General features: G+C 41.3%; 2 protein-coding genes and 1 pseudogene across 2 annotated transcripts; 2 read left to right on the top strand and 1 right to left on the bottom strand.

Annotated features, from left to right (window-relative positions):
• Positions 1 to 3382: 3382 nt before the first annotated feature.
• ttl (tubulin tyrosine ligase) lies at positions 3383 to 16574 on the top strand. Its single transcript, XM_024424533.2, has 7 exons — positions 3383 to 4158; positions 4756 to 4834; positions 4962 to 5194; positions 5448 to 5583; positions 5777 to 6046; positions 6245 to 6388; positions 15206 to 16574. Exons 1-7 carry the CDS (start codon positions 3990 to 3992, stop codon positions 15408 to 15410), a joined length of 1236 nt encoding a protein of 411 aa, XP_024280301.1. The 5' UTR covers positions 3383 to 3989; the 3' UTR covers positions 15411 to 16574.
• Positions 16575 to 24919: 8345 nt separating this feature from the next.
• Positions 24920 to 30724, top strand: LOC112260704 (annotated as a pseudogene).
• A 1126-nt stretch (positions 30725 to 31850) lies between these two features.
• Positions 31851 to 33377, bottom strand: LOC112250040 (N-acetylneuraminic acid phosphatase). The gene is made up of 2 exons (XM_024419907.2): positions 33182 to 33377; positions 31851 to 33026 (listed from the first exon to the last, which is right to left on the bottom strand). Exons 1-2 carry the CDS (start codon positions 33269 to 33271, stop codon positions 32385 to 32387), a joined length of 732 nt encoding a protein of 243 aa, XP_024275675.1. The 5' UTR covers positions 33272 to 33377; the 3' UTR covers positions 31851 to 32384.
• Positions 33378 to 60450: the final 27073 nt, after the last annotated feature.

The raw sequence follows: 60450 nt of genomic DNA on the forward strand, positions 1-60450 counted from the left end.
ATCAGATACCTGTGCCTAATCCATGTTGAATCCATGTGCTGTATTGAAATAAATACTTTTAGATTTGTGTAGATTGTTGTGAATTGTTAGATACTACTGCACTGTTGCATCTAGGAACACAAGCATTTCTCTAGACACGCAATAACATCTTCTAAATATGTGTATGTGACAAATACAATTTGATTTTGAATTTAATAAAGTGTTTAATTTCTCTGTTTTGGCTAGCCACTGACTACACTTGAAGTAGTTAGCAGAGCAGTAGATAAATAATATTTTTGTATTACTTAGCCTAGATAATTGTTTGTACAGTATGTTGACTCTGGTGTCTATTTCAGACATTTTTCAAGAATGAGCATTAAAAGGGGAGAAGACTGCTATAAGTCTGGCCATGTGAAGAAGTGCAGCTATAGTTAGGGGACAATTTACCTGTTTGGTGAAGGCCAGCATGAGGGATAGTGTATCCTGTGTCGGTGAGTGTAGCTATTAAGTTTGCGCATTTTAGCAATACAATGTGTTCTATGCAGCTGTTAACATTCTACAAGGAAAGAGACACTTAATATTGCACTACAATGTTTTGGGTTAAGACAAGTTACTATGAGTAAGGGCAAACATCATGATAAACTTGCAAACTGGGTTTGAATAAGACATCCGATTATCACTTTGCATGTAGAATATTTGGTTTTATTATATGGATCACGCGTTATCAAACATCACACTCCCTCGTCTGATTGGTCGAATTTGTGGCCGTGGTAACTAGTGACGACTGCTAATGTGCTAGTCGAAACTAGGAAGTTCTGAAATATGCGACTTTTTAACTGGTTGTAGTTATACACGTGCCACGTTCAAAAATGAGGCTGATATTTAATCGGATGTATAAATATGACACCCTTTTAAATAATCGAACGACCTAGAAAAGCACTCATCGCTAAAATAAAAAATAAAAGCACTCTCATCGCTCAGCATTATTTACAAAAATGTAACAGACGTTAATGCCGTAGTAGTACATTTTCTGTGAAAATCACTACAATACATGTGCTTTAGCTAAAACCCTGGCCTGGCTAAACTATCTAGCTACTAAAAATAAAAAATAAAATGACAAATATACACAAAAATGAGTAATAAACAAAACAAGACTCTCCTTCACTGCAGCCGAGGTGAGTAAGACATTTAAACGTGTTAACCCTCGCAAGGCTGCAGGCCCAGACGGCATCCCCAGCCGCGCCCTCAGAGCATGCGCAGACCAGCTGGCCGGTGTGTTTACGGACAAATTCAACCAATCCCTATACCAGTCTGCTGTTCCCACATGCTTCAAGAGGGCCACCATTGTTCCTGTTCCCAAGAAAGCTAAGGTAACTGAGCTAAACGACTACCACCCCGTAGCACTCACTTCCGTCATCATGAAGTGCTTTGAGAGACTAGTCAAGGACCATATCACCTCCACCCTACCTGACACCCTAGACCCACTCCAATTTGCTTACCGCCCAAATAGGTCCACAGACGATGCAATCTCAACCACACTGCACACTGCCCTAACCCATCTGGACAAGAGGAATACCTATGTGAGAATGCTGTTCATCGACTACAGCTCGGCATTCAACACCATAGTACCCTCCAAGCTCGTCATCAAGCTCGAGACCCTGGGTCTCGACCCCGCCCTCTGCAACTGGGTACTGGACTTCCTGACGGGCCGCCCCAGGTGGTGAGGGTAGGCAACAACATCTCCACCCTGCTGATCCTCAACACTGGGGCCCGACAAGGGTGCGTTCTGAGCCCTCTCCTGTACTCCCTGTTCACCCACGACTGCGTGGCCACGCACGCCTCCAACTCAATCATCAAGTTTGCGGACGACACAACAGTGGTAGGCTTGATTACCAACAACGACAAGACGGCCTACAGGGAGGAGGTGAGGGCCCTCGGAGTGTGGTGTCAGGAAAATAACCTCACACTCAACGTCAACAAAACTAAGGAGATGATTGTGGACTTCAGGAAACAGCAGAGGGAACACCCCCTATCCACATCGATGGAACAGTAGTGGAGAGGGTAGCAAGTTTTAAGTTCCTCGGCATACACATCACAGACAAACTGAATTGGTCCACTCACACAGACAGCATCGTGAAGAAGGCGCAGCAGCGCCTCTTCAACCTCAGGAGGCTGAAGAAATTCAGCTTGTCACCAAAAGCACTCACAAACTTCTACAGATGCACAATCGAGAGCATCCTGGCGGGCTGTATCACCGCCTGGTACGACAACTGCTCCGCCCACAACCGTAAGGCTCTCCAGAGGGTAGTGAGGTCTGCACAACGCATCACCGGGGGCAAACAACCTGCCCTCCAGGACACCTACACCACCCGATGTTACAGGAAGGCCATAAAGATCATCAAGAACATCAACCACTCGAGCCACTGCCTGTTCACCCCGCTATCATCCAGAAGGCGAGGTCAGTACAGGTGCATCAAAGCTGGGACCGAGAGACTGAAAAACAGCTTCTATCTCAAGGCCATCAGACTGTTAAACAGCCACCACTAACATTGAGTGGCTGCTGCCAACACACTGACACTGACTCAACTCCAGCCACTTTAATAATGGGAATTGATGGGAAATGATGTAAATATATCACTAGCCACTTTAAACAATGCTACCTTATATAATGTTACTTACCCTACATTATTCATCTCATATGCATACGTATATACTGTACTCTATATCATCGACTGCATCCTTATGTAATACATGTATCACTAGCCACTTTAACTATGCCACTTGTTTACATACTCATCTCATATGTATATACTGTACTCGATACCATCTACTATATCTTGCCTATGCTGCTCTGTACCATCACTCATTCATATATCCTTATGTACATATTCTTTATCCCCTTACACTGTGTATAAGACAGTAGTTTTAGAATTGTTAGTTAGATTACTTGTTGGTTATTACTGCATTGTCGGAACTAGAAGCACAAGCATTTCGCTACACTCGCATTAACATCTGCTAACCATGTGTATGTGACAAATAAAATTTGATTTGATTTGATTTGACAAACATATCTTGCAATTTACATCTCTAAAATCGGGGTCCTCACCGGGATATGCAGTACATAAACATTTCCGTTATAAATTGCTGTTGTTATGAGGAAATATACAGTTGAAATGTAAATATAACTGTTGATTTTGAATCTGCAGAAGGTATTTCATTTAATTGTCTTAAGTGAGGTACCAGAATATAAAGACTACAATAACCACAACTGTGAACTCAGAAATCTCCGATTTCCTCCAGCGCGTTCAAGACAACTGGGAACTTTGGGGGGGGAAACGAGCTCCGCCTGGGAACAATCGTTTGAACCGTCATCGAAGTCGAAATTCCAAGTCGGAAACTCTGGCATCTTTCGAGAGCGCAGTCTTTCCGGCCTGAACATCATCGACGTCATGATTTGAGCTCTTATTTTCCGACTTCCCAGTTGTCTTGAAAGCTCCTTAAATAACCTTTACTGGAAAATGTGAATCTCTTTTCATTGGTCGTTGTTTTGTCTCCAAGTTAAACAGCTAAAATCTTAGTAAATACCAGTTTACATAGATAACGATTTAAACAACACTTAAGAAATATATTCAGCTACGTAACATTAGCAAAGCAAGCCAGATAGGAGAAGCCAGAGGATCTCAGCCAGACGTGGGACCAAGTAACGTTAACGTCGTTAGTCAGGCACACCCTAAATCTGGGCACCCATAACTGAAACGTAACGTCAGGCGAGAGTCATGCAACATGAAGTAGTTTGGACTTTTGTGATCTTGAAAAACATTCACTAGCAACAAGAACATGCGAATCACTTTTTTCAGAACCTGGATATGACTGTCTCATCATGCCACAGACACATCCGTCCGCGAGATAGCGTTTGCCAGCCAGTCTGCTAAATTTAATAGCTACACCTGGGCTAGCTAGCTAATAATTCGTTTTGTTGTGTGCTTTTGCACATATACTATTGTTGTAATATGAATGCACCGATGTATACATTTGTCGCAAGAGACGAGAACAGCACCATTTATGCTGAAGTCTCCAAAATTCTCGTCGCCACTGGACAATGGAAGAGACTGAAAAGGGATAATCCCAGATTCAATTTGATGTTGGGCGAACGGAACAGACTGCCATTTGGACGGCTTGGTAAGAGTAGCACTTTTGGCATACTCAGTAAATGGTATTGCATGGCTTTGAATACCTATTGTTGGACTGTCAGTATTCTTGTTCTCACCCTCAAATTGAACCCATGAATTGTGTCGCATGAAACAGCTAATGTAGAGATCTATAATGTAGGCCCATAGTAGATACACACACACCACCAGTACTATTATGGCACTCACTGCATCGTTCCAGCCTCCTTGTGAGTCTAACCAAGACTGCTGCATTTTCTGCATTATGCAAAGTACAAGAAAGTTATTCCCTTATACCACTAATAATGTTCCTTAATTATTTTTTTTGTGGCCCACCCGTTTCACTTTACGATTCATATTTTGGGCTTGACTATCCTGGAGCCCATAGTCTAGACTATATTGGCTACTATGTTACGAAATGTAAACCTTATCCTGGTGACGTCACTGAATCACATCCTCTGCGGATAAGTAAGAGAATGCCACAAGTAGGACACATTGAAGTTTGACTACAGAGAGGGAAAAGGACCAGACACGTGCAAAATGCTTTCCTGTGTTTACACCGCCCTATTGTCATCACTTTTTTCGTCATGTGTTTGTATATCCTCCATAGGTCATGAGCCAGGACTGCTGCAACAGGTGAACTATTACAGAGGAGCAGACAAGTTGTGCCGCAAAGCATCTTTAGTCAAGTAGGTATTTGAACTTTGGTATTGAAAAGGTTTGTGTAATACTTTTCACTCTGATCCTGTAACTTACACTTAAATTCACACTGATTCTGTAAATATCATCAATATCCTCTTTCTTTACATTATGCAGGTTAATCAAGACTAGCCCAGAGCTTCCAGACCCCAGCAACTGGTTGCCTGAATCCTACATCATCTATCCTACTAACCTAAATACCCCCGTCGCTCCTGTAAACAATGGCATCAGCCACCTGAAAAGTAACCCCAAGACAGATGAAAGAGATGTTTTCCTGGCCTCTTATCACTCAAGAAAGGAAAGCGGAGAGGGAACAGTGTGGATCGCCAAGTCATCTGCTGGAGCAAAAGGTACATCCCAGTCATCACGTCTGAAAGCTCGGGTTTCTATTGATAGCTAGTACTGCTAGATACTGTAGTCATTGGGCACTATGGGGAAAATATGATATTGTTGCCTAAAGAATATTTTTTTAAGTTAATGCTTGCCTCATGTTTTTGGAAGTTTCCTTGGACTACCCAGTGAGTTACAAACTCTTTATTGGCAAAATATGTATTCCAAGGATTGTATACAAAGATTAGGCTTGGGTTGGTTTTCTTGTTCCAGGTGCTGGAATTTTGATATCCTACGATGCAAATCAATTGCTGGAGTTCATTGATAATCAAGGGCAGGTTCATGTCATTCAGAAGTACCTAGAAAGACCACTACTGCTGCAACCTGGCAACCGTAAATTTGACATCAGGTAAGCAACTGATACTAATATTTTTGTGAGTGATAGCACATCTGTGTGTTTATTACATATTTATTACCAACAAAATACCATATAGCCTTATAAATACACAATTCGGGCTGTCTGAGGAACAGTAACAGAAGCAATGTTATTGCTGGGGTTTTGCCCAGTAGTCTTTAACTCTGCGGGTTTGTATTGTTCTTAGGAGCTGGGTGCTCGTGGACCATCAGTACAACATCTACCTTTACCGGGAGGGAGTGCTGCGGACGGCCTCGGAGCCCTACGACAGCTCCAACTTCCAGGACATGACCAGCCACCTGACTAACCACTGCATCCAGAAAGAGCACTCCCAGAACTACGGCCGCTACGAGGAGGGCAATGAGATGTTCTTCGACGAGTTCCGGCAGTACCTGCTGAGCACCCACAACATAGCACTGGAGAGCAGCATTTTACCTCAGATCAAGCAGATCATAAGGTAGCTAGCTACTTTTCATCCTGTGCTGTGATGTTTGTGTTTTACTTAATTGAAGATGGAAAAATACCTTTTTTTGTCAGATGACCTTGCAAACATGACCTTTCCCTAACATGCATAGTTCTACAAATAGCTATGTACAGGTATTTGCTACACCACTACTCAGACTCCTGACAATGGTTGTTCTGTCTGGTCTCCTAGGAGCTGTTTGACATGCATTGAGCCAGCCATCAACACTAAGCACCTGTCCTATCAGAGTTTCCAGCTCTTTGGCTTTGACTTCATGGTGGACGAAAGCTTCAAGGTGTGGCTGATCGAGATCAATGGAGCTCCGGCCTGCGCACAGTCAGTATTATTTTATATCCTTTTCCTCCTAGTGGTCATATACACATATGCAGTGCATTCAGAAAGTTTTCAGACCCTTCCCTTTTTCCACATTTTGTTACATTACAGCCTTATTCTAAAATTGATTAAAAACATTTTTTTAACTCATCGATCTACACACAATACCCCTAACGGCAAAGTGAAAACAGGTTGTTCGAAATGTTTGCACATTTGTTAAAAATAAACAACAGAAATACCTTGTTTACATAAGGTTCAGACCCTTTGCTATGAGACTTGAAATTGAGCTCAGGTGCATCCTGTTTCCATGGATCATCCTTGATGTTTCTACAACTTGATTGGAGTCCACCTGTGGTAAATTCTATTGTTTGGACATGATTTGGAAAGGCACACACCTGTCTATATAAGGTCCCACAGTTGACAGTGCATGTCAGAGCAAAAACCAAGCCATGTAGGTTTACATTATTGTCGTCTGGCTCTAATCACAGTGGATACAATGTAAATGTGATCTATACAAGCCCTGTTTTTACAAAACCTGTTCTGCTCATCTTCAAGTAAACCTGACATTTCTAAATACTGAGTCAACCTGTTGTTTAAGATACAAGAGAATAACGTGTAGAGTGCTAAAAGGCTGACACCTCTGTAATTTAATGGAACCTGTGGATCATTATTTGATGACTTTGGGATTGGTTTAATGATAGGCGTACCAAGTTGAAGGGACGATACCATTTTCAAAACAGCTCCTCCATTCCTGTTGCTTTTGTCGTTTTTGCTTTATCAACAGCATTCAGGAATGAGTTTGAGGTGTATCGAGCCCTATTCTTCTCAATTTTCAACCCATTCTTTAAGTTGGGTCATTTCATCATAAATTTCATCATAAATAGCCAGTCTTTTTCGTATATCTCTTAATCTCACTTTCTACGAACTAAATATACTTTCCTGCAACCCCCCTCACCCAATTTGGTACCGATCTGCTATTTTTATTCCTTTTAACTGGAACTTCCATCCGGAGCTAGCCAGCTAACTAGCTACTGGTCTTTGTTAGCCACAGGCTAGCGGTCTTCACCTTTTTGCCGGTCATCAGCCAGCCTTAGCTCAGACAACACCTGCCAGTCTGCACAGCACGATATCAACTCAGAGCATATTGGACTGCTTCTCTCTACCATATTACCAGATTCCTGCCGCTCTGGATCATTACACCGGATCATCGCAGCTAGCTAGCTGCAAACGAGGGGCTACTGTTAGCTAACGCCTCTGTCCCAAAGCAAGCACCAGCTAGCCTCGAGCTAGGACCATATACCAGCTAATTCTAGGGCTACAATACCTCCTTTGCTAATTGGCCTGGACCCTTTATTGTCGACATGGAGCCAAGCTGATCCATCATGACTGGACTGCCGACGTGATCGCCCGATGTGGTCTCAACAGGCTATTCTGTTACGATGTCACCGAAGTAGAGGTCGACCGATTAATCGATATGGCCGATTAATTGGGGTTGATTTCAAGTTTTCATAATAATGGGAAATATGTATTTTTGGACACCGATTTGGCCGATTTTTATATATATACACTAGCCTATATATATATATATATTATTATTTACACCTTTATTTAACTAGGCAAGTCAGTTAAGAACACATTCTTATTTTCAATTAGGGCCTAGGAACGGTGGGTTAACTGCCTCGCTCAGGGGCAGAATGACATATTTTTACCTTGTCAGCTCGGGCAATTCAATCTTGCAACCTTACAGTTAACTAGTCCAACGCTATAACCACCTGCCTCTCATTGCACTCCACAAGGAGTGTGCCTGTTACGCGAATGCAGTAAGCCAAGGTAAGTTGCTAGCTAGCATTAAACTTGTCTTATAAAAAAACAATCAATCATAATCACTAGTTAACTACACATGGTTGATGATATTACTAGTTTATCTAGCGTGTCCTGCGTTGCATATAATCTGACTGAGCATACAAGTATCTGACTGAGCGGTGGTAGGCAGCAGTAGGCTCGTAAGCATTCATTCAAACAGCACTTTCGTGCGTTTTGCCAGCAGCTCTTCGTTGTGCGTCAAGCATTGCGCTGTTTATGACTTCAAGTCTATCAACTCCCGAGATGAGGCTAGTGTAACCGATGTGAAATGGCTAGCTAGTTAGCAGGGGGTACGCTAATAGCGTTTCAAACGTCACTCGCTCTGAGCCTTGGAGTGGTTGTTCCCCTTGCTCTGCATGGGTAACGCTGCTTCGAGGGTGGCTGTTGTCGTTGTGTTCCTGGTTCGAGCCCAGTGAGGAGCGAGGAGAGGGACGGAAGCTATACTGTTACACTGGCAATACTAAAGTGCCTATAAGAACATCCAACAGTCAAAGGTTAATGGAATGCAAATGGTATAGAGGGAAATAGTCCTATAATAACTACAACCTAAAACTTCTTACCTGGGAATATTGAAGACTCATGTTAAAAGGAACCACCAGCTTTCATATGTTCTCATGTTCTGAGCAAGGAACTTAAACGTTAGCTTTCTTAGATGGCATATATTGCACTTTTACTTTCTTCTCCAACACTTTGTTTTTGCATTATTGAAACCAAATTGAACATGTTTCATTATTTATTTGAGGCTAAATTGATTTTATTGATGTAATATACAGTGGGGCAAAAAAGTATTTAATCAGCCACCAATTGTGCAAGTTCTCCCACTTAAAAAGATGAGAGGCCTGTAATTTTCATCATAGGTACACTTGAACTATGACAGACAAAATGAGAAAAGAAAATCCAGAAAATCACGTTGTAGGATTTTTAATGAATTTATTTGCAAATTATGGTTGAAAATAAGTATTTGGTCTCAATACTGTAGTTTCTCAATACTTTGTTATATAACCTTTGTTGGCAATGACAGAGGTCAAACGTTTTCTGTATGTCTTCACAAGGTTTTCACACACTGTTGCTGGTATTTTGTCCCATTCCTCCATGCAGATCTCCTCTAGAGCAGCGATGTTTTGGGGCTGTTGCTGGGCAACACGGACTTTCAACTCCCTCCAAAGATTTTCTATGGGGTTGAGATCTGGAGACTGGCTAGGCCACTCCAGGACCTTGAAATGCTTCTTACTCCACTCCTTCGCCACTCCTTCGTTGCCCGGGCGGTCTGTTTGGGATCATTGTCATGCTGAAAGACCCAGCCACGTTTCATCTTCAATGCCCTTGCTGATGGAAGGAGGTTTTCACTCAAAATCTCACGATACATGGCCACATTCATTCTTTCCTTAACACGGATCAGTCATCCTGGTCCCTTTGCAGAAGAACAGCCCCAAAGCATGATGTTTCCACCCCCATGCTTCACAGTAGGTATGGTGTTCTTTGGATGCAACTCAGCATTCTTTGTCCTCCAAACACGACGAGTTGAGTTTTTACCAAAAATTCTATTTTGGTTTCATCTGGCCATATGACATTCTCCCAATCTTCTTCTGGATCATCCAAATGCTCTCTAGCAAACTTCAGACGGGCCTGGACATGTACTGGCTTAAGCAGGGGGACACGTCTGGCACTGCAGGATTTGAGTCCCTGGCGCCGTAGTGTGTTACTGATGGTAGGCTTTGTTACTTTGGTCCCAGCTCTCTGCAGGTCATTCACTAGGTCCCCCCGTGTGGTTCTGGGATTTTTGTTCACTGTTCTTGTGATCATTTTGACCCCCACGGGGTGAGATCTTGCGTGGAGCCCCAGATCGAGGGAGATTATCAATGGTCTTGTATGTCTTTCATTTCCTAATAATTGCTCCCACAGTTGATTTCTTCAAACCAAGCTACTTACCTATTGCAGATTCAGTCTTCCCAGCCTGGTGCAGGTCTACAATTGTCTTTTATACTGATAACAAGTTCAAACAGGTGCCATTAATACAGGTAACGAGTGGAGGACAGAGGAGACTCTTAAAGAAGAAGTTACAGGTCTGTGAGAGCCAGAAATCTTGCTTGTTTGTAGGTGAACAAATACTTATTTTCCACCATAATTTGCAAATAAATTCATAAAAAATCCTACAATGTGATTTTCTGGATTTTTTTCTCTCCATTTTGTCAGTCATAGTTGAGGTGTACCTATGATGAAAATTACAGGCCTCTCTCATCTTTTTAAGTGGGAGAACTTGCAAATTTGGTGGTTGACTAAATACTTTTTTGCCCCACTGTATTAAGTTAAAATACGTTTTCATTCAGTATTGTCGTAATTGTAATTATTACAAATACATTTAAACAATCGTCCGATTAATCGGTATCGGCTTTTTTGGTCCTCCAATAATCGGTATCGGCGTTGGAAAATCATAATCAGTCGACCTCTACACCGATGAGCCATCTGCTAGCCCCAGCCCGCTAGCTTTTCTGAACGATGTGTCCCCTGCTCGCCTAGCATAGTAGTGACTTGCGAACGACACATGGCTCACCTATTGCTGCTCTTTGGACCCTATGATCACTCTGCTACACAGCTGATGCCCCCTGGACTGTTTCAATAACACAGTACCTCATTTCCGGTATGAGGTCCGGTATGTACAGGTCCGGTATGTACCTAACTGACCCACTCTGCCCATTCATCGCCAATGACCCGTTGTCTTAGCACTCCTGATTATTATTATTTATTTAATTTGTCTGTTATTTTACCAGTTAAGTTGACTGAGAACACGTTCTCATTTACAGCAACGACCTGGGGAATAGTTACAGGGGAGAGGAGGGGGATGAAAGAGCCAATTGTTCACCACTTGTGATTGCTTATGCCTCTCTCTAATGTCAATATGCCTTGTCTACTGCTGTCTTGGCTAGTTCTAATTGTTTTATTTCCACTCCTTCCACTCCCCAGCCGCTATCGTTTGTTGACTTCTGTAACTGTAAAAGCCTTGGTTTCATGCGTGTTAACATTAGAAGCCTCCTCCCTAAGTTTGTTTTATTCACTGCTTTAGCACACTTTGCCAACCCTGATGTCCTTGCCATGTCTGAATCCTGGTTTAGGAAGGCCACCAAAAATTCGGAAATTTCCAACTACAACATTTTCTGCCAAGATTGCAACTCCACCCCCTTTGGCAGTTCTATCTACTGCAAAGATAGCCAGGTCTCTGCCCAAACAGTTTGTGCTTCTACTTTTAAAAATCCACCTTTCCAGAAATAAGTCTCACTGTTGCCGCTTGTTATAGACCCCTTCAGGCCCCAGCTGTGCCCAGGACACTATGTGAATTAATTGCCCCCCCATTTATCTTCAGAGTTTGTACTGTTAGATGACCTAAACTTAGATGACCTAAACTGGGATATGCTTAACACCCCGGCCGTTCTACACTCTAAGCTAGATGCCTTCAATCTCACACAAATTATCATGGAACCTACCAGGTACAACCCTAAATCCATATAAACATGGGCACCCTCATAGATATCATCCTGACCAACCTGCCCTGTAAATACACCTCTGCTGTCTTCAACCAGGATCTCAGCGACCACAGCCCCATTGCCTGCGTCCGTAATGGGTCCGCGTTCAAACGACCACCCCTCATCACGCTCCCTAAAACACTTCAGCGAGCCGGCCTTTCTAATCGACCTGGCCCGGGTATCCTGGAAGGATATTGACCTCATTCCGTCAGTAGAGGATGCCTGGTTATTCTTTAAAAGTGCTTTCCTCACCATCTTAACTTCATATGGCTGCAGGGGCAGTATTGAGTAGCTTGGATGAAAAGGTGCCCATTGTAAACAGCCAGCTCCTCAGTCTCAGTTGCTAATATATGCATATTATTAATTAAGTATTGGATAGAAAACACTCTAAAGTTTCCAAAACTGTCAAAATATTGTCTGTGAGTATAACAGAACTGATATTGCTGGCAAAACCCTGAGGAAAATCAAAACAGGAAGTGGCTTCTATTTTGAAAACTCCATGTTCCATAGCCTCCCTTTGCTGGATTTAAAGGGATATGAACCAGATTCCTTTTCCTATCGCTTCCTCAAGGTGTCAACAGTCTTCAGACAGTTTCAGGCTTTTATTTTGAAAAATGAGCCAGAATGATAACATCGCGTCAAGTGGTCACATGAGTTTTGCTTGCGCAACAGAATTTGGACAGCGATTGTTTTCCCCTCTCCTACTGTGAAAGACATTTGCGGTTGATATATTATCGATTTATTTATTTTAAAAACAACCTAAGGATTGATTATAAAAAACATTTGACATGTTTCTGTGGACATTTTGGAATTTTCGTCTGCGTTGTCGTGACCGCTCTTTCCTGTGGATTTCTGAACATAACACGACAAACAAACGGAGGTATTTTGGATATAAAAATCATCTTTATGGAACAAACGGAACATTTGTTATGTAACTGGGAGTCACGTGAGTGAAAACATCCGAAGATCATCAAAGGTAAACGATTCATTTGATTGCTTTTCGGATTTTCGTGACCGAGCTACCTGATGCTAAGTGTACTTAATGTTTTATTGTGCGATCGATAAACTTACACAAACTCTTGGATTGCTTTCGCTGTAAAGTATAATTTCAAAATCTGACAAGACAGGTGGATTAACAAAAGGCTAAGCTGTGTTTTCCTATATTGGACTTGTGATTTTCATGAATATAAATATTAATAGTAATATTTATAGTAATATTTATTGTATGTAGCGCTATGCTATTCAGCGGTTGTTGATTACACTTATCCCGATAGGGGGATTGCAGCCATAACAAGTTTTAAATAAGCATGCCCCGTTCAAAAAATGTAGAACTAAGAACAGATAGAGCCCTTGGTTCACTCCAGACATGACTGCCCTTGACAAGCACAAAAACATCCTGTGGTGTACTGCATTAGCATCGAATAGCCCCCGTGATATGCAACTTTTCAGGGAAGTTAGGAACCAATATACACAGGCGGTTAGGAAAGCAAAGGCTAGCTTTTTCAAACATAAATTTGCATCCTGTAGCACAAACTCAAAAAAGTTCTGGTACACTGTAAAGTACATGAAGAATAAGAGCACCTCCTCCCAGCTGCTCATTGCACTGAGGCTAGGAAACACTGTCACCACTGACAAATCCACGATAATCGAGAATTTCAAGAAGCATTTTTCTACGGCTGGCCATGCTTTCCACCTGGCTACCCCTACCCCGGTCAACAGCTCTGTACCCCCCACAGCAACTTTCCCAAGCCCCCAAATTCAGATAGCTGATGTTGGGCTAAACAATCTGGACCCTCTCTTTCGTAAATTATCCGCCACAATTGTTGCAACCCCTATTACTAACCTGTTCAACCTCTTTTGTATTGTCTGAGATCCCTAATGATTGGAAAGCTGCTGCGGTCATCCCCCTATTCAAAGGGGGGAGACACTCTAGACCCAAACTGTTACAGACTTATTTCTATCCTACCCTGCCTTTCTAAAGTCTTTCGAAAGCCAAGTTAACAAACAGATCACCGACCATTTTGAATCCCACCGTACCTTCTCCGATATGCAATCTGTTATTCGAGCTGGCCATGGGTGCACCTCAGCTACACTCAAGGTCCTAAACGATATCATAACCGCCATCGATAAAAGACAATACTGTGCAGCCATCTTCATCGACCTAGCCAAGGCTTTCGACTCTGTCAATCACCGCATTCTTATCGGCAGACTCAACAGCCTGGTTCACCAACTACTTCTCAGAATTCAGTGTGTCAAATCGGAGGGCCTGTTGTCCGGGCCTCTGGCAGTCTTTATGGGGGTGCCACAGGGTTCAATTCTCGGGCCGACTTTTTTTCTCTGTATATATCAATGATGTTGCTCTTGCTGCTGGTGATTCTCTAATCCACCTCTACGCAGACAACACCATTCTGTATACATCTGGCTCTTCTTTGGACACTGTTAACTTACCTCCAGATGAGCTTCAATGCCATACAACTCTCCTTCCGTGGCCTACAGCTGCTCTTAAATGCAAGTAAAACTAAATTCATGCTCTTCAACCGATCTCTGCCCGCACCCGCCCATCTAGCATCACTACTCTGGACGGTTCTTACTTAGAATATGTGGACAACTACAAATAACTAGGTGTCTGGTTAGACTGTAAACCCTCCTTCCAGACTCACATTAAGCATCTCCAATCCAAAATTAAATCTAGAATTTGCTTCCTATTTCGCAACAAAGCCGCCTTCACTCATTCTGCCAAACACCCTCGTAAAGCTGACTATCCTACTGATCCTTGACATCGGCGATGTCATTTTACAAAATAGCCCTCCAACACTCTACTCAGCAAATTGGTTGCAGTCTATCATAGTGCCATCCATTTTGTCACCAAAGCCCCATATACTACCCACCACTGCGACCTGTATGCTCTCATTGGCTGGCCCTCGCTTCATATTCGTCGCCAAATCCACTGGCTCCAGGTCATCTATAAGTCTTTGCTAGGTAAAGCCCCGCCTTATCTCAGCTCACTGGTCACCATAGCAGCACCCACCCATAGCACGCGCTCCAGCAAGTATATTTCACTGGTCATCCCCATAGCTAACTCTTCATTTGCCTGCCTTTTCTTCCAGTTCTCTGCTGCCAATGACTGGAACGAATTGCAAAAATCACTGAAGCTGGAGACTTATATCTCCCTCACTAACTTTAAGCATTCTGTCCAACCGAGAGGTTTGGGTAGAGTAATTATTTTGAAAATGTTTGTTCCATTGTTCAAAGCTTAGAGGGCTATGTTAACCTCCCATGTTAGGTTTAATTCATGTTTTGTCTTTTGATCACTGACGTCCAAGTGAACCTAAATGTGCTTGTAAAATTGTCCTTTGAATCATTGATTTGTCCAGGTATAATCTCACTAAACCTGGTTTAAGGGGTATCTTATTAATTGCACTCTCTCTCCATCCTCTAGGAAACTCTACCCGGAGCTATGTCAAGGTATCGTGGACATAGCCATCTCCAGTGTCTTCCCACTGAACAATGATTCCGAACCACGATCATCTTCCTCCTCCCCTGCTCCTTACTCCTCCTCCCCCTCCTTTTCCACTCTCAACTCATCCTGTTCCTCTCCGAAACTGAGAGGACCCCTCCACGTAGGCCCATTCACCCGGTTGTAAGTCCCTCCTCTGCTTCAGAAGTTCCAACCTCTGCCCTCTGCTCCTCACTCCTACGCTTTTCCCGAGATGTCCCACAGGCCAGGAAGCTTTGCCATCTCATTGGTTCTTTCATGGCAAGTTGTCTCGAATGGGAATACCCTTGTGATTGACTGAAGATTGTGTGACTTTCTCGTATGTGCTACCACATTCTCCTCCCCATACCCCCACAGTGGAAGCACATTTCAGAGGAAAGCCTGGACAGGCATGCAGAAAATGAATGTGTGTAGACTTGGTGAATGTTCGGATGGTGATGAGGATTAAGATGAATTGGCGACAGGCTGACAGATTTGGGGGTCCCAGAACAAGAAGCTTCCCTTGTGAACCAGTGCTGCCACTGAGGCAACCCTAGACTGTGTATGGACGACCTCTGAAGATGGAGGGGACGCTTCACTTATTATACAGACTTTAGTGCCTTACATCTCCACCCATACCCCCTTAAAGATGCAACCTGTCGATTTTAGCATAGCGCCTCTGCTACTGCGTGTGTTATGTGAGCCTGTGTATTGTCGATCAGGCAAGTGTGTATGTCTGTGTGGTCTAGTCTTTTTTTTTTTTTCTGGGTTTGGAGATCTTTGGATTTTATCCACAAAAGTTAGCATTATCAGGGGAGGGAAAAAAACTTTCCTGCATCTTGATATGAATACCTGACATTGCCTATATATCATTCTTCATATCATGGTTATTGACAAAGCCCCAGAGTTTTTTTGTTGTACTGTATTTTAAGAGGATTAAAGCAGAAAATAGGCTACATTTTATTGCTACTGTAATTGTATTATAGCTATTTGATAGCTGTTATTCCAGGCTCGCTGTGTAGTGTTAGCTCTTCCATTTTGACAGACTTGTATTCAAGTTCATTTAGTCAGTGTTGTTCATTCAGTGTACAAAAGATTTCTAGACAGACTACTCCTTTTTCCTCTGTCAACAAAGAGCATTTGTGGAAGGACTAGAGATACACCTCCCCTGTTTAATTTGAAACTAGCTTTGCAACTTCCGAACATTTCAACCCATTTGAACCTTCTAAAGGTTCTACCAGTCAAACCGTTACACGGTTATGCATGAGGATCTCCACTACAGCTGTAGATCTGTTTTTGTTTGTGATTTTAATAGAGATTGCATGCCGGTGTGGAAGCATGTTACTGTGTCTGTTGTGTGTCATAATGCAAGTAGGCCGACCCTTGTCTGTCTGTTAAACTGTAATATTCAGTGTCGACAACCTGACCACCTTCAGTTTACAGAGGCTTTAGCATTATTGCCCACAGTTAACTCTTAGATTAAGTTACTTTGTCCTCTGTTAAAATTTATTTTAAGTATTAGTTAGTCCCTTAAAAGGGGCAATCCGTAGTTGAAACAATAACAAAGTGCATCTGTTTCGGTAAAAGGCTAAGGGGATGCGGCTGGAAAAAATGTAACCACTCTCAAATTCATAGACCGAGCTATGGATGCAAGGACTGACCATCCATGATATCAACATTATAGTTTTAACCATGTTTTTAGGCTATTGTTTGTTTACATGTACTTTGTTTACAAACATTGGAGTAAACCAAGCTTATATACTACATGAAAAAGTATGTGGACACCTGCTCGTTGAACATCTCATAAAAAAATTGTTGGCATTAACATGGACTTGGTCCCCCCTTTGCTGCTATAACAGCCTCCACTCTTCTGGGAAGGCTTTCCACTAGACGTTTGAACATTGCTGCTGGGACTTGCTTCCATTCAGCCACAAGAGTATTAGTGAGGTTGGACACTGATGTTGGGCGATTAGGCCTGGCTCGAAGTTGGCGTACCAATTCATCCTAAAGGTGTTCGATGGGGTTGATGTCAGGGCTCTGTGCAGGCCAGTCAAATTCTTCCACACAGATGTCAACAAAACATTTCTGTATGAACCTTGCTTTGTGCACAGGGGCATTGTCATGCTAAAACAGGAAAGGGCCTTCCCCAAAGTTGGAAGCACAGAATTGTCTACAATGTATTTTATGCTGTAGCATTAAGATTTCCCTTCACTGGAACTAAGGGGCCTAGCCCGAGGCATGGAAAACAGCCCCAGAACATTATTCCTCAGATGATTATTCCTCCAAACTATGGATTTGGGCAGGTAGCGTTCTCCTGGCATCTGCCAAACGCAGATTTGTCCGTTGGACTGCCAGTTGGTGAAGCGTGATTCGTCGCTCCAGAGTCCAATGGCGGCAAGCTATACACCACGCCAGTCAGCGCTTGGCATTGCGCATGGAGATCTTAGGCTTGTGTGCTGCTGCTCGACCATGGAAACCCATTTCATGAAGCTCCCGACGAACAGTTATTGTGCTGACGTTGCTTCCATATACAGTTTGGAACTCTGTAGTATGTCTTGCAACCAAGGACAGACACTTTTTACACGCTTCAGCACTTGGCGGTCCAGTTCTGTGTGCTTGTGTGGCCTACCACTTCAAGGCTGAGCCATTGTTGCTCTTAAACATTTCCACTTCACAATAACAGAACTTACAGTTGACCGGGGCAGCTCTAACAGGGCAAACATTTTACGAACTGACTTATTGGAAAGGTGGCATCCTATGACTGTGCCATGTTGGCCTTACTGAAGAGCTCAGTGAGTTTCATTCTACTGCCAAGGTTTGTGTATGGAGATTGCATGGCTGTGTGCTCGATTTTATACACCTGTCAGCAAGGGTGAGGCTGAAATAGCTAAGTCAACTAATTTGAAGTGTCCACATACTTTTGAGTATATAGTGTATTTTGGGTTCTGATGGGATACGACAGTTGAACTTAACTCATGAGCCATGTGCAAGTTATATTCTTCAAGAACCAATGGGTACAACTGCAGACTGCCCCTTTAACCACTACCTCTTCTCTTCATTATCACACATTTTCAAATATTTTAGTTGAGCTCATGCTTCAACATGTTTTGAGTCAAACACCGCTTAAGGGACAACATTGGCACATATTTATATTTTAATCCGTATCTTATGTTTACAAGATTGCTATGGGGAATGATGTATGGACAAGTGAATGACTGCTAAAATTGAATCTATTTGATATGCACATGGTCAAAACATACAATGGCTATGAATTATATTATATAGTAGTTGCTGTTGAATGTTCAGTTAGATTGTATATCATAGGGGCAAAAAATAAAGGTTTGTTTCTAGATTCATTTTTTTTTGGTAAGAGCTAAACTTTATTATTCAACATATTGGAAAATATCCAAAGACAATTATCAGTATTATCAAAATTAGGGAAATGTCTTTCAAGCCAAGGGAAGGGGTGTCAGTGGGAATTGCCTCTTGATGTTTGGAAGATGCAATAAACCTCCTGCATATTTCATGTTTGATTGTAAAAAGATACATTTGGCTATTGCTATCTGGTCTGTGTGACTGTTAATTGTTCAATCTCTTGTAATGTCTGGTTCTCCTCAGTTTATTTTCACTGAACTTTTCCCATTTTTAATTACTTGCATTGTCGTATTTTAGTTGAAAAAGTTGAACAATTGCTTTTATGTCTAAAAATGAATGTCATTATTTTCCCCCATAGTATTACTTATCTAGCTATGAATGTGAGTTTTAGGTATTTCAAGGCCTTTAAAGAGCAATGTGTAACTTCCTTTGAGTACTGCCATGGGAGACAAAGAAGTGACTTAAATCTGTCATTATCAAACATTTTCACTAAACCAAGGCAGCCAAGAAGAAAGAAATCCGTATAAGACATAACAGCAACATTGGCACATTTGAAATGTTAATCTCTCCTCCAGTCAACAAGGTTTTACTGTACTGTATGTAGTCAGAGGAATGCCTATGATGTTTTTTTTCTTCAGTTAATGTTTCTCAAACTCTTGCATGAAAACTTGATTGAATAAAAAATGTATGTAGAATAAAATGAATTGTTGATCTGAGTCTCCTGACTTCTCTTGTGGTGTAAAGGTGATATAAGTGGTGATATAAGACCCAGGGATGTACACTAGATATAACATGAAACAAAATAATATACAGTACTAGTCTAAAGTTTTAGAAAACCTACTCATTCAAAGGTTTTTCTTTATTTTTACTGTTTTCTACATTGTAGAATAATAGTGTAGACATCAAATTTATGAAATCATGTAGTTACCAAATAGGTGTTAAACAAATCCAAATATACTTTATATTCTTCAAAGTAGCTACCCTTTGGTTTGCACAATCTCAACCAGCTTCACCTGGAATGTTTTTCCAATATTCTTGAAGGAGTTCCCACATATGAGATTTTTCTTCACTCTGCGGTCCAACTCATCTCAAACCATCTCAATTGGGTTGAGGTCGGGTGATTGTGGAGGCCAGGTCATCTGATGCAGCACTCCATCACTCTCCTTGGTCAAATTTATACTCATCAGATGAAAGGACAGATTTCCACCAGTCTACTGTCCATTGCTTGTGTTTCTTGGCCCAAGCGAGTCTTCTTATTGCTGTCCTTTTAGTAGTGGTTTCTTTGCAGCAATTTGACCATGAAGGCCAGATTCATGCAATCTATCTGATCTGAATCTGATTCACGCAATTTATTTACTAACTCTATTTTATCAATGTACCAATCGGGCTTCAGGAAGAAGCATAGCACAATTCTAGCAGCCATGAAGGTTTTAAATTATATCACTGAAGCCATTGACAAAAAACAGCACTGTCTCATTTTATTGATCTCTCTTTTGATACAGTTGATCATGCTATACTAAGGCAGAGATTGTCGAGTGTAGGTTTTTCAGAGCATGCAGTTGCATGGTTTGCTAACTATCTGTCTGATGGAACTCAGTGCACTCAATTTGATGGACTTTTGTCTGTTAAATTGTCTGCCTTGAATGGTGTGCCCCAAGGCTCTGAACTTGGTCCTCTCTTATTCACTATTTAAATTATTTAAACAAAAATGTCCAAAATGCACAACTTCATTTTTATGCTGATGATACTGTTATTTACTGTTGTACCTCATCTCTTACAAAAGCTTTCCAGAACATGCAAACTGCTTTTTATACTGTCCAACATACCTTGTGTCAATTGAAGCTTATCCTCAATACTGACAAAACTAAGCTAATGGTGTTTTCTAATGCAAGAAATAGACCTCTGAACCTTTCACCTATTACTACCTGTCAGGGCAAGGAGATTGAGGTTGTAACCTCATATAAATATCTTGGCATTTTAATTCATGACGGCCTCCCTTTTAAATTGCATATTCAACAACTTAGCTTCAATTCTTTTTGTGAAATTGGGATTTTATTTTAGGAATAAGGCCTGTTTTTCTTTTGAAGCCAGAAGGAGGCTAGTATCAGCTACATTTATGCCTTTACTAGACTATGGGGATATTTTATATATGAATGCTTCCACTCAGTGTTTGAGATCAATTGACACTCTTTACCATGGCACTTTGAGATTTATTTTAAACTGCAAAACCCTTACGCACCACTGCACTGTGTATACCAGGGTTGGCTGGCCTTCTCTAGTCACTCGTAGGCTCAGTCACGGGTATATTTTTATTTACAAAGCCATTTTGGGTTTACTACCTTTTTATTTGTGCATTTATATTGTTCAGAAATGTAGTGGGTACTCTCTTCATTCGCTGGACTTTATCCTGCTAACTGTTCCAAATGTCCGAACTGAATTTGGTAAAAGGGCTTTTATGTACTCCGCGCCATCGTCTTGGAACACCTTACAAAATACTTTTAAACTGGAAGAACTTGTCCCGATTGGTGTTTTTAAATCACTGATGAAGGATTTTGAGGCTGATTCCCTGACCTGTCAATGTTTTTAATTTGCTGTTTTTTAAATTTTGTTATACTCTTTATGAATTCTTTTTACTAGATTACTTGTAGTTTTTCATGTTGTCTGTCAATTTTTTTTAATGACTTGGTGCTGCCTATCTTGGCCAGGGCACTCTTGAAAAATAGATTTGAATCTCAATGAGCCCTTCCTGGTTAAATAAAGGTTAAATTAAAAAACTCCTCTGGACAGTTGATGTTGAGATGTGTCTGTTACTTGAACTCTGAAGCATTTATTTGGGCTGCAATTTCTGAGGCTGGTAACTCTAATGAACTTCTGCAGCAGAGCTAACTCTGGGTCTTCCTTTCCTGTGGTGGTCCTCATGAGAGCCAGTTTCATCATAGCACGTGATGGTTTTTGTGACTGCAATTGAAGAAACTTTCAGGTTTATTGAAATGTTCCTGATTGACTGACCTTCATGTCTTAAATGAATTATGGGCTGTTGTTTCTCTTTGCTTATTTGAGCTGTTTTTGCCATAACATGGACTTGGTCTTTTACCAAATAGGGCTATATTCTGTATATCAACCCTACCCTGTCATAACACCCCCTGTTGTTTTCCACCAGTTGTTTTCCGCCATCATTTGCAAATAAATTCATAAAAAATCCTACAATGTGATTTTCTGGATTTTTTTTCTCATTTTGTCTGTCATAGTTGAAGTGTACCTATGATGAAAATTACAGGCCTCTTATCTTTTAAGTGGGAGAACTTGCACAATTGGTGGCTGACTAAATACTTTTTGCCCCACTGTGTGTGTGTGTGTGTATATGTATATATATATATATATATATATATATATATATATATATATATATATATATATATATATATATATATATATAGAGAGAGAGATAGAGATATATATATATATATATATATATATATATATATATATATATATCTCTCTATATATATATATATATATATATATATATATATATATATATATATATATATATATATAGAGAGAGAGATATATATATATATATATATATATATAGAGAGAGAGAGAGAGAGAGAGAGAGAGAGAGAGAGAGAGAGAGAGAGAGAGAGAGAGAGAGCTATTTGGTTACAATGGAAATTATCTTTATCTTTCTCTCACCTCTATGAATCTTCAACCAAACTTAAACGATCACATTCAAAAAGACAGCTTGGATTTTGTTGTATAGCTCACTCACTTATCAGAGAATTGCAAGCCGTCCTTTTCAATTACTTGACCTTTCACACTTCTTATTACGACAAGTGTATTTCCTCGGTCGCTAAAAACTTCCTGCGAAGTTGGCGACTTTTCACATGCAGGTTTTAATGTGCTGAGCTTTGGTGTATTAACACAACTTTTCACCTCATAAATGTTTTATATGTAACAATGGGTCGATATTACATAGAAACAATATGTTATTTTACCGTAACTGTTTCTCGAAAAACATTGTCCTTGTCAGCCAATTAGTTAGTATTAGTGGGAATCTATTTACGCAGAGAGAATTTATGGAAAGACAACTTTGAGGTTTCAAGCAAGGAATATGACTGTTATAAAAGCTATACCTAGTGGGATAAAATCTTTACTTCAGAATAATGCATATTTTGGAATATCTCATATTGTAAGCGATATCCAGTTGAATGGCATAGGTTTACGAGATAAGTTATTCAACAATAGTTTATTAAGGAATATTTTATACAGGAAGTCTATTCCCTCCGTGATATTTTGTTGGACTTCATCGTTTGATGTAAACTGGCGCCGTGCTTTGCTCACTCCACACACATTTATGGTGACCAATAAAGTAATGGAGATCTCCTTTAAGATTATCCATAGATTCTATCCGTGTAATTGATTTCTAAATATATACCTGCTGTTACCAGTAAATGCAGTTTTTGTGAACTAGAAAAGTTATCTATTGAAAATGTATTCTGTCATTGTTTATATAGTAAAGTGTTCTGGACTGATGTAAAACTATATATTGGCAACAAATTGCATATAACAATTTAAATATCTAAGTTTGACATTATTTTACTACACTGATTCCACAATTGAACGTGAGTATGTCATAAATCTCTTTATTTTATTAGGAAAAAATGTCAAACAAATCAAAATTTATGAAGAAAAATGCCCTTTTCTTAATTGGAAAACTATTTAGAGTCATTAAAATGTATACAAAACGTCTAAAAAATGTATTTGCTACATGTCTGTATTTGAATTCATGTGGGTTTGTATTTTTTCTCTCCTATTTGTGGAATCCCTCAGCCTGTTCTGTTTATGTTTAGCATATTACCGTTTAATAAAACGTTTTAAAACAAGGAAAGAAAGAAGAAAGAAAAGAGAACGTCAAAAAGCATGGATTTTGCATCGTAGTGGAAGAACACTTACATATTTTTTTACTGAACCAGGCTTTGGCATATCTAAGGAAAAACAACGTTTCGCTTTTCAGGACCTAACGAAGGCTCATGTTGAGTCGTTTGACCAATGAGTTTCAGATGATCTGTGTCGTGCTGTGCAGGTAACGTTAGGTGCAGTGGGAAAATCAGTGCTGTGTAAACTGTGCCCCTTCAAGCACAATGTTTGAAGTAGCTAGCGGTTAGCTAATATAATAGACCTACTGATATGAGTGTCCTGCAGAAACGTAAGAAACACGATTTTGTTTGAGGAAGTCACTGATATGTATTTGCGAGAAAGTTACCTAGTTAATTGTTACCTGATTGTCTTTAAAAATAAAAATAAATTAAGGATTCAATTCAATTTGATGTCATTCTCCCCAGTACGCCACAACATCTGACCCAAATACTGTTACCTTCCAACTTTGAGCTGATGTTCACTGTGTTCAAGTTAGCTTAGCTAACGCAGGAACTTGGTTGTAGTTATCGTCTGTCATTTAAAACCATGTGGTTAGATGTTTTAGAGTTTGTGAAATGTTGGTTTTCTATTTTCCTTTTCAGGCCATTCCTCCGTTGGAGTTTATGCTTAGAAATGACCGGATCAGCTTGGCGTTAGCGGAGGCCACCATCTATAAACGAGTGGTGGGCAAAGGGGGCATCTGCCGGGACCTGATGGTGTTCCCATCAGAGTGCAGAGGGAAACGCTTGTGGTTAGATGCCAGTAGACCCAACCATACCATATCCGGATCTACCCCATTCATAGACGATAGTGTCTTCTGGTCGGGCGCTCGTTTTGACCATTAAAACGCATCTTTTGAGAAATTATTGAAGAAAAAAATAGGTTAAATTACTACACACATTTTATAGGTTTAGTGTTCCCACACGTCCATATCTCCATGTTACAGTGATTGTTTATGGAAGACAGGCTACCTGTGTGAATGAGCTATATAGCGTGCTACGAACACCTGTGTGTAACGTTAAGCATAACTGCGGACCTGTAGTTATTCAACTGGAGGAATACAGTTGATCTGTCCAAAACTGCTACAGTAAGTGTATATATATATTTTTTAAATATTATTTATGCTGAAATGAAAGATACGCGGCATAAGAGCATAGGTTTCAAAAAACAATTCCCAAGCGATAATTATTGACGTTTCTAAACGTTAAATCCCAGCGTTGGAATTGTATTTCTCTCAACCAATTTTGGGCGAAGCTAACCGTTGAAAATCCGACTGATAAAGAGGGTTTTCTAGAGCTAATCCGGATTGTACTGTATATGACTGTCAAGACACGGTTTATCTATACTCACAACACTTGCCCATTGTGATGAATTTAAGTTTTGAGCTGTGATTCATCACAGACAGATGTCAACTGGTCCGTGAATGGGATTCCCAAAGCCATCATCAAGCAGTCCCTGGGCCAGGTGTCCATCATGGTGAAGTCTAGGCTGTGTAACCTGCATGGGCTCCCTCCCAAAGAGCATCACAAGGAGGCCGAGGTAGGAGAATGGCATGCTTCCTACCACACAGCACATATGTGGGAACTATTCAATCTAATCATTTGTGCTTCAAAGCAGAAATAAAGGCACTTTTTATGTCTTACTTTACATTCTTTAGATTTCAATATCTCTCCTTTTCTCTGTCGCACTCTCTATCCTCATTGAAACAGGAAATGGGTGGTTATTTTGTGAATGGGATCTAGAAGGTTATTCACATGCTGATCATGCCAAGGAGGAACTACCCTATTGCTATGTCAAGACCCAAGTGGAAGAACAGAGGCTAGGGATACCCTCCATATGGTAAGCAAGGCAGTTAATGTACAGTATGTGGGGGGTGTTTATGTACAAGCTGAACATTGCAGTGTTGGAGTATTTAAGATGTAAGTAGCCTAACATTGATTTTACATTTTAGTCATTCAGCAGACACTCTTACAGGAGTAATTAGGGCTAGGTGCCTTGATCAAGGACGCATCGACAGAACCAGCGACATTTCGGTTACTGGGCCCAACACTTAACCGCTAGGCTACCTGCCGCCCTCATTATCACCTTGATCCAGACAGAAGATCAAGCTATGCTTTGTCTGTCTCCCCAGATATCACCATGCACTGTGTGAAGGAGGAGTGCACAGCTATCAATATGAACCTGCATTACCTGGATAACGGGACTGCGATGCTCAAATTCATCTACCAGAAAGAGCTCTTCTTCCTGCCCCTAGGTTTTGCACTGAAGGTGAAATGAAGCTGTGATATTTGGAACAGGAACATGCACGTGACTAGAGCAGGGCGATATATCGAATTAATTTGATTAATTCAAATTTGTTTTTGCACAATATTCCAAACGCCTGTATCGCAAGAATTTGTTTTTATGAGCGTTCATGTCTGCTTGTTATCATGTCTTTTTGGTCTCGTCTCTTTCATTCCTTCTGTGCTGTGTGCATCTTCCATTTACATCAGAGATCTGAATATAATGACGAGAAGCTCATGTCGCTGCCCTAACAATTAGAGCCGTTGACCCAAATGGCGGGAAGTCAGGCGACAAGCTTAGGTCCAAAATAAGCCCGTAGAAACGCATTGGGCTTATTTTGGACATATTTTTGCAAGAGTGAAGCCTCGCGCTTCTCCTCTTCCTCTGTTTACACACACACACCAAGCCCCTCCCCCTGCCACTCACACCAACACAGTTGAGAGATCACTTCATCTCTGACAAGCGGTTTCAACTCACTATTTACATTTGAGGTTTGGTTCAACAGAATCGGTCATATGGATACAAACACATTGAGACATTATTTTCTCTAATAAAGAAGTTAACTTCTCTAACAATATCCTTCTTATGTCTCAGCTACTCAAATTGCACGCAGAGCAGACACTACTAAATCAGGAGTATTAAAGAACGTTGATTCTGGAAAATGTATGCTAGCAGCATTTTAGCCAAAGACTGTTCTACTTGCTGTCTAGTCTGTATTTTATAAATGTGCAATAAGCATAAAACACAATTTATACAAGTAATTGGCAACTCATTCTGAGAAATGAGGTAGGTCACTTGATTTCAACATCTGAACAAATTGGAAAGGCTAGCATGCTGTTCAAACAGTTGGAGACGGACAGAAAGGTGTGTTCATAACAATTCAAATGTTCTCCCTTGTTAGCTAATCAATACATGCAGGTTGGCCAAACTTGAAATATAAAGCACGTGGGCTTGTGCTTGAAAGATTGAGACCTGTGTTAATTTTCTAATGGCTGCTACAAGAAGTTAGTCATTATTAGTGAATTTGCATTATGCATAGTTCTGGTCAATTTTATATATATATATATATATATACAGACTTGAAAGTCAGATCATGATTATTGAAAATAAGCAGGTTCAATTATTTTGATAAAATAATTATACACTGCTCAAAAAAATAAAGGGAACACTAAAATAACACATCCTAGATCTGAATGAATTAAATATTCTTATTAAATACTTTTTTCTTTACATAGTTAAATGTGCTGACAACAAAATCACACAAAAATTATCAATGGAAATCAAATTTATCAACCCATGGATGTCTGGATTTGGAGTCACACTCAAAATTAAGGTGGAAAACCACACTACAGGCTGATTCAACTTTGATGTAATGTCCTTAAAACAAGTCCAGATGAGGCTCAGTAGTGTGTGGCCTCCACGTGCCTGTATGCTCCTGATGAGGTGGCGGATGGTCTCCTGAGGGATCTCCTCCCAGACCTGGACTAAAGCATCTGCCAACTCCTGGATAGTATGGTGCAACGTGGCGTTGGTGGATGGAGCGAGACATGATGTCCCAGATGTGCTCAATTGGATTCAGGTCTGGGGAACGGGCGGGCCAGTCCATAGCATCAATGCCTTCCTCTTGCAGGAACTGCTGACACACTCCAGCCACATGAGGTCTAGCATTGTCTTACAGTAGGAGGAACCCAGGGCCAACCGCACCAGCATATGGTCTCACAAGGGGTCTGAGGATCTCATCTCGGTACCTAATGGCAGTCAGGCTACCTCTGGCGAGCACATGGAGGGCTGTGCGGCCCCCCAAAGAAATGCCACCCCACACCATGACTGACCCACCGCCAAACCGGTCATGCTGGAGGATGTTGCAGGCAGCAGAACGTTCTCCACGGCGTCTCCAGACTGTCACGTCTGTCACATGTGCTCAGTGTGAACCTGCTTTCATCTGTGAAGAGCACAGGGCGCCTGTGGCGAATTTGCCAATCTTGGTGTTCTCTGGCAAATGCCAAACGTCCTGCATGGTGTTGGGCTGTAAGCACAACCCCCACCTGTGGACGTCGGGCCCTCATGGAGTCTGTTTCAGACCGTTTGAGCAGACACATGCACATTTGTGGCCTGCTGGAGGTCATTTTGCAGGGCTCTGGCAGTGCTCCTCCTGCTCCTCCTTGCACAAAGGCGGAGGTAGCGGTCCTGCTGCTGGGTTGTTGCCCTCCTACGGCCTCCTCCACGTCTCCTGATGTACTGGCCTGTCTCTTGGTAGCGCCTCCATGCTCTGGACACTACGCTGACAGACACAGCAAACCTTCTTGCCATAGCTCGCATTGATGTGCCATCCTGGATGAGCTGCACTACCTGAGCCACTTGTGTGGGTTGTAGACTCCGTCTCATGCTACCACTAGAGTGAAAGCACCGCCAGCATTCAAAAGTGACCAAAACATCAGCCAGGAAGCATAGGAACTGAGAAGTGGTCTGTGGTTATCACCTGCAGAACCACTCCTTTATTGGGGGTGTCTTGCTAATTGCCTATCATTTCCACCTGTTGTCTATTCCATTTGCACAACAGCATGAGAAATTTATTGTCAATCAGTGTTGCTTCCTAAGTGGACAGTTTGATTTCACAAAAGTGTGATTGACTTGGAGTTACATTGTGTTGTTTAAGTGTTCCCTTTCTTTTTTTGAGCAGTGTATTATTAGTGGGGCTTAAATTTAGCCTAATTACACACACCCTGAATTCATTAGATTATTGCTGACTGTTTGAAATGCAGTGTATTTGAACTTTAATTGTACAACAGCTTCAAACATATATCGTGAATCGGCCATGAATTTGAAAAAAATCGATATGATTTTCAGGCCATATCGCCCAGCCCTACATGTATAACATTTTATTAAAAACCTCTATAGAGTCGATGTCCGCACCCCTGCATAAACCAAATTAGCATAATACAAAAGTTCTCAAAAATATTACAGCTCATATTAGTAAATCAGTCAATTGAAATAATTTCATTAGGCCCTAATCTAAGGATTTCAAATGACTGGTAACACAGATATGCATCTGTTGGTCACATATGCCGTTAAAAAAAAAAAAAAAATGGGCCTCAGGATCTCGTCATGTTATCTCTGTGCATTCAAATTGCCATTGACTAAAATGCAATTTTGTTTGTTGTCTGTAGGTTATGCCTGTCTATACTATAACCCCACCGCCACCATGGGCCACTGTTCACAACGTTAAAATCAGCAAACCGCTTGCCCACATGACACCATACACGTGGTCTGCGATTTGAGGCTGGTTAGACGTACTGCCAAATTCTCTAAAACGACGTTGGAGGTGGCTTATGGTAAAATTAACATTAAATTCTGTGGCAACAGCTCAGGTGGACATTCCTGCAGTCAGCATTCCAATTGCACATTCCCTCAACTTCTGACATCTGTAGCATTGTGTTGTGACAACTGCACATTTTAGTGGCCTATTTATTAACATCTCAAGGATGATCAATGGAAACAGGATGCACCTGAGCTCAATTTCAAGTCTCATAGCAAAGGATCTGAATACTCATGTTTTAAGGTATGTTTTTAATTTTTAATACATTTGCAAACCTGTTTTTTCTTTGTCATTATGGGGTATTGTGTGTAGATTGAGGCCATCTAATTTAATCCATTTTAGAAAAGGGCTGTAACGTTACAAAATGTGGAAAAGGGAAAGGGGTCTAAATACTTTCCGAATGCACTGTATATATTAAAATGAATAAGTGTTCTATTTCATTCTGTGTTTGCATGTTTAGAAGGAATGTGTAGATGAATGCTCATGGTTTCTGTCTTTTCCTACCAGATCCTGAACAAGTCATCATGAGAGAGGAACTTTGGTCGTGGCCGTGTTTACAAGACAGCTGGTTGAGAAGAAGGGTGAGGACAACCTGGTGTTTGGGGTCAAACCCGGTGGTCCCAAGGTAATGGACAAACTGGATGCTGATGGTCTGCCCCACCACCCCCCCGTCAGCGCCTTGCTACAGTACTGAGACACCTTCTACAGCCACCTCAACACCGGACAGAGCTTTGTCAACTTCTATACTTGAGCCTGTCTCTGCTCTATGATAATGAGTCGGCCAGATGCAGCTGCTAATGCAATTTATAACCTGCTGTTTTCTCTCGCTTGCGTAGGAGTCAAGAAAACTGTGGTAGACAACATCAAGGTGTGCAGCAACGACGCTGGTTCAACCGCATCTGCAATACGGTGCGATGGTCCTGTAAACCCACCATCGGGGACAAGTTCGCCATCCAGAAGGGCATCCTGAACCGCCTGTGGCCTGCCGAGGACATGCCCTTCACAGAGAGCGGCATGACCACCGACATCCTGTCCAATCCCCACGGCTTCCCCTCCCCCATGACCATTGGCATGCTCATCGAGAGCACGGCTAGCAAGTCAGGCGCCCTCCACGGCCTGTGCCAATATACCATGCCCTTCACCTTTTCTGAGGAGAACTTGACACTGGAGCATTTCAGCAACATGCTATGCCGGCTACAGCCACTGTAGCACCGAGCGCCTCTCCAGCTGGCCTCAGCGGCCTTGAGCTGGATGGGGACATCTTCATCGGCGTGGTCTACTACCAGCGGCTACGTCACATGGTCTCCGACAACTTCCAGGTTCGGCCGCGGGACAAGGTGACCAACCAGCCGGTGGGCGGGAGGAACATCCAGGGGGGCATCCACTTTGGGGAGATGGAGCGTGACAACCCCTGCTGGCGCACGGGATCTCATTGCTGCTCCACGACCACCTATTCAACTGCTCTGACTGCCTCAATCCTCAGGCCGACTCTTTTTCTCTGTATATATATCAATGATGTTGCTCTTGCTGCTGGTGATTCTCTGATCCACCTCTACGCAGATGACACCATTCTGGAAACAGCATCTCCAATCCCAAATTTTATCTAGAATTGGCTTCCTATTTCGCAACAAAGTCTCCTTCACTCATGCTGTTGAACATACCCTCGTAAAACTGACTATCCTACAGATCCTTGACTTCGGCAATGTCATTTACAAAATAGCCTCCAACACTCTACTCAGCAAACTGGATGTAGTCTATCATAGTGCCATCCGTTTTGTCACCAAAACCCCATGTACTACCCACCACTGCGACCTGTATGCTCTCGTTGGCTGGCCCTCGCTACATATTCGTCGCCAAACCCACTGGCTCCAGGTCATCTTTAAGTCTTTGCAAGGTAAAGCCCCGCCTTATCTCAGCTCACTGGTCACCATAGCAACACCCACTCGTAGCACCCGCTCCAGCAGGTATATTTCACTGGTCATCCCCAAAGCCAACTCCTCTTTTGGCCGCCTTTCCTTCCAGTTCTCTGCTGCCATTGACTGGAACAAATTGCAAAAATCACTGAAGCTGGAGACTTATATCTCCCTCACTGCCTTTAAGCATCAGCTGTCAGAGCAGCTTACTGTGCATTGCACCTGTACACAGCCCATCTGTAAATAGCCCACCCAACTACCTCATCCTCATATTGTTATTTATTTTTGCACCCTAGTATCTCTACTTGCACAGCTTCATCTGCACATCTATCACTCCAGTGCTAATGCTAAATTGTAATTATTTCACCACTATGGCCAATTTATTGCCTTACCTCCCTAATGTTACTACATTTGCACACACTGTATATAGATTTTTCTATTGTGTTATTGACTGTACGTTTGTTTATCCCATGTGTAACTCTGTGTTGTTGTTTTTGTCGCACTGATTTGCTTTATCTTGGCCAGGTCACAGTTGTAAATGAGAATTTGTTCTCAACTGGCCTACCTGGTTAAATAAAGGTGAAAAATAAAAATGGTCTCTAACCTATCATAAATAATGGCTGAGTTAAGAGATAAGTCAAAGGATAGTTGGAATCTACCAAAAATTGTAAAGATATTGCACAGTAACTGTAATATATAAATAACATTTGTCATTTTGCAGACGCTCTATACACAGAGACTTATAATTAGTACATTCATCTTAAGGGGGCTAGGTGAGACAACACATCACAATCATATCAAGTACATTTTCCCTCAGAGTATTTATCAGCATTACAATACTATAAATCAGTCTATTTAGAGTGACATTCTGTAAGAAAATACACTTTGATGGTGTACTTTAAGCATTAGACAAAGTTGATTCATGTGACCACTAGGGAAAGTGAGTTTTGACATTTAGACTAAGTAGACGTTACTTTTCGGAATGACAATCACGACCCATTCAAGTGGCTCAGTTGTTTCGGACCTGTGCACAGGCTTCAGCTTCATATTTCCAGTAAACTATATGTAATACCTACCTCCACCAACAGATAACATAAAATGACAGAATTATACATTGGCTGCATTAGACAGTAGAGACGATGGACAATGAAACAGAATTTTGGTAGGTAAGCAAATAATTGTTGCTGTAAAGTAATTTTGTCTTTCATCCAGATTGAATATGAAAGAAAATAAGATGATTTTGACAATCCCTTTTACAAAAAAAACGTGTTTTCATTAACTCAGGCCTTTGGAAACAATCTTCATGTGATTGGTTTAGACATTGTTCCCCGTACTTTCACTTCAACTTGGCCAGCACCTCAGGTAAATCCAGCACAGAGGGAATGGTGTAGTCTGGATTGACAGATCCCTCAGGTGGACACACCCCTCCGTTATTAATCCACACTGTGGCTCTAACCCCTGCCTTAAACCCCCCGACAATGTCTGTGTCCAGGGAGTCTCCCACCATAACACAGTCGTGAGCCTGCACCGCGAGCAGGCCAAAGCAATGGGTGAAGATGGAGCGAGCTGGCTTCTCTTCTGCATGCTCTCCCCCCACCACCACAGCATCAAACAGCCCCTGACACCCCAACGCCACTACCTTCTCCCTCTGTGTCTGGGTCTCTCCATTGGTCAGCAGCAGCAGTTTGTGGCTGGTCCTCAGCTGCTTCAGCAGGGTAAGTACTGGAGGTGTTATGGTTAGAAGCTCCAGGCGAGTGTTCTTCCATTGGTAGTAGCACTCACTGGCAAGGGTGGGGTTAGAGCTGGGACTCCCACCCATAACCTCCTGGAAGCTCTCCTCCCAGTGGCTGATCCGCACCTCATCTATTGTCCTACCACCAGCTGGGTCAAAGGTCTCGTGATGGAGCTTGTGCTTAAATCTGTCACAAATGGCAATGGTGTGTTCATGGTCTAATGTTGTCTTCAAGAGCTCTGTGACCTAGGAAACAAAGAAATCAATGCTGATCGTAATATGTGTACCTAAACAACCCAGGTAACGTTTTGATCAAGCAAAGGACAATCGAATCAAGTACCTGTAAGCCTACTTTACTCGGGGGGAAAAATGGAATGTCATGAAACGGCCGTGCTACTCACTTTTTGAATGGCCACTCCACCGGCACCCGCTGTGTCAATGAGCGTGTTATCCAAGTCGAGCAATATCGCCTTGATACCTTCACTGTTCATTGCCGCTATCAACAGGTTACAAAGAAATGTAATGTTAGTATAGCTTTTATACGGCGAAACAAGTTACTAGCTAGCTACTGTAAATGCATGCCTTCAATGCGGAAATGTTGGCAATAAAGAAACGCATTATGGGAGCTGTAGGTTTTCAGATCTATTTTTTTTTCTCGTTTTGGCCACTAGAGAGCGTCAATATATCACATAAAACAGTATAAGTTCCAGATAAATAGGCTTATTTTCAAGTCATTTCAAGGACATCTGCAACCCCAATCTAAAGGCATTTTAAAGCTACAATATGTAACTTTTTGGGTGACCCGATCCAGTTATGGATCTATGATTCTCATTGAAAACAAGTTAAGAAGCGGTAGATTGTTCAATGTGCGATATTTTTATTCTTCCAGTTCTTAAATTTAGTTTTTGTTTATTTCAGCAAACAGCTGAAAATACAATATTTTTGGTTATGGAAAATATATCTCACAGCAGTTTAGATGGTACAATGACTCCTTGTTTTGTCACAAACTGAAATTAGGCGAGTATTCGAATTTTAGCAACCAGGAAATGGCAGAGCGATTTATGCATATTGCACCTTTTAACTAAAGATTTACACATACATTACTTTCACAAATGTATATAATTTATGATGCATGAGTTGCAATTGTTTTTAAGTTAAACCATTTGTTTTATTTTTATGAAACTCTGCTTGAGTGATCAATTAAAATCTAAGTATACAGTGCTTTGCAGAGTATTCATACCCCTTTTATCTCTTCAAATTGTGTGATTTAAAATGTATTTAATTGTAATTTATTGTCAACAATGAACTCAATACTCTGTCAGTGGAAAGAAAATAGAGATTAATTAGATATGTTAACTAATATATAGTTATTGCATAAGTATTCAGCCCTTTTGTTAAGGCAAGCTGAAATAATTAGCTCAGGAGTAAAATTTGGTTTAACAAATCACAGAATATGTAACATGGACTCTGTGGGAAATAATAGGGCTTAACATGATTTTCTTATGACTAACCCTTCCTCTGTCCCCATACAGTACATACATCTGTAAGGTCCCGCAGTCAAGTTTTGAATTTCAAGCACAGATTCAACTACAAAGACCAGGGAGCCTATCAAAGCCTCATAAAATGCCAGTGATTGGTCGGTAACAATATCAAATCAGACATTGAATATCTCTTTAAGCATAGTGAAGTTAATAATTATGCTGTGGATTATGTATTAAACCACCCAGACACAAAGATACATGCGTCCTTCTGAACTAAGTTGCAGGACAGGAATGAAACTGCTCAGGAATGTTACCATGAGGCCATCGGTGATTGTAAAACCGTTACAGACTTCAATGGCTGTAATGGGAGAAAACTGAGGATGGATCAACAAGATTGTAGTGACTCCACGAGAATGATTTAAATGACAGAGTGAAAAGAATAATACAAATATACAGAATGCCTAAATGCAATGTTGGGGCAAATCCAACACAAGACATCACTGAGTAACTGCCGCCTTATTTTCAAGCAGTGGTGGCTGCATCATGGTATAGGTATGCTTGACATCGGCAAATACTGAGGAGATTTTTAGGATAAAAATAAACGGTGTGGAGCTAAGCACAGGCAAAATTCTAGAGGAAAACCTGCTTCAGTCTGCTTTACAACAGACACTGGGGGATGAATTCATCTTTCAGCAGGACAATAGCCTACAACACAAGGCCAAATCTACACGTGTTGCTTACTAAGAATACAGAATGTTCCTGAGTGGCCAAGTTACAGTTGACTTAAATATGCTTGAAAATCTATGGCAATATTTGAAAATTGCTTTGTAGTCATGAGCACCAACATCTTGACAGAGATTGAAGAATTGTGAAAATAATAAAGGGCTAATATTGCACAATCCAGGTGTGCAAAGCTCTTCGAGACTTACTCAAGAAGTCTCACAGCTGTAGTCTCTGCCAAAGGTGTTTCTAACATGTATTGACTCAGGGGGTTGAATACTTATGCAACGACAATATTTTGTTATTTAATATTTATTAATCTTTATATATAATAGCCACCCTTTGCCTTGATTACAGCTTTGCACACTCTTGACTTTCTCTCAACCAGCTTCATGAGGAATGCTTTTCCAAAAGTCTTGAAGGAGTTCCCACATATGCTGAGGACTTGTTGGCTGATTTTCCTTCACTCTGCGGTCCAGCTCATCCCAAACCATCTCAATTGGGTTGAGGTTGGGTGATTGTGGATTGCCAGGTCATCTGATGCAGGACTCCATCACTCTCCTTCTTGGTCAAACAGCCTTTACATGACCTGGATGTGTGTTTGAGGTCATTGTCCTGTTGAAAAACAAATTATAGTCCAACTAAACGCAAACCAGATGGGATGGCGTATCACTGCAGAATGCTGTTGTAGCCATACTGGTTAAGTGTACCTTGAATTCTAAATAAATCAATGACAGTGTCACCAGCAAAGCACCCACACACCATCACACCACCTGCTTCATGGTGGGAACCACACATGTGGATATCATCCATTCACCTACTCTGCGTCTCACAAAGGCACAGCAGTTGGAACCAAAAATCTCAAATATAGACTCAAAGGACAGATTTCCACTGGTCTAATGTCCGTTGCTCCTTTTTCTTGGCCCAGGCAAGTCTATTCTTATTAGTGTTGTCGTGAAGTGACTATCATTCATTTGATGACATGGTATTTATTGAATAATTAGCCATGTTTAATTATTACGTGATTCAATTAATAATGTAACAATTAACACATTAGTAACCTGGGTCACCATGGGAAAAGTTTGTTTTAATGAGTTACCGTTTCCAGAATTAAGTCAAGAATATATCAGAATCTCTATCATAGCAGTTAATCATTTCCTTATCAGCAGACATGCCAACATGCATGTATTTTGCATACCAACTATGCAATTCTCTGTCCATCTACGCAGGTACGAGATCAGAGTTAAAAGTAAGCAAAAATGAATAGGGCCCAATTTTTTTATTTGATTAAAAATAGATTTTTTTAAAATCCACTTACTAATTGTTTCAAGCTAACGTTAGCGAACATAAGGACATTGTGGGCTCTAAAGTGCCAGCAGGTCACTCGCATTTGCTAGTGAAAGGAATTAAATGCAAATACGACAAATAACTGGTCGCATTTGTGCGAGTGTGATTCTATAATTTAGTTGTATTTTCCATGTAACATTACGAGGATCACGCAACCTGAGACTGTAACTGTAATTATGATCCACGTCACACAAAGCATTACAAAAGTATAATAAAAAATAAATAGAAACATCTTGGCATTAAATGTTGGGAGTTTAGAAGATTGCGCGATGAAGAATGAATGAGTGTATTAGCTATAGAGGCAATGCTTCTAAAATGCCTTTGCATTAGATTTGAGATTTTATCAATATCGAAAATCTGAAATGATGTATGCACTGTAAAGAAATACAATAAGCACCTTTACATAGACTGAAACACTGGACTCTTCTAGCGAACAGCATTCAGATTCCCTTTGCGGTAACCTACTTAAGCTTTGCGGTAACCAGTTTGCCGTCTGTGTTGATGCGATCATTTGTTTTTATGTTTTCAAAGTGATTTTGCTTTTAGTGTTGATTAGGAACGGTGTCTAAAAAGCTCAAACTTGTGAGCTGGCCCTAGTGATTGGCCTTGTTTGAGAGGTGACAAGCGTTCCTCTGCCATAGAGACTAAACTTGGGGGCATGTGCTAAGAAAAACGTTACAGATAATTATCTCCATTCTGCACTGTCTGTATGTTTATTCCATTACATGTACAATCTTAGATAATTCCACAAAACATATTTATTTTATGTGTTCTGTACTTATCAGTATGAATCTCTTATGTTTTGTAAATACCTTTTCAGAGGACTGAACTGAACCAGGTGTGATCCATAATGTTTGTCTAAGCACATGAATCTTCAATTTGCCGCCCGCATCTGGTACTCTAAAAAGTTTGGCAGGTCTGTATCAGTCTCATTATGAACGTTATGAATCCTATAAATCTGCACAAACCCGGGTCTCACTAATCATTCTGTACCACACAAATTGTTAACAAGCTAAATGATAACATAAGATATACACACACACAGTCTAGGTTATTGATTAGAACTTAATACAATGACAACAGGTCCCTAGATGACCAACAAAATATGACAAGTGTTACACAAGATGGAGATTTAAAGAAAGAAAGCAAGAGAGAAAACAACATTTGGAAACTATGCTTAGTTTAGCCCTAATACCTTGCCCTGAACGGCCGCCCTCATGGTAAGAAGTGCAATGCATGCATTTATGTGTTGAAGATCTCCGTTGGGTATCTCTGTTGGAGATCTCCGTTGGATGTCTCTGGATTGGCCTGGTCTTTTTTTCTCTTTCTTTTTTTATCCCTCTTTTCTCCCCAATTTTGTGGTATCCAATTGGTAGTAGTTAGTCTTGTCTCATCGCTGCAACTCCCGTACGGACTCAGGAGAGGCGAAGGTAGAGAGCCATGCATCCTCCGAAACCCAACCCAACCAAGCCGCAATGCTTCTTGACACAATGCCCATCCAACCTATAAGCCAGCCACACCAATGTGTCAGAGGAAACACCATACACCTGGCAACCTGGTCAACGTGCACTGTGCCCGGTCCGCCACAAGAGTCGCTAGTGCGCGATGAGACAAGGATATCCCAAACCCGGAAAACGCTGGGCCAATTGTGCGCCGCCTCATGGGCCTCCCGGTTGCGGCCGGCTGCGACAGAGCCTGGGCTCGAACCCAGAATCTCTGGTGGCACAGCTAGCACTGCGATGCAGTGCCTTAGACCACTGCAACACCCGGGAGGCCGCATTGTTCTGGTCTTTTGTCCTCAGGTGTAAGTCTCTGATTGTTCACAATGTCCTTTCTCTTAGTTGTCTGTTTCCTTGCACTCGTTCTGTAAGAGTGGTCGTCTCAGGACGGCTAATCAGACGTGTAGATGATCCCAGCATGGCAATGAGAGCAGTGTAGACAAACGATGACCTGAAGAGAATAACGGGGTGGTCCTGCTTGAATTCACCTTCCTAGATACAGTACTTAGGACAGCTACGTTGATTGTTAAGAGGTTCCTTTGTCTTCTTCAGCCTGGGTGTTGCGTTTGGGTTTGTGACTTATCAGTAGACCTCGGCTGCAGGGCGCGTTCATCTGGTCTAGTATGATAAGTCTTAACTCGCATGCTTTATACCCTTGGGTAAAAAGGCGTGTTTCCGTCTTCATGACATGCTCTCTGGGTTCCCTTGGGCGTAGCTAGTTACGAGGCAAGGTATTAGACTTTACTATGATCTCGTTTAGACAAATAAAATCACTTACCGTCACAAAAACATTCTCTTTAATCTGGATATTTTCTACACTACGTAAAGTATGTAAACAAGTACACAAACTCTTCAAGTTAGACATGTTTTCATTATAACATCTTCATTTAACTTTTAATAACATCATAAAATAGACATTCCAAACACCAATACTAGGTGTCATAAATTCCCCACATTCATCCCTCCCCCCTCTGCGTGAGGGAGAGATCTCTATCGAGCTGATCCACCGTAGCCTGATCCTTTGACCCTCCCAGGATTAATGACAGTGTCCTTTAGTAGTGGTTTCTTTGCAGCAATTTGACCATGAAGGCCTGATGCATGCAGTCTCCTCTGAACAGTTGATGTTGAGATGTGTCTGTTACTTGAACTCGTTGAAGCATTTATTTGGGCTGCAATCTAAGGTGCAGTTAAATCTAATGAACTTATCCTCTGCAGCAGAGGTAACTCTGGGTCTTTCTTTCCTGTGGCAGTCCTCATGAGAGCCAGTTTCATCATAGTGCTTGATGGTTTTTGCGACTGCACTTGAAGAAACGTTCAAAGATCCGGATTGACTGACCTTCATGTCTTAAAGTAATGATGACTGGCGTTTGCCTTTGTTTATTTGAGCTGTTCTTGCCATAATATGGTCTTGGTCTTTTACCAAATAGGGATATCTTCTGTACACCACCCCTACCTTGTCACAACACAACTGATTGGCTCAAACGCATTAATAAAAAGGAAAAAACTCCACAAATTAACTTTAACAAGACACACCTGTTAATTGAAATGCATTCCAGGTGACTACCTCATGAAGCTGGTTGAGAGAATGCCAAGATTGTGCAAAGCTGTGGCTACTTTGAAGAATCTCAAATATAAAATATATTTAGATTTGTTTAAAACTTTTTTGGTTACTACATGATTCCATATGTGTTATTTCATAGTTTTGATGTCTTCACTATTATTCAACAATGTAGAAAATAGTCAAAATAAAGAAAAACCCTTGAATGAGTAGGTATGTCCAAACTTTTAACTTGTACTGTATATTTAACCTAAATGTCCACAAAATGTATAAGTATACTTTCAAAAACACAGGTGAACAAAAATTAGCATATTACACAGCATCCTTTTATGCAACTGAAGTTTTGATTTATAATCTGATACAGTTCATAGTCATTTAGCTTATTCAAATGTTTTGATGTTATTTTTCATACTGAATATTGTTTTACTTTTACATATTACTGTAACGGTTTTCTTTAGGTGAAGTAGAGGCGGACCAAAATGCAGCGTGATTGTTATTCATGTTTTTTAATGAAGAAAACGAAACATGAATAAACTAACAAAAACAATACATGTGAGAACCTAAACAGCCTATATGGTGACAACAAAAACAGAGACAGGAACAATCACCCACGAAACACTCAAAGAATATGGCTGCCTAAATATGGTTCCCAATCAGAGACAACGATAATCACCTGCCTCTGATTGAGAACCAATTCAGACAGCCATAGACTATGCTAGAAAACCCTACTAAGCCACAATCCCAAATCCTACGAAAAACCCCAATACTAAACACACCACATAATAAACCAATGTCACACCCTGGCCTGACCGAAATAATAAAGAAAACACAAAATACTAAGACCAGGGCATGACAATTACACATTATTGAAATGTTAATTTAAGAAGGAACACACAACACTATGTGTGGAGAAAAAAAGGTACAACACACCAACATCAAAACCTCATCCCAACTGTAAAGTATGGTGGAGACAGCATCATAGTTTGGGGCTGCTTTGCTGCCTCAGGGCCTGGACAGCTTGCTATCATTGATGGAAAAATGTATTCCCAAGTTTATGAAGACATTTTGCAGGAGAATGTTAGGTTATCTGTCCTCCAATTGAAGCTCAACAGAAGTTGGGAGATGCAACAGGACAATGACCTAAAACACAGAAGTAAATCAACAACAGAATGGCTTCTGACCTCATCCCGATTGAGATGCAGTGGCATGACCTCAAGAGACCAGTTCACACTAGACATCCCAAGAATATTGCTGAACTGAAACAGTTTTGTAAAGAGGAATGGTTCAAAATTCCTCCTGACAGTTGTGCAGGTCCAATCCGCAACTACAGAAAATGTTTGGTTGAGGTTATTGCTGCCAAAGGAGGGTCAACCAGATATTAAATCCAAGGGTTTACATACACAGTACAGGGTGGGAAAAAGTATGTTTACATGGTGTGTTCAATGAAGACATGATAACGTGTAATTGTTTGTGTGTTATTAGTTTAAGCAGACTGTTTGTCTAATGTTGTGACCTAGATGAAGATCAGATCAAATTTAATGACCAATTTATGCAGAAATCCAGGTATTTCCAAAGGGTTCACATACTTTTTTCTTGCCACTGTACATATATATTTATATTCCGGACTATGACATTGCTCGTTCTTTCTTAATTCCTTTCTTTTTGTTTTGGTGATTTGCATGTATTACTGCACAGATGGTGCTAGGAGTCATTTCGCTACACCCATGATAACATCTGCAAAATATGTGTACGCGACCAATACAATTGTATTTGATTTATATGAAGTGTGAAGGTATGAATATGAAATTGCATTTCCCCTTTGATAGCAAAACCATCCTATCCAGAGTCATGTAGAGCTAGAGTTTACGTTGTGTACAAAACAAACACCTGGTCTTTCCATGATAAAGACTGACCAAGTGAATCCAGGTGAAAGTTATGATCCTTTATTGATGTCACCTGTTAAATCCACTTCAATCAGTGTAGATGAAGGGCAGGAGACAGGTTAAAGAAGCATTTTTAAGCCTAAAAGATTTAAGTGCCTTTGAAAGGGGTATGGTAGTATTTGTCAGGCGCACCGGTTTGAGTGTGTCAAGAACTGCAACGCTGCTGGGTTGTTCACGCTCAACAGTTTCCCATGTGTATCAAGAATGGTCCACCACCCAAAACTGCTACACTGTACATACTATGTGTTGAGTTAACATATAGAGGATCTATGTACTCTACTGACCTCCTGTTGTCAAGGTCCTGACACTGGTCACACACTCATACATGTGAGATTTTATCAAGCACAGAGAAATGTATGAGCTATAGTCTAAAAACAAGAGCACTGCTGCGGCTAATTCAATCTGCCATGGCAACGGTGGGAGTAAGGCAACCTGCACGCACACACAAACAACTCCAGCAGGACAGGACGATCCTGCTCAGGCGCTTTTGTAATATACGATCGTATGATATCACCTATAGCATCAATATATAATTGTGAACTATGTTGGAGGCACCATGAGCCTACAGTAGCATTTCACTCTACATTATTGATATCACATGAGGAAGCATATCACGTTATTGTGTTTATATTTACCACTATGTGTGTGTGTGTGTGTGTGCAAGCACAACTCACCAGTAACTTGTTTCTGTAAACTCATAAAAGCAGAATGTTCTATAAGTGCATCCTGTACATTAGAATCCTTAGTGTGCCAAGTCAAACAGCACAGGAAGGTTTTTTTAGGAACGGACTCACAGAAGAGGTATGGGTAACCAAACACATCTAGATATGGAGAAGCAGGTTTCCAAGAGCTTAACTAAGGTTGGAGCATCAACTGTCAATTATTGTATGCACATTTTAGAATGGTATGCTAGTTTTGTTGAGTTTAAAAGCAATCCAAAAGTATAATATAGTGGTAGACTGGTAACAGCATAAATTGCAGCTGCTGGGGCAAGGGAGTGTGGAGCCCTGGTTTATCAAGAGAATAAATATGGGGGCCACCTCGGGCCTTTCTGTTCTCTCTGTCTGCGTGTAAATATAGGTCTCCACACCCTAGGGCTGACTACAGTTTACAATGGACATTTCTATGGTTCTCCACTCAAGGATCGGGAAAACAAGCCAAGTAAAGTTCCTATTGCTTACGGTCTTTGATTGGATCAAGGTGTGTACAAGTCGTTTCAATACAGAAATCCTTGGGATATAGGAGTGGAGGATGAATGGACGAATGGAGTGGATGCTTTACGTATACAGCGGTGAAATTGCTTTCCGATCCAATCCTGTTCCCCTTCATTAGAGAAGGAAAGAAACATGTGGTGGTTTTAAGGAGCTCTCCAGATGGATGGTCTGGATGTTGACGTGAAGGAGACGTGACACCATGTGGATGCTGTGTGTCACTCATCTTGTCATGCTCAGAGCTAACGCTCCACTATGACATCACCAAGTCCTCACCTCTGACATATGACTTAGTGTAGTGAGTCCATCAACAAAAGAGTGGATTACTCAAATCGATGGCGCCAACTAAACAGACTTTTTGGGATATAAAGAAGGATGTTTTTCTAACAAAACGACACTACATGTTATAGCTGGGACCCTTCGGATGACAAATCATAGGAAGATTTTCAAAAAGTAAGTGAATTTTTAATGGCTATTTGTGAATTTATGAAACCTGTTCCGGTTGAAAAATATTTTGATGTGGGGCGTCGTCCTCAAACAATCGCATTGCATGCTTTCGCTGTAATGGCTACTGTAAATCGGACAGTGCAATTAGATTAACAAGAATTTAAGCTTTCAACTGATATAAGACACATATGTACCTAAATGTTTAATATCCATAATTTTTATGATTATTTATTTGAATTGTGCACCCTCTAGTTTCACAGGAAGTTCTCCCGCTAGTGGGACACCTAGCCCGAAGAAGATATCAGGATCTAGGGAAAGGGAAAGGAAAACCAAGTCAGTTGCACAACTAAATGCATTTTATGGGTAGGAAGGTAGCCTAGTGGTAAGAGCATTGGGCCAGTAACTGAAAGGTGGCTAGATTGAATCCCCGAGCTGACAAGGTACAAATCTGTGGTGCTGCCCCTGAATAAGGTAGTTAACCCACTGTTCCTAGGCCGTCATTGTAAATAAGAATTTGTTCTTAACTGACTTGCTTAGTCAAATAAAGGTTCAATAAAAATTATTCAGAAATGTTTCTTCCGCATTTAACCCAACAACTCTGAATCAGAAAGGTGTTGCCTTAATCAACGTCTATGTCATTGGCGCCTGGAGAGCAGTTGTTGTTAACTGCTGTACTTGTGCTTTTGGAAAGTATTCAGACCCCTTGACTTTTACCACATTTTGTTATGTTACATCCTTATTCAAAAATGGATTCAATTATTCCCCCCCCCTCATCAATCAACACACAGTACCCCACAATGACAAAGCAAAAACAGGTTTTTAGAAAGTGTTGCAAATGTTTAAAAATAAACTGAAATTTCACATTTGCATAAGTATTCCGACCCTTTACTCAGTACTTTGTTGAAGCACCTTTGGCAGCGATTACAGGCTCAAGTCTTCTGGGGTATGATGCTACAATCTTGACACACCTGTATTTGGGGTGGTTCTCCCATTCTTCTCTGAAGATCCTCTCAAGCTCTGTCTGGTTGGATGGGGAGCATCGCTGCAAAGCTATTTTCAGGTGTCTAAAGAGATGTTCAAGTTTGGGCTTTGGCTCTGGCTGGGCCACTGAAGGACATTCAGACACTTGTCCTTAAGCCACTCCTGCGTTGTCTTGGGTTTGTGCTTAGGGTTGTTCTCCTGTTGGAAGGTGAACCTTGGTTCCAGTCTGAGGTCCTGAGCACTCTGGAGCAGGTTTTCATAAAAGATCTCTCTGTACTTTGCTCTGTTCATCTTTCCCTCGATCCTGACTAGTCGCCAGGTCCCTGCCGCTGAAAAACATCCCCGTAACATGATGCTTCCAACACCATACTACACCATAGGGATGGTGCCAGGTTTCCTCAAGACGTGACGCTTGGTATTCAGGCCAAAGAGTCCAATCTTGGTTTCATCAGACCAGAGAATCTTGTTTCTCATGGTCTGAGAGTCTTTAGGTGCCTTTTGGCAAACTCCAAGCGGGCTGTCATGTGCCTTTTACTGAGGAGTCGCTTCCGCCTGACCACTCTACCATAAAGGCCTTATTGCTGGAGTGCTGCAGAGATGGTTATCCTTCTGGAAGGTTCTCCTATCTCCACAGAGGAACCCTGGAGCTCTGTCAGAGTGACCATCGGGTTCTTGGCCACCTTCCTGACCAAGGCCATTCTCCCCCAATTGCTCAGTTTGGCCAGTCGGCCAGCTCTGGGAAAAGTCTTGGTGGTTCCAAACTTCTTACATTTAAGAATGATGGAGGCCACTGTGTTCTTGGGTACCTTCAATGCTGAAGAAATGTTTTGGTACCCTTACCCGGACTTGAGCCTCGACACAATCCTGTCTCTGAGCTCCTAGGACAATTTCTTTAACATCATGGCTTGTTTTTTTCTCTGACATGCACTGTCAACTGTGGATACTTATATAGACAGGTGTGTGCCTTTCCAAATCATGTCCAATCAATTGAATTTACCACAGGAGGACTCCAACAAGTTGTAGAAACAACTCAAAGATGATCAATGGAAACAGGATGCACCTGAGCTCAATTTTCGAGTCTCATAGCAAAGGGTCTGAATACTTATGTAAATGAGGCATTTCTGTTTTTTATTTGTAATACATTTGCAAAAATGTCTGAAAATCTGTTTTCACTTTGTAATTATGGGGTATTGTGTAGATTGATGAGGATTTTTATTTATTTAATCCATTTTAGAATAAGGCTGTAACATAACAAAATATGGAAAAAGTCATGGGGTCTTAATACTTTCCGAATTCATTTTAGTCACTCCAGCTTCGTGTAAAACCAGTGCCAAATCCTTTGTAAAATAGATATGAGTAACGACCCAAGGCAACTTCCCTGAGAGACACCATACTACATATCTGATGTTAGAGAAGCTTCCATTGAAGAACCCACTCCGGGTTTCTATTGGATGTGATGGCAGGTGATGTGAATCCATAGCAAGTAAGTTTTTTCAATAACAACTTATGATTAGGGTTGCAAAGGGTCAGAAACTTCCTGAATTTTTCTGGAAATTTTCCATGGGAAGTTAAGCCCAGAAATTCCTAGAATTTTGCTTAAATTCATCAAAAAAGTTACTCAAAAAAACAACTCTAGGTCTTGTGCATATTTTGGTTAAACTATTCCCAATTCAATGGAATTGCAACCCTCTGCATGCACAGTGCATTCTTCCATCACATGTGCAGCTGATTCTCAAGATCTTGCACACTAGTGAGATGCTATTAAGCCCACACAACTACACTGTCTGAGCCAAGGACTACATACTTTCTGGTAAATTTTTATTATAATACTGGGTGGGGTGAATAGATTTTATATGACATACATGGTTTTTTGTTAACTAGTAATAGTAGTCTACAGCAAAGGGTGTTTAAATAATGTCTAACTTGTTAACAATTTCTGCTAGTTAGTTTTTGCTACCATGTGGGTTTTAGCTTGCTTGAGCCTGCTAACTGAGGAGTGTCAATTCACCTGTTCCCATACATTTAAAAAAAATATCTTACAAATAAGTTGTTTAATCTAACTGCTTAACTATTTATCTGTAGATGGAATTGTATTTTTTATTTATTTTTATTGAACATTTTCTAATTTTTACAGGAAAATGCCACAGGCACTATCTGATGTGTGGAGACATTTCACTGCAGCTAATGTAAAGCTGTGTACATTTGCAAATACTGTGACAAATCATATGTGAAGAATGCAAGAAAGATGCAGAATCATCTGGCCAAGTGCATAAAGTTCCCTTAGCGCTCACAACAAGCAACCTCTGACAAAAGTTCCTCTACTTCTATTCGAGGTGATAATTATGAATCAGACACCTTATCGATAGCAACAGCTCATGTTCCTCCTCGAATCAGAAGTTTTTTGACTCAATGAGAAATGTGGATGAATGTCTTGCTAGAACTGTGTATGCAACTGGTTCACCTCAGATGCTCACAGGCAATGTGTATTGGAAGATATTTCTGAACGTTCTTTGCCCAGCATACACCCCTCCAACCAGACGTGCTTTATCTACTCATTTGCTGGATGCAGAGTTCAATAGAGTTCAAGTGAAGGTTAAGCAAATCATAGAGAAAGTAGACTGTATTGCAATCATCATGGGTGGTCGAATGTTTGTGGACAAGGAATAATTAACTACATCATCTCCACCTCTCAACCAGTATTCTACAAGAGCACAGACACAAGGGACAACAGACACACCCGTCTCTACATTGCAGATGAGCTGAAGGCAGTCATCAATGACCTTGGACCACAGAAGGTATTTGCACTGGTGACAGACAATGCTGCGAACATGAAGGCTGCTTGGTCTAAAGTGGAGGAGTCCTACCCTCACATCACACCCATTGGCTGTGCTACTCATGCATTGAATCTGCTCCTCAAGGACATCATGGCACTGAAAACAATGGATACACTCTACAAGAGAGCCAAGGAAATGGTTAGGTATGTGAAGCATCATCAAGTTATAGCAGCAATCTACCTCACCAAGCAAAGTGAGAAGAATAAGAGAACCACATTGAAGCTGCACCAGCAACACCCGAAGTAGTCTCTCCAATAAATGGCCATATCACAGTCTGCCGTTATGGACAACCCCATCAAGAGGATCCTCCTGGATGATGTATTTTGGGAGAGAGTGGTAAGCAGCCTGAAACTCCTGAAACCTATAGCAGTAGCCATTGCACAGATTGAGGGAGACAATGCCATCCTGTCTGATGTTCAGACTGCTTGCAGATGAAAGAGAAGAAATCCGTACTGCCCTGCCCACTTCACTGTCACTCCAAGCAGAGGAAACTGCAGTTCTGAAATACATCAAAAAGCGTGAAGACTTCTGCCTGAAGCCCATACCCGCAGCAGCGTACATGTTGGCAAGAGCATCCTGTCTGGTGCAGAGATCAACAAGGCCTATCGTGTCTCGCCTTGGCCTGGATGAGGGCAAGGTCAAGGTTCTTGGCAGTCTGGCGAAGTACACTTCCAAGCAAGGGCTTTGGGATGGAGATGCAATATGGCAGTCGTGCCAGCATATCTCATCAGCCACCTGGTGGAAGGGACTTTGTGGATCTGAGGCTCTTTCCCCTGTTGCCTCCATCATCCTCAAAATCCCACCAACATCAGCCGCCTCAGAGCTCAACAAAGCACACAACAGGCTGACCAATACAAGGGTTGAAAAATTGGTGGCCATCTGGGCAAATTCGAAGCTTTTTGAGCCTGACAACAAGCCATCCTCATCAAGGTTGGAAAGTGACAGTGAAGATGAGCCTCAGAGTCTGATGTTCAAGAGGTGGACATTGAGAAGGTCCAGTCCATGGAGAAGACATGGAAGCATGAGAGGAAGACAACCAAAGCTTTAGTTTCTAGACTATCATTTTACAGATGTATGTTGAAAATGTTTTGGGGAAATGCGATGGATCATTAAAGTTCAATTCTTAACTAAATAGTTTTTTTATTTCTATTAGAAGGATTTAATCATTTGCAATTATGTCTACTTATGATAAGGTAAAAGGTTTATGTTTCTGTCTCCATATTATATGGTAAATATATCCAATGCAAAAAACCTCTACAATTAAATGGTATTAATATGAATTTGCATATATTTTCGTTAATTCCCATATATTCCCGTTACTTCCCATATTTTCCCGTTAATTCCCACGGAAAGTTTCCACCTCTGAATATTCCCCAAAATGTGCAACCCTACTTATGATCCATAACATCAAAGGGTGCACTGAAATCTAATAATACAGCTCCAACTATCATTATATTACCCATTTATTTTAACCAATCATCAGTCAAATGAGTCAGTGCCGTAAGAGTTGAGTGCCCTTCGCTATGCATGCTGAAACTCAGTAGTTAACTTGTTCTCTGAAAAATAGCATTGTATTTGGTCAAACACAATCCTCCCTATCAATTTACTAAGAACAGGGAGCAAACTGATTGGGTGGCTGTTAGAGCCAGAAAAGGGTGCTTAACTTTTTTTTGTTACTGGAATGACTTTAGTTTCCTTCCATGCCCGTGGATACACACACTCCTTTAGGTATGGTTAAAGATATATCAAATAGGGGGAGCAATAAAGTCTGCTACCATTCTCAATAGTTTCCCCTCAAGCTTGTCTATACCTGATGGCGTATCATTATTGATAGACAACAATACATTTTCCACCTCTCCCACACTGACTTGACCAAATTCAAATCCTTCTCTTTCATTAAAATATGATGGTTCACAATTCAATGTTGTCATTTCATGTCTTTTTTTAAAACTAGGCAAGTCAGTTAAGAACAATTTCTTATTTACAATGACGCCCTACCCCGGCCAAACCCTCCCCTAACCCGGACGACACTGGGCCAATTGTGCGTCGCCCTATGGGAATCCCGATCACGGCCGGTTGTGATACAGCCAGGGATTGAACTTTAGTCGTGAAATAGTCATTGACATGCTGTCAATATCGAAAGGTTTTGTTATGAATTACCCGTCAACTTCAATGAACAATGATGATGAAATGGGCATTCTGCCCAATATGTAATTTAAGATACTCCAAAGTATTTTTCCATTGTGTTTTATGTAATTTGTATTTGCTTGGTAATATAATTGATTCTTATTTTTGTTAAATTTAGTCACAGCATTTCCCAATGTACAGTCTGTCAACCATTCAGCTGAGCAGCCTGACTGGTTTGCAACCTCTGCATCATTTCTTTGAATCGTACAATTTTTAAATTAATCATCAATCCAGTGGACTCTAACAGTTCCCACAGTTAGTTTCTTAACAGGTGCTTGCTTGTCAACAATTGGCTTTTTTTTTTTTTTTACAAATACTTAGAATGCTGCATCTGGATTCACTTCCTCATACACATCAGACCAACATACATGTTTTACATCTTCAACATCCCAAAAGAAGAGGCTTTAGATGAGGCAGGTAAACTTGCAACCACAGCACTTCAACAACATTTGACATGAGAGCCTCTCTAAGCTTTTTCACGCTAGGGTATTTTACCACACAGCTAAACCAAATACCAGGAAGTTGTAAATCATTTGGTGAAAGGGACAGACAAAATGGCACCAGTGTTCTTTACCCGCCTAGATGGCTGGTCATGTTTTTTTTTTACTCTGTCCCAAGCACTAAGGCAACAAAAACAAAACAGGCACGCCCAGCTCTGTCCCATTACAAAGGGCTCTATTCAATCTGTAAAGCTGAAGCGTTACCGATTCCACGATAGAAATGTGGAGGTAATGCAGCATTTACCATGCACCATGAATGCAATCTCTGCTCAAGTCATGCTGTAAAGCTGAATCTCCCTCCTTAATATCCCCCATTCCTCTCTCTCTCTCTCTCTCTCTCTCTCTCTCTCTCTCTCTCTCTCTCTCTCTTTCTCTAACTTTCATTCTCACCTCCACAGACTGGATATTGACGCATAGAACTCAATACATTGCATTCAATTATCCCTTACTGATGTCACTTGTTAGATCCACTTCAATTAGTGTATTCGAAGGGGAGGAGAATGGTTCATGAAGGATTTTTAAGCCTTGAGACATGGATTCTGTATTTGTGCGTCGCCCTATGGGAATCCCGATCACGGCCGGTTGTGATACAGCCAGGGATTGAACTTTAGTCGTGAAATAGTCATTGACATGCTGCCAATATCGAAAGGTTTTGTTATGAATTACCTGTCAACTTCAATGAACAATGATGATGAAATGGGTGGGCAAGAGTGGGCAAGTGGGCAAGACAAAGATTTAAGTGCATTTGAATGGGGTATGGTAGTAGGTGCCAATAACTGCAATACTTCTGGGTTTTTCATGCTCAACAGTTTCTCCTGTGTATCAAGAATGGTCCACCACCCAAAGGATATCCAGCCAACTTGACACAACTGAGTTACGGATTGGAGTCAACATCGGACAGCATCCCTGTGTAAAGTTTTCGATACCTAGTAGAGCCCATGCCCCAACAAATTGAGACTGTTCTGTGGGCAAAAGGGGGGTGCAAGTCAATATTAGAAAGGTGTTCCGAATGTTTTGTAAAAATGTAAAACCTACTTTAAAACCATGTAAATATAATACATAGGACAGTTGTGCTGGAATATGGTAGATGAAGAATCAATAAAAAAATGTAGACTGTTAGAGTATTATGGTCAATATGTTAGTGTATTATGTCTGTTTGTAACGTCCGTTATATGTGAAAATGTGTTCGTATTACAATTTGTATTTGAATGTTTAAGGACTCTTGGAAGATTAGTCCAAATGAAGACCTAAACAGGTCCTAATAAAATGAAATAAAATCCATGGCTAATTTAGGAAAGGGACGATTTTAGATTTTAGCTAGCTAGCTAGCCACCGGAGGACAACGACACAACAATATGCAACTATTCAAGTTTCTGTCAATGACATTTGGCTTCTAATGTGATGTGATTGGTGTGAAGACAAATCCAAACTGGCTACCCTTGACACTTTTATTGGTGCACCAGGACCATTCACAGCTAAGCTCACTCAGTTAAGCTCAATGCTGATTGGCTCTTTTTTAAATTATGTTTTTATCAAGGGAAGCCAAATGCTTGCTGGCTTCCCTTGCATTCAATGCTACGGGCTGCAACAAAGTCATACTCTTTTTGACCAGACAGCATAGATGGGCTTCACATACAGAGACAAAGCGTCGCATATTCGTTCACTTGGATACTTTTTCCGGTGAGATACATTCAGCTTCTTGCGAATTTAAGAACATTTATGAAAAACAGAGAGACAAAATATAAATAATTTAGAACTTTTTTCCTAGGCCATTTTTTGCAGGAAACTTGGCTTCCCTTGGCATCCATGAATACACGTTAGAATCAGCTTCCTATTTCGCAACAAAGCCTCCTTCACTCATGCTGCCAAACATACCCTCGTAAAACTGACTATCCTACAGAACCTTGACGACAGCGATGTAATTTACAAAATAGCCTCCAACACTCTACTCAGCAAATTGGATGCAGTCTATCACAGTGCTATCCGTTTTGTCACCAGAGCCCCATATACTGCCCACCACTGCGACCTGTATACTCTCGTTGGCTGGCCCTCACTACATATTCGTCGCCAAACCCACTGGCTCCAAGTCATCTATAAGTCTATGCTAGGTAAAGCCCCGCCTTATCTCAGCTCACTGGTCACCATAGCAACACCTACTCGTAGCATGCGCCCCAGCAGGTATATTTCACTGGTCACCTGCAAAACCAACACTTACTTTGGCTGCTTTTCCTTCCAGTTCTCTGCTGACAATGACTGGAACGAATTGCAAAAATCAATGAAGATGGAGTCTTATATCTCCCTCTCTAACTTTAAGCATCAGCTGTCAGAGCAGCTGACCGATCACTGTACCTGTACACAGCCAATCTGTAAATAGCACACCCAACTAACTCATCCCCATATTGTTACTTATCCTCTTGCTCCTTTGCACCCCAGTATCTCTACTTGCACATCATCATCTGCACATCTATCACTCCAGTGTTAATGATAAATTGTAATTATTTAGCCTCCATGGCCTATTTATTGCCTTACCTCCCTACTCTTCTACATTTGCACACACTGTATGTAGATTTTTCTGTTGTGTTATTGACTGTACGTTTGTTTATGTGTAACTATGTTGTTGTTTTTGTCGCACTGCTTTGCCTTATCTTGGCCAGGTCGCAGTTGTAAATGAGAACTTGTTCTCAACTGGCCGACCTGGTTAAATAAAAGTGAAATAAAAAATAAAACACTAAGACAGTTGTGAAGAGGGCACGACAATGCCTTTCCCCTCCCCGGAGACTCAAAAGATTTGTTATGGGTGCCCAGATCCTCAAAACGTTCTACAGCTGCACCATCGAGAGCATCCTGACCGGTTGCATCACCGACCCGGTATGGCAACTGCTCGGCATCTGACCGTGCGGCACTACAGAGTGTAGTGCGTACAGCCCAGTACATCATTGGGGCCAAGCTTCCTGCCATCCAGGACCTACGTACTAGGCGGTGTCAGAGAAAGGCCCAAAAAATGGTCAAAAACTCCAGACACCTAAGTCATAGACCGTTCTCTCTGCTACCGCACAGCAAGAGGTACCGGAGCGCCACGTCTAAGTCCAAAAGGCTCTGTAACAGCTTCTACCCCCAAGCCATAAGACTGCTGAACAGTTAATCAAATGGCCACCTGGATTATTTGCATTGACCCCCTTTTTGTTTTTACACTGCTGCTACTCGCTGTTTATTATCTATGCATAATCACTTTACCCCTACCTACATGTACATATTACCTCGACTAACCTGTACCCCCGCACATTGACTCTGTACCGGTACCCCCTGTATATGGCCTCGTTATTGTTATTTTATTGTGTTACTTTTGTTTATAAAAAATAAAAATAAATAATGCCAGGAGAATGATACCTGCCCAAATGCCTAGTGCCAACTGTAATGTTTGGTGGAGTAGGAATAATGGTCTATTTTTCATGGATCGTGCTAGGCCCCTTAGTTCCAGTGAAGGGAAATCTTAACGCTACAGCATACAATGAAATTCTAGACGATTCTGTGCTTCCATTTTTGTGGCAACAGTTTGGAGAAGGCCCTTTCCTTTTTCAGCATGATAATGCCCCCATGCACAAAGCAAGGTCCATACAGAAATGGTTTGTCGAGATCAGTGTGGAAGAACTTGACTGGCTTGCACATAGCCCTAACCTCAACCCCATCAAACACCTTTGGGATGAATTGGAACGCCGGCTGCGAACCAGGCCTAATCGCCCAACATCAGTGCCCGACCTCACTAATGCTCTTGTGGCTGAATGGAAGCAAGTCCCTGCAGCAATGTTCCAACATCTAGTGGAAAGCCTTCCCAGAAGAGTGGAGGCTGTTAAAGCAGCAAAGGGGGGACCAACTCCATATTAATGCCAATGATTTTTGAATGAGATGTTTGACGAGCAGGTCATGTAGTGTATGTGCCGTGCCGAGTCCATACTTCAAGTTAATCTGACACTCAAACCACCGAGCAAACAATGTAAGCACAAAGCACCATCAATCATAAATATAACAAGGTAGGCGCTGTCTCCCCTCATAACACTACCCCCCTCAAGCAGGGCAGAGTCCCTTCGGGACCTATACAAATAACTTGGTGACATTTATTTATCAGAATTGGCAGTAGGAATGACACATAAAAAAAAAAACTTGAATTACGTCTTTATGACTTTTTTCTAGAACAGGTAAATAATATACAAATGTCCCGTGCTCAACAACAATACAATAGTCCTTGTAAGTTCTCAACAGGCTCTCTCAGACTGGCTGAGCAGGAAAGCAATGGACACGGCCACTTTGAATTTTAGAACAAGACAGTGGCTGTTATAGCAGCAGAGGGGGGACCAACTCCATATTAATGCACATGATTTTGGAACGAGATGTTCGACAAGCAGGTGTCCACATACTTTTGATCATGTTGTGTACCTTAATAAAACGGTTGAGACATTGATCAGAAAACCAGTCAGTATCGGGTGTGACCACCATTTGCTTTATGCAGTGTGAAATCTCATTCGCATAAAGTTGATCAGGCTGTTTATTGTGGCCTGTGGAAGCTTGTCCCACTCCTCTTCAATGGCTTGCTGAATATTTGCGTTGAAGTTGCTGAATATTGGCGGGAACTGGAACACACTGTTGTACACGTCGATCCAGAGCACCCCAAACATGCAAAATGGGTATCTGGTGAATATGCAGGCCATGGAAGAACTGGGACATTTTTAGCTTCCAGGAATTGCGTACATGTCCTTGTGACATTGGGGCTGTGCGTTATCATGCTGAAACATGAAGTGATGGCTGCGGAATAATGGCACGACAATGGGCCTCAGGATCTCATGATGGGATCTCTGTGCATTCAAATTTGCCATTGATAAAATGCAATTGTGTTCATTGTCCGTAGCTTATACCTGCCCATACCATAACGTGCTTCAACACCTGCATTGCTTGCTGTTTGGGGTTTTAGGCTGGGTTTTCTGTACAGCACTTAGAGATATCAGCTGATGTAAGAAGGGCTATATAAATCAATTTGATTTGATTTGATTTGATTCAAACAGAACCTGTTATTGTTTCTGTTCATGACGATGACATCACTCTCAGAGTTGCTGTCACAAGATGTAGAGATTCACACAAACAAACCGTTAAGTAATGTAGCGATTTTAGTGAAAATGGGGTTACATGCTTTTCAAAACAAAAGTTTTATTCAAATGTGTGTGGACCTGTAAAGCAGAGGTAACATCCCATGCCTGTCCTATAAAAGTGAACCCTATACTGTATATTGTTGTTGCTGGCCTCTGGTCATCGGTACTAAAATGTAATGAAACTCTCTCACAGTCATAAACATAACAGTAACATGGGGTGGAAAATCACAGATGAATTTAGGATATTGACATCAATTAGCAACGAACTAACAAATGAAAACAGTGGTCTGTCACCGAGTCCTGTTCGAAAGTGTTAAATTCAGCACACTCCTCCGAAAGCAAGGAAGGAATGGTCAGAGCTCACACACCACAATGAGAAAGCTGTCAATGCCACTATCAGCAAGCCGGTAATTAATGAATGCCTTAGTCAGACTTCCAACACCGTTGAGAAGAGGATCTCAGTTACAGATGATAAAACTCTCAATATAACAGCACAAACTACGTTTTAGAACAATGCCTTTGACAGCATTTAGGGTCAGCTGTGATCCAAACACAATGTGACATGTGAGAGTCAATAGAGTTTAGCACACAAAAAGCTCAGCTTGTAAGGAAAAGTATTGGAAGTTAATCATGGAATATTCTGCATAGCCTCCTTACAGTCAGGTGTTTCTGTCTTGTGTTGTGGTAACCAGCCACTGTTCGTACTGCTGCACAGTTATGCTCACACATTTCCATGTACGCACATCACAGGGAAGGAAGAGGATTCACTGACTCCTAATAGGCTCTAAACAATTTCCTCCATCAATCAGAGGTTTGGTTTAGATGTTATGGCTCTTATAACACTATTGTACCATGTATTTGTAAAGCAGGTCGCCACACAGAAGTTATAAAACAGCCAACAGGCATGAATGTTGAAGTGACATATTAGTCAGACCTTCAGAATAGGAAGACAAGGGACAGATAGGATACCCAAATGCCCATCTCAAAAACGGCTCATCTCTATGCCACTACAATTACAAAGCAATTACTAAACTAATTATTATTATGAAACAGAAATGTTGTTACTGAAGTAATGACAGTGTTATTACACAGGCATATGAGCAATTTAATATAAAGTCAACGCTGTTCCTGTGCGGTACTTGCTGAACCAGTCACACCACTTGAAACATGTTTGAAGGTGAAAGCACTGCTGACATTTTGTCATCATAACTTTGCTTTTCATTTGATTTAACCATTGTTTAACCAAGTTAAAGCTCAGACACACCGGTAGGATTGTCAAATGTTTTCCCGCTGACAGTACTTAGCACCGCTAAAGAGAGTGTCGGCAGTCAGTCACTTTAGTTTTCACACAGAAAGACCTTGAAGTCGTCAGCTACTCAGCCTTGTGAAAATAATCCAAACCAGAAGGTGGCAGTAGCGTTGTTTGGCAATGCATGTCCATGTGTGTTGCTTTATGGTCTAGATTTCAATGTTAGCTAGCTAGCTGCACTAATGTTGCTATTTTGTAGAAAGCCCTTGTTGATACTAGTCAGATGGCCACAACTAGGTAAGTATATAGCAAGATGACAAAGAAACATACTGCCAGTGCCAGACTATAGCCAAATGTTTAGCTAGCTAACTAATGCTAGCATATTCGCTAGCTAGTACAACATAGTATCAGTACCAATGGTATCTAAAAATGAGCACGTCCCTGTTTGACTTCCAGCATGCCCAACTTCTCATCAACCCAAACTCCCAGATATGTGTATACTTTGTCTTGCTCTATGGCATGATCTCTAAGGTAGTAATGACATGGTTTTAAGGGTTTAGTTAAGGAAAATACCATGCATTGGCATAGGACCAAAAAAAGCTCTGAAATCGACACTTGTGTGCTGCTTGTTTACATTGGCCCACAGCACAGCTACCCACATGAGGGATGCACTATGTACTATCCCATCCTAGGTCTAACAAGAACTGTTGCTGTTTTCATTTGGTTTACATAATTAGCATACAGCCATTTAGCTGTGACAAAGGCCCCAGACATGGAGAAGAAGTCAACATTCAGAGACAATTGTTGCATTAACATGTTTATCACAATCTAAACTGGAATTAGGAATACATTTGGACTTGTTATACTTTTATGCGATATGCTGTCAGAGGCAATTAAATCTCTCTTGACGCCAGCCCAAATTTAAACTCATGCTCTGTCAAACTCAGTTCCCAACACAATACAGAAATACAGTATACACACCTGTATCTTAAGAGTTAAATATTTCACTACATACATACAGTATAACAAATGAAATCCTGAGTAGACTATGGTAGGACACCAAATACATAGCAGCTTCCTTTGCAGCTGTAATAAATGCATTCAGATCATATTTCTGTGGGACTGAACAAATAACTGTAGAGGTTGTGCGAGTTCTCCGTCCAGGAAAACTGTCTGACTTCCTCAAACTGTCCATGGCAGCCTGAAGAAAGTATAATGTTGATGAAGATGTCAGATTAGAGTTTGATGAGGTCTTAGAAAAGGACAATAGAAAATGATAGCGTTATACATTCCATGTCCTATTTCAGAGCATGAGAGATCCCTCTACACGTTTCCTTGGGCGCGTTTTCCCCTCCCTCTCTGTACGTGTTCGTGAGAAGACGGTGCAACAGAAAGTTGTCAGGGCAGAGCCGCCACACGAGATATACTCTTCTATGACAATAACACTATGGCAGCTCCTCTTACCTCTGTAAACCTTGATGTGTGACTGACATAGAAACGTGTAAGTAGGCCAATCAACAGAGCCAGGAAAGGCACACATTCAAACACAACAATATATCACAGTATTCTATGACATTGCGAACAGACCATAGACGTTAGACGTTATAATTTATGACACATTTACTTTTGCATTTTGGATAATGCTATTTCCCCCACACTAAAAAATGCAAACAAACACAAAAAAGGCTTCCTTTTGAATCACTTGAAATGTTGATACATAAAGAGAAGTAACATATTATAAGACATTATAAAGTCTCATACGGTACATGCTTATAATAAGTTGCAATGCTTTAAAGAAAGTGTTACTTATACTCCTAATAGCCAAGTATTTCTTAAGTGTATTCCTGTCTAGAAATGAACTGAAGAGTGCGGGTCTGGTTCTGTTGTGAGGGGTGTGTTTGTAAAATGTGTACGTATTAGCGTGTTAGCGTGTTAGCGTGAGAGAGTCGGGAGATTACAGAGCCCCCCATGTGTGTTTATCCCGCTGCGACCTTGCCATTCCAGTTTGCCGTGTTCTATTCAGCTGGACACAAAATCCATTTCCTGGTTACATAAACGAATGTAAACTACAAGGAATGTAATGAGCCCTACTGTAACAAAGGTACTGTCACATTCTACAGAGCACAATACTTTTATCAATGGAAACACCCCTAACCCCTAACCCTAACCTTAAACCTAAGTCTAACCCTAACCCCAAAGCCATAAAAATGTATCAAATCCTAACTCTTAACCCTAACCCTAACCGTAACCCCTAACCTTATTGTAACCCTAATTGTAACCCTAACCCTAAAATGGCATTTTTCCTTGTGGGTCCGGCAAAATGGTCCCACCAGTGGAGACTCCTCCTCAGAGGAAGAAAATGAATGGGATGAAAACACACTGTTTTGTATTGACCCTACAGAGTGCTGTTGAGACTAATGTAGACCTCCATTGTTTTAATCAATTATTTAATGAAGTGAATCTTTCTAAAAATAAAAATAGTGAATAATTTAAAAAGTTATTATTTTTAGTTAAAACTATACTAAATATATTCACTTCATTAAATAATTGATTAAAACAATGGAGGTCTACAGTAGTCTCAACAGCACTCTGTAGGGTCGCACCATGGTGTTGACTTCAATACAAAACAGTGTGTTTTCATCCCTTTTCATAGACTTACACAGTAATTATGACAACTTCCAGAGGATGTCCTCCAACCTGACAGTGCTCTTGCAGCATAAACTGACATGTTATCCACCCAATCAAAGGATCAGTGATTTAATCTAGTACTGAAAGCTTAAGCTACAGATAGCTAGCACTGCAGTGCATAAAATGTGTTGAGAAGTTGACTCAGAGAAAGAAAGACAATAGTTGAACAGTTTTGAACAAATTAATGACTTATAAAAGGAAGGAGAAGCAAGAGCTCTCTCTCTCTCGCCATGTGTCACCTCAAAATGATCTTGACCTGTGTGCGCCTATGCTGCAAACTTCCATTCATAGGCCAGGTTGTAGCAACCTCATGATGTTTGTTACAGGGAAAATGTGAGTATCATGTAGTAGACTGCTACGGCATCTTGTTTATCCAAGATGGTGTAGCAGTCGGTCGTATGTTTGTCTTTTTCAAACATAAATTTGCATCCTGTAGAACAAATTCCAAAAGTTTTGGGACACTGTAAAGTCCATGGAGAATAAGAGCACCTCCTCCCAGCTGCCCACTGCACTGAGGCTAGGAAACACTGTCACCACCGATAAATCCACGATAGTCGAGAATTTCAATTAGCATTTTTCTACGGCTGGCCATGCTTTCCACCTGTCTCCCACTACCCCGGCCAACAGCTCTGCACCCCCCGCAGCAACTTGCCCCCCGCTTCTCCTTCACCCAAATCCAGACAGCTGATGTTCTGAAAGAGCTACAAAATCTGGACCCCTACAAATCAGCTGGGATAGAGAATCTGGACCCTCTATTTCTAAAATGATCCGCCACACTTGTTGCAACCCCTATTACTAGCCTGTTCAACCTTTCTTCCGTATCGTCTGAGATCCCCAAAGATGGAAAGCTGCTGCGTTCTCCCCCCTATTCTAAGGGGGAGACACTCTAGTCCCAAACTGCTACAGACCTATATCCATCCTGCCCTGCCTTTCTAAAGTCTTCGGAAGCCAAGTTAACAAACAGATCACCTACCATTTCAAATCCCACTGTACCTTCTCCGCTATGCAATCTGGTTTCCAAGCTGGTCATGGGTGCACTTCAGCCACGCTCAAGGTCCTACACGATATCACAACCACCATCGATAAAAGACAGTACTGTGCAGCCGTCTTCATTGACAAATGCAAGTAAAACTAAATGCATGCTCTTCAACTGATCTCTGCCCGCACCCGCCCATCTAGCATCAATACTCTGGACGGTTCTGACTACAAATAACTAGGTGTCTGGTTAGACTGCAAATTCTTTTTCCAGACTCACATTAAGCATCTCCAATCCAAAATGAAATCTAGAATCGGCTTCCTATTTCGCAACAAAGCATCCTTCACTCATGCTGCTAAACATACCCTCGTAAAACTGACTATCCTACTGATCCTTGACTTCAGCAATGTCATTTTCAAAATAGCCTCCAACACTCTACTCAGCAAATTAGATGTAGTCTATCACAGTGCCATCCATTTTGTCATCAAAGCCCCATATACTACCCACCACTGCGATCTGTATGCTCTCGTTGGCTGGCCCTCACTTCATATTCATCCCCAAACCCACTGGCTCCAGGTCATCTATAAGTCTTTGCAAGGTAAAGCCCCGCCTTAACTCAGCTCACTGGTCACCATAGCAACACCCACCCGTAGCACGCGCTCCAGCAGGTATATTTCACTGGTCATCCCCAAAGCCAACTCATCCTTTGGCCACCTTTCCTTCCAGTTCTCTGCTGCCAATGAATGGAACGAATTGCAAAAATCACTGAAGCTGGAGACTTATATCCCCCTCAATAACTTTAAGAATCAGCTGTCAGAGCAGCTTACCAATCACTGCACCTGTACACAGCCCATCTGTAAATAGCCCACCCAACTACCTTATCCCCATATTGTCACAAGTCCGACCGAGGG

The sequence above is a fragment of the Oncorhynchus tshawytscha genome, linkage group LG01 (genome assembly GCF_018296145.1).
Source record: "Oncorhynchus tshawytscha isolate Ot180627B linkage group LG01, Otsh_v2.0, whole genome shotgun sequence".
Lineage (NCBI taxonomy): Eukaryota > Metazoa > Chordata > Actinopteri > Salmoniformes > Salmonidae > Oncorhynchus > Oncorhynchus tshawytscha.

What these genes read in the sequence shown, in the direction of transcription:
- ttl (XM_024424533.2), top strand. Translation starts at nt 3,990, where the DNA reads ATGAATGCACCGATGTATACATTTGTCGCAAGAGACGAGAACAGCACC. An exon ending in CGCAAAGCATCTTTAGTCAA is followed by an intron (nt 4,835 to 4,961) that starts GTAGGTATTTGA and finishes TACATTATGCAG; the next exon opens with GTTAATCAAGACTAGCCCAG. An exon ending in GGAGCTCCGGCCTGCGCACA is followed by an intron (nt 6,389 to 15,205) that starts GTCAGTATTATT and finishes TCCATCCTCTAG; the next exon opens with GAAACTCTACCCGGAGCTAT.
- LOC112250040 (XM_024419907.2), bottom strand. Translation starts at nt 33,271, where the DNA reads ATGAACAGTGAAGGTATCAAGGCGATATTGCTCGACTTGGATAACACG. An exon ending in GTGGAGTGGCCATTCAAAAA is followed by an intron (nt 33,027 to 33,181) that starts GTGAGTAGCACG and finishes TTTGTTTCCTAG; the next exon opens with GTCACAGAGCTCTTGAAGAC.